This window comes from Myiozetetes cayanensis, unplaced genomic scaffold (genome assembly GCF_022539395.1).
Source record: "Myiozetetes cayanensis isolate MyiCay16 unplaced genomic scaffold, myiCay2020 scf7, whole genome shotgun sequence".
Classification (NCBI taxonomy): domain Eukaryota; kingdom Metazoa; phylum Chordata; class Aves; order Passeriformes; family Tyrannidae; genus Myiozetetes; species Myiozetetes cayanensis.
Genome location: NW_026087964.1, coordinates 20,033,963 through 20,092,028, shown reverse-complemented (window position 1 = coordinate 20,092,028; position 58,066 = coordinate 20,033,963). Strand labels below are relative to the sequence as shown.

At 41.8% G+C, this 58,066-nt stretch overlaps 5 protein-coding genes across 6 annotated transcripts; 2 read left to right on the top strand and 3 right to left on the bottom strand.

Moving 5' to 3' along the window:
- Nucleotides 1-3,045: 3,045 nt before the first annotated feature.
- Nucleotides 3,046-17,871, top strand: UGDH (UDP-glucose 6-dehydrogenase). The gene is made up of 12 exons (XM_050338389.1): nt 3,046-3,208; nt 3,862-4,030; nt 6,255-6,356; nt 7,724-7,924; nt 8,012-8,209; nt 8,703-8,850; nt 10,009-10,103; nt 12,109-12,239; nt 12,930-13,063; nt 14,160-14,251; nt 14,337-14,447; nt 16,616-17,871. Exons 2-12 carry the CDS (start codon nt 3,869-3,871, stop codon nt 16,724-16,726), a joined length of 1,485 nt encoding a protein of 494 aa, XP_050194346.1. The 5' UTR covers nt 3,046-3,208; nt 3,862-3,868; the 3' UTR covers nt 16,727-17,871.
- A 3,846-nt stretch (nt 17,872-21,717) lies between these two features.
- On the bottom strand, nt 21,718-32,686 carry LIAS (lipoic acid synthetase). The gene is made up of 11 exons (XM_050338501.1): nt 32,537-32,686; nt 31,259-31,431; nt 30,503-30,596; nt 29,688-29,768; nt 29,301-29,457; nt 28,203-28,260; nt 26,996-27,124; nt 25,796-25,941; nt 24,492-24,562; nt 23,655-23,766; nt 21,718-22,814 (listed from the first exon to the last, which is right to left on the bottom strand). The coding sequence occupies exons 1-11, from the start codon at nt 32,615-32,617 to the stop codon at nt 22,762-22,764; spliced, it is 1,155 nt and encodes a 384-aa protein (XP_050194458.1). The 5' UTR covers nt 32,618-32,686; the 3' UTR covers nt 21,718-22,761.
- Nucleotides 25,952-26,968, bottom strand: LOC126652002 (fibronectin-binding protein A-like). Its single transcript, XM_050338502.1, has 3 exons — nt 26,678-26,968; nt 26,329-26,459; nt 25,952-26,286 (listed from the first exon to the last, which is right to left on the bottom strand). Exons 1-3 carry the CDS (start codon nt 26,885-26,887, stop codon nt 26,112-26,114), a joined length of 516 nt encoding a protein of 171 aa, XP_050194459.1. The 5' UTR covers nt 26,888-26,968; the 3' UTR covers nt 25,952-26,111.
- A 58-nt stretch (nt 32,687-32,744) lies between the features above and the next one.
- On the top strand, nt 32,745-37,806 carry RPL9 (ribosomal protein L9). Of its 2 annotated transcripts, XM_050337831.1 has the most exons (8): nt 32,745-32,776; nt 33,041-33,087; nt 33,168-33,283; nt 34,100-34,195; nt 34,505-34,637; nt 36,014-36,094; nt 36,568-36,683; nt 37,677-37,806. In XM_050337831.1, exons 2-7 carry the CDS (start codon nt 33,042-33,044, stop codon nt 36,672-36,674), a joined length of 579 nt encoding a protein of 192 aa, XP_050193788.1. In that variant the 5' UTR covers nt 32,745-32,776; nt 33,041; the 3' UTR covers nt 36,675-36,683; nt 37,677-37,806. The 2 variants fall into 2 exon arrangements, with proteins under 2 accessions (XP_050193788.1, XP_050193789.1); XM_050337832.1 differs by lacking the exon at nt 32,745-32,776 and having other exon boundaries at nt 33,039-33,087.
- A 426-nt stretch (nt 37,807-38,232) lies between these two features.
- KLB (klotho beta) lies at nt 38,233-56,476 on the bottom strand. The gene is given in 6 exon segments (XM_050337830.1): nt 38,233-39,689; nt 41,371-42,514; nt 44,016-44,092; nt 44,095-44,283; nt 47,755-48,262; nt 55,575-56,476. Coding segments are annotated over 6 exon segments (3,018 nt in total). The 5' UTR covers nt 56,313-56,476; the 3' UTR covers nt 38,233-39,327.
- Nucleotides 56,477-58,066: the final 1,590 nt, after the last annotated feature.

Genomic DNA, 58,066 nt, shown 5'->3' with positions numbered 1-58,066 from the left:
AGCCTGGGACTGTTCCTGAGTACCTCAGATTTCCTGGTTACAGGTGGGGTGCCTCCCAGTTGTGCTGTATCAAATGTTAAAGAAACCCTTTAGAGACAATGGTGGTTGTTGAATCTGTGTCAGATGTCAGTGTCACGAACTGATTACACAAACACAACTGCCTTTAGTTAATGATCAGCTAAATGTGGTTGGCGATTAGTCTGACATTAAACACTCCCCAGATATGATACAAAACTTCGTTCATATCCAGGGTTCCTTGCTGGCTTTTCCTCTCACCTCCCACATCAGGGTGCCAACAGATTACACAATCATGCACTCACTTGCTCTTCATTGTCTTCCCTCCCCTTCCCCTCATCCTCCAAATCCTTCATAAATCATGACTTCTCCTTTGCATAATGGAATAGCTTGTACATGAGAGGTGAAAAGTGGAATCTCCACCCACCTCTGGCATTCAGATCACTCTTTGCTTGCTGGTTTCTGTAAAGGCAGAGATGCCTCAAGCCCACTCCTCAACATGCTGGAAGAGGGATTCATCTGATCTGGTCAACTGCCAATGCTGAGGGAAAACATACACTGAAATCCCATTCCTCATGTTATTTAAGTTACTGATCGTGCAATGCAAAAGTATTCACAGCCTACACTGAGCTTCAAAAAACAATTGAGCAGAAGTCTCATTTTAAAAAATGGTCAGCAGTGGACCAGCCTCATCTACTTTGCAGTGTCCCAGGGCTGTATCTCCAAAGCAGCAGGCTTCAGGAGGTTTAATGGTATGCCCTGAAGCCTTACATAAGCTTTATTGCATCTGCACAGTGTTGTAAAAAATTCTGCATACTGGTAAATGATGGGTCTGCCTGAATGGAAAAAAAGAGAAGACCTCATCCAGTAATTCAGAATTTCTGCTGTAAGAAGAGGGGAGACCCAAACTCACTGCCCTTTCCATTGCAGTGTCTTTGAGCCCTGCATTTTCCCCCTACCTTCATCTCAGGAGAGTAGGCTATAGGGAAACAAAAGCAGCCCTCATCATCCTTTCACAGAATCATAGAATCATTTTGGCTGGAAAACACTTCCAAGATCATCTAGTCCAACCTTTCAGGGTTAAGTTGTAGTGTTCTGCAGGAATCCAAGATCCATGTCCCAGGCAGGAGTGTGATAGCCTATCATGAAGGTCCTTTGCTATGAGGAAAGGGACTGGGGTCAGTTGCAGGCTCCAAGGTCTATTCAGACATTTGAAACAGCTCTCAAATCATAGACTATAACCCAGACCTTTCTCCTCCCAGGGAAGGGCCAGGATTACCAGACCTGAAAAATAATTCCCTTTGAAACTCTTTGGTAAGCTAGCATAGTTGCAAGTGCAGAGTTAGATCCCCATGTTTCTTTACAATCTCCATGACACAGCACTCTCCTGAGGTAAGTATGCCTGAACCTGCCTGCCAAGGAAATCTGGAGCTTTTACCCTTACTCTTAGCAAACACAGTAGCAAGGAAGTATTAGCTGACTCTAATGAACAAGTACCCACACATGCAGCAGCAGGCAAAGGGAAGTTCTCACACACGTGGCCTTGCACACCATCACTGTACCCTTGCTGTTTGCAGAAAATCCATTCTGTGTGTCAGGCGCACACGAAGCATGCTTACCATCACCCTCAGGGGACCACCTGAAGTGGGTTTGGCCCTGCCAAGATAGCAACAGGCATATACAGAGGGACCAGATAATGATCTTGCAGTACAAATGTATGCATTCATGGCTATTCTGAGACCTAAGGAGATAGACAGGGAGTTTGAAGAGGATGGTATAGGTGTGACTGACTTGGTAATGAGAGCTCACTGAGCTTCTGTTTGCTTAGGTTTCCTTGGAAAAAAAGCAGATGTGTTAAAAATTGAGACATCTGTGCCAATAAGCAATGAGGAAAGGCATGACTTGTTTTTACTTCAGAATAAACACGGTGAACCCTGCACCTTCGCCAGGCAGTTTTTGCCTAACCACGTCAACTCTGCCAGGATCACGCACTGAGACTGCAAACCTCAGTAGGCTCTTTCAGTAGAAACTCACATATTTTACAGGCATTTCTAAAGGACCTGTGATTACAGTTAGATGGACATAGATTCTCCTAGGGAAAGATCAGATTCTCCAAAGTAAAATAGTAACAGAGTAATATATAAACCAGAAAAAATTATTTCAATTTTTTTAATATGCTTTAACATCTATGGACAAAAATTCCATGTAAGAACCAGACAGTTCTTTAGTCCCTTTCATAAGAACATACATGTATTATCCACCTAATCTGGCAACATTCAACATAGAAATTGTAATCTGTTAAAAGCATAAATCACTACAATATTGCAGATGCAGCAAAAAACCACACCACCCAGCTTCTAGGAGATGCAGTGTAAGTGAACTTTAATGCACTGGAGAAGACTGCAGATTTCTCACAATCTTTCTGCTCCCAAAGTCAGATGCAGTATACTAATAACAAATCATGTTTACACAAAAGGCAAGAGTAGTATCTAAGAACTTTAGTACCTCTAGGCAAGAGGTCCCTGGGCAGTGCACAGATCACAAGGGCAAGAGAGTGCAAGCTCGTTTTATTTCCTTACTCTGGGCAATGTTTGCAGCCTGGACTTTATACACTGTACTTTACTGTTACCTATCCACATTTCCCTTCAGTTCTCTTTGTTGCGATGGCGCTGCACCGCAGGAGAGAGCTTGAACACCGAGTTAGTTCTTTGCTTCACAGTAAGCTTAGCTAAAGGACAGAAAAATTATTCACGCGCGTATTCAACCACCACAGTCAAGTTCTCATATAAAAACGCCCCGAGGCAGAGGAGAGGAGCAGCTGAGCTGCCCAGCCCCGCCGCAGGCCCGCACTCCCCATCCGTGCCCGGGGGCTCTCCCGCACCCTGCGGGGCCGGGCCCGCCCTGCCCTCACGGCCCGCGGCCATTCGCGGCCATTCGCGGCCCGCGGCAGGCGGGGAGCGCCGGGCGGGCAGGCGGGGCGGCGCCGCTCCCCGCCCCCGGGGGAGGGAGGAGGCGGGGCGGCTCCGCTCGGCGGCCCCGCCATGAAACAGCCGCCTGGGCCCCGCGGCGGCCCTTTAAATAGCGGCCGCCGCCGCCGCCACTCCCCTGGCACTGGAGCATCGAGCTGAGCCCGCCGAGCATCCTCCCCGGGCATCGCGCCTATTCCCGCCGCAGCGCTCCCGCTCGACCCGCGGTAAGTCTGCAGGCTGGGGCTGCGGTGCCGGCCGCGGGTCCCGCCGCTGCCGTCCCGGGGGGCGCGGGGCACGGGGCCGGGCGCGGCCGGGAAGCCGCTCCCTTCCCGCGGCGCTCCCGGCGATGGAGCCCGCGGGATCGGCCTGGCCCGGGAGAGCGCGGTCAGCTCGGCCCGCTCCCTTCGCCGGGGAGGAGGCGGGAGCTGAGGCCTCCCTTTCCCGGCCGAGGGGCTCCGGGGGGCGGGCGCGGCCCGGGGTGCCGGCCCGACCGGCTCTGCCCGCGGCCGTGGGGCCGCGCTGGGCCCGCCGCGCTCTGCCCGCGGCGGTGGGCGCTGCTCCTGCCCCGGACTGCCGTGGCATCAGCAGTTCCCCGGCCCCAGGGTGGTGCTGGCGGTGGCAGGATTCAAAGCGACCACAGAAACGCTTCCTCAGCCGTCTGTGTGTGCTGGCGCTCTGCTGGAGAGGGGCAGACTCCAGTGTCCTCCTGTGTGGGAGACGGGAGTACCAGTTCATTTTAAGAGATCAGCCGTAAGAAAATATTTCTGCGGCAGCATAGTAAAATCTGAAATCATTAATACTCTTTGAGTTCATTGAATTGTTGGCCACTGTTTTAATTTTCAGCTCCTGATTTTCCTTTCACCCCTTCTCTTACCAGAGCAATCATGTTTGAAATTAAGAAGATTTGCTGCATTGGTGCTGGTTATGTCGGTGGGCCAACCTGTAGTGTTATTGCCCAAATGTGTCCCAATATCAAAGTGACTGTTGTGGATGTCAATGAGGCCAGAATCAATGCCTGGAATTCAGACACACTCCCAATCTACGAGGTAAATGTCACTGTTGTCTCTTCTTCCAGCCAATGTTGCATTTGCTTGCCTCCTGCCACATGGCATTTCCCCATAGCCCATTTCTGAAGCTTGTCAAGTTAGCACAGTAATGCCCTTCAAAAAGAGTATTCTGGAACAGCTGCTTGTCACTACTGCTCATTAAGCCAGATTTTTGAAATAACTTAGTATGGCTGATGCAGACAGGTATTAATGATTATATGGAGGGCTTAGTAAGGAAAATGTAATTCTATATATAGTGAATTGTGCTAAATCATGCTGGGTTTCTTTCAGGACTCAATTTAATCATAACATAGTCCTCTCGTTCTGTTACAGATATTATCTGTGGTGTTGTAGCACAATATGAATGGGTAATATTGAGTTGTAGGCTTTATTCGCGTTCTGAATACTGATAAAGTCCAATCTGTGCTACTCAGCTTTAACTATGTTGAAAGACAGTTATGTTCCTGATTCACTCGTACCATAAACCTTCAATCTGGCCTGTGAAGACTAGGCCAAATGAATGTATCACACTGCCACTCCTTCATTACCAAGTGACTTGAATTTCAAAACATACAGAGCAATTTTCTATTTTGCTTCTCCTAGCACTTGCTATTTTCTACTCTTTTTCACCCTAAAAGAATAGCTCTCTTTTTCTTTCCTTTATTCTTTCATGAGATATAGTTTTGAGGTTGTATAGATTTGAGTTCTTTTCTTTAATAAGAGCGAAAACTTATCTTCACTCGTCTCCCAAAGGAGAGAGTACAAGGCATATGTCTGGTACTAACAGTTACTCTTTTGCTATAGGAAGTCTGTGCTGTAACACTAATGCACTTTTTTTCCTTCTTAAAACCAAAGCTATACTGTGACTAAGTGAAGATGAATAGACCTCCTTTGTCATACAAATTCAAAGGAAAATGTGTATAATGTTCAGATTAGCAGGTGAGACATGAATAAAGTTTATAAAAGCAAGTACTTTGTTTCTGGTAAACACTTAGACTGAACAAGCTAAAGTAGACCTAGTTTTGGCATGTTTTGGTGTTTTTTTGTTTTTTTGTGTTTTTTTTAAAAACCAAACTCGCAACATCTGTTTCCTGGAATGGTGTCATTTGCTCACAAAGAATGTACAAAAACTGCCAAGAGTTAGTTCAGACAGTTGTAAAATTGAGTCACTCTACAGTGAGTTTTTTGTATTTTTTGCTTTGGGTTTTTTCAGTCAGAAATTGTCTACTGAGCTGCCTTTCTATTTACGTCCTAGGAAGACTGTAGTTGGAACACTTGGTGTGTTGTGACATGCTAATTTACCTGTTCTGACCTTTGTTTTCCTTTTAAGTTGGTGGCATTTGATATAAAATGAGACAGTAAAAATGTCTTGCGTAAGAAAGCTTCTGCTTTTTCTTCTCTCCGTCCAGTGAACCTTTGCCTTTCTGGCATTTACTCAAATATCTAACGTCATGATGGGTGTCTCAAGTTGGAGATTTGATTGCCAGGAGAAAATGTATGACTGTTCAAACAAAAATTAAAGTCTTCTTTTATCCATGACAACTATATCTTAGTTAGATTCTTTTTCAGACCATTCTCATACAGAGGATTGCTCACACAAGCGTGACCTTCTGCTTCTCTTGTCTGAATGGAAGTGTTAAGGGAAGGGAAAACGTTATGTGTCTCTGGAAAGAATCTCATCGTATTATGGCTGTGATTCTTCCACGCTGTACATGTGGTGCCATGATAAGCTTAATCTGGCCCAAAGACAGGTGGTTTGTGAAAGGAGTGGTCTTGATCACCCGTGTGTCCCTGCTGCCTATCTTTCACTGGGTCAGGGCTTGCTGACTGAGTGGAAGATTTTTTAGTGGGGTGGTTTGATTTTTTTTTTTTTTTTGTGCTGATCAGTTTTTGAATCTACTTAAAATTAGTCTACAGTTATTTCTTTAATTGTTGCTCATGGTAATAGAATTGAGTGTGGGAATAACAGTAGGCTAAAATCTGGCTGTACAGGTAACAGGCTGGTGTGGTGAAAGCTTCAAGACAGCATTCTGAGCCTTTTAAATAAGAAAGGGCTTTACTTTTTTCACTGTGTAAATCTATAGAAACTTGACTCACAGCAGACTGAAAACATGATGCACTGAGGGGGGTAAAAATGCCTGTGTATCTGAAATGGTATGCAGTTTGATCATACAGTTTGTTGTTCTTCTAACTGCATTAACCTTAACTGCCTTTTTTTTCCCAGCCAGGGTTAAAAGAAGTAGTAGAATCGTGTCGAGGAAGAAACCTCTTCTTTTCCACCAATATCGATGATGCCATTAGAGAAGCTGATCTTGTATTTATATCTGTAAGTTTAGGGGGAGAAGGCAGTTGTGTTTCTCTTTTTTTTTTTTTTTTCTTGTCAAATCATTAAGTTGGTCTTCTTTCTGCCTTTGTTTTGTGATGTAGATTCAGTTAACAATGTCATGTCATGGTCGCAGACTTTTTGTCTTTCTGCGTACTGTAGGAAAAGCGTTAAGTAGGCTTTTTAGGTTTTTTTTTCTTATAGCCAGCAACACCCTTGACAAATGAACAGGTTCTGAGTCAAAATGATCATGATATTTGGTTTGGTTATGTGTGTGGAATCTTAGAGCAGAATGTAGTGCAACTCTGTCATGCAGTGTACTACTGAGATCTATGGGACCTTAATAATACTGATAAAGTTCCTAGAGAGGGATGCAAAATCATATACTGGTTCCTGGATTACAAAGATGACTTATTTCTAGAAGCTTTTTAAAAATAGTATATTAATGGAAGAGGGGATGGCTTTAATACACTAGCTTTAATATTTTGAAGATGTTGACACCACTGGAAAGAGGATCCAGTCAAATATGAACAGCATGACCTTGTGTAATTTAGAAGGTTGTTACTAATACAGAATCCAAAAGAATTGTTTGCTATTCGTCTTGATAGGCCACAGTTGAGGGCTTTTGTGTTACTAAAGTCCTTTTTTCTTGAGAGCTCCTCTTTGTTAGGGCACTGTAGTATGGAGCTCTCTTTCTGATAGTATTTTTCTCCATTCATTAGGTCTAAAATGAATGCTGTGTGGCTGGATGACTGCCACTATTACTGCCCATATAGTGCCACCTGTTCTTGGTTCAAAACATGCTGTTGTGTTATACATGTTGTTGCTATTTCTTATTTCAGTTCTTAATGAAAAGGACCCTCTGTCTTAATCTAAAGGATGTGTTTTCCCTCATGTTGCCTTTTCTTTATACTTTAGTGTAGTGATTTTTGTCAGCCCTACACTTAAATTTCACTGCAAAGTGAGTTTAAACTATAGTTTCCTCACTAGCTGCAAAGATTCTTATGTGAACCTTTGCACTCCTAGTGTGGGACAGGTAACAAAAGGTGGCTGGCCATAATCATGAAGAAATTACTGGTGTTTCCAGAATAAGGAGTATGTTTCACCAAAGCCTGTAGAGCTGCTATGAATTGCTTGTTTAAATCCTGTTTGAATAGAGGCCAGTGAGCTTTCTGTAGAAAACAAAATGGGTAATTGAGACAGCTAATAGCTGTTCATCTGATATGGTAACCAGAATAATTTTAGGGTAGAAGAATTTTCCTTCCTCTGGGAAGGAAAATGTCTGTCAGCCTTGGCAATTTCACCTTGCCCCTTAACACAAGAGGTACTGACCTGTAACATTTCTACCCCTTTCATGTATTTGTAATTAGGTTAATACTCCAACAAAGACCTATGGAATGGGAAAAGGGCGAGCAGCTGATCTGAAATACATTGAAGCTTGTGCTAGAAGAATTGCACAGAATTCGAATGGCTATAAAATTGTCACTGAGAAAAGCACAGTTCCTGTGCGTGCTGCAGAGAGCATTCGTCGAATATTTGATGCTAATACTAAGCCTAACTTGGATTTACAGGTAAACATAAACTTTGAGTTGTGTGTTTAAAGGCTAGTTGTTGCTTTTGGCTTTTATTTTGGTGTTTCTTTTTTTCTGTGCCTGTAGGTGCTGTCAAACCCAGAGTTCCTTGCAGAAGGAACGGCCATCAAGGACCTGAAGAACCCGGACAGAGTGCTTATTGGTGGAGATGACTCTCCAGAGGGACAGAAAGCTGTCCGTGCTCTTTGCGCTGTTTATGAGCACTGGGTGCCCAAAGAAAAAATCCTCACGACCAATACGTGGTCATCAGAACTTTCTAAACTGGTTGGTGTTACTCACTGCTGTTTTCTGCAACGAGCAAAGGGTAGAAGGGAGGCAAAACTCAGAAGCAGAATTTCAATGGCACTGAGTGCTGCAGCTAGGAAATATGGATGAGGCTGGGAGGACCCAATATGTAGGTCAAAGGATATTAATATCTTCCAGTTATCTCAGCTTAGCTAATAGATGATACCAACTTTCCATGGAGTCATTTTCTCACTTTTATTGCTGTGTTATTTATTACTGAGAGTAAACTTCCAGTGCTACAGGAAGTGGTTGCCCTCATGAAATGGTTCAAACCCTGCAAGTTAAGCATTACAATGTTTCACTTAGATCCCACTAGCTGGCACCTACGTATTAAACTAGTTATGTTACCATTTTGTATGTCAACAGAGTTACATAGATACTGAAGTAATCCTTTCAGTAGCAACTCACTTTGGTCTGTGGATATCTTCATTTCTGGAAAAATAAAGTTCTTTACTATGCTTTTTATTTACAGGCAGCTAACGCTTTCCTTGCCCAAAGAATCAGCAGCATTAACTCAATCAGTGCCCTGTGTGAAGCTACAGGAGCAGATGTTGAAGAAGTAGCAAGAGCTATTGGAACAGACCAAAGAATTGGAAATAAGTTTCTCAAAGCCAGTGTTGGTAAATGAAAAATTCCTACTTTTTTCTATTTTTTTTTCTTCCCTCTTGGGCTTCTGGTAAATAGTGCAATAGGCTTCCTAGTAGTGTCTTGAAGTAAGTCATCTAGAACTCTAAAATCTTCTACAGCATTAGAAGTGCTTAATGCATGAAAATATTGCTGCAGATTACTAGTATAAATCTCTTTTTCTGGTTAAATGTCTAGGACTGAGGTTGCTCTAGACCTTGGCAATCTGAAACTGGAGAGTGCATGGTTTATCCTGCCTGTGACACCAGAAAGAAAAGCTGCAACTTTATTTTTCTGAAGCATCACGGATGATAGTGCTCTCCAAGATGTCTTCCCAGTTGTAACTGCTGCAATTTTGTTTGGTAGTTGCTGCCAGTGGCCTGAGGGAGGGTGATGCCTCTAGGTTGGAATGTGTGATGGCATCTTCTGATTTGTAGGATGAATTCATAGAATCATTGAGGTTGGAAAAGACCTCCAAGATAGCCTTGTATGGCTTCAAGCTAGAAAGAGAAAGTGTGACTTTAAAATAACCTTATTAATTATAATCTATCCTAGAGTCTATGTAAGAGTGAAAAATAGAGAGCAAATCCATTACCAAAATTCCTCTTAGATCATTATAATTCCTCCCATAATCTGCTGTTTCTGGGATTTTGCTTGCTGAGCAAAGTTCTAAGTTCAAGGATCCCTCTAATTGTTCCTTGGTCAGCTGTGGTGATCTTTGGTTCTTGGCAATGATTAGATATCCGTTTGGGGATGTGGGAGGAAAGACCTGAATGTTAACACAGTTGTTCTGAGAAATGTTAATCTAAATCTTGAGGTGGGGGAAGAGCAAGCCCAGGAGCTTGTCCACCTGCTTATAATAATGTAAGATAGCCCATAGTTGCCTTTTTTCATACCAGTCCCCAAGTTTGAGTTAAAACTTTCATCAACTTCAGTGGGACCTGAAGCAGATTTTAAGGCTTCTGGAACTGAGAAAGTAAGTAGATCCAAGAGTTAGATTTTGAGTTAGTTAAGGTTTTTCATTTGCTAGCAGTGAAATACTGGGAAAAATTTTAATGCTAACTGTGTCAATGATTACCAAAAACTGCTTGATTTCAAAAATTGGCTTAGGTCAGTACAATAGTCACCTGTAAAATAACCATTTGCTCTTTCAGGGTTTGGAGGTAGCTGTTTTCAGAAGGATGTCTTGAATTTAGTGTACCTCTGTGAGGCACTGAACTTACCTGAGGTAGCTCGCTACTGGCAACAGGTACAAATTCTTCTCTTTCTTTTTTTTTTTTTTTTTTTTGAGGGTGGTGTTTCTTTAGCACTCAGCTTTTAAGCATTGTCCACATATAATCTGTGTTTCACCTGTAAAGAGCACATACCTTAATGCTGATCACCTTGATATTTTAGTGGCATTTGATACTTGTAGGTTCTTAGGCTTTTGGGGGTGAAGTAAGTTGTCTGGATCAAATGGATTGGGAAGTTGTCTAAAAGCAGCAATAGAAAATGTGAAGTAACAAGCATGTTTCCTGTCTTCCTCTTGCATCTGGGTATCTCTGTACACTTTGAATTCAGAACTTGTGATCTTTTCCTCAGGCTCTACTTTTACAGTTCTGAAAGACCTCAGCAGAACTCACTGATTTTTTTTAATAATTTTAGGAATTGTTGGGAAGATGCTAACATGTTACCTCACTGATAATCTGATGAATAGGGGAAAACTAATACTGTCTTGAAAGAAAAACAAAATTGGTTTGGCTTTGTCCTCTGAGGTCTCAAGGGTCCTTCTCAAGGTGCAGCCTACTTGATCTCTTGGCAACCCAAAGGCATAGAAACACTTAAAGTTTGCTCTGTCTGGAGGGCTTTTTTATTTAATAAAAGCCTAAAAGGTTGCAGTGTTACTGTAAGCAAACTAGTTAAAGTACTTTTCATGCTTTTATGCTCTCTTACTCTCTTTTAAGAGCAGTGTTTCTCTATGGCTTAATAAGCTGTGGATAAATCAGACAGTAAGAACAGGTGCTGCAGAGTTAGGGTGAGGTAAAATGCTATGCTCAGGTAGTACAACCCCCTACCTGCATCTTTTGCTTTCCTAGATGTCATCTAGGACTGTCATCTCACAGGGGTCTGTGTGCCCCAGCCCACACTGCTCGAGGCATGCAATGCACACGTGTGCACCCATATAAGCAACTGTGTGAACCCCTTCTCTGTGGCCTGAGTGCTTCACTCTCAGCCGCCCATGCACATGGAGAGCTCAGACCAGAAGCAAATTCTGCAGGATATGCTGATCAGAACAGTCCTAGAATCCTAAGTTTTATTCTCTCTTGACTTTAGACAGGGCAGAACTCTCTAATGCCAAAATCTTCATTCCTTGTGAACTTAAACTACAGAAAGAAATATATTCCTCTTGCCCTATCAACTGTACCTTCACTGCCTGACACTACCCTGTTGAATTGCAAAAATCTCACTGCTTTTATTTCTTTTCCTCAAATGAATCTAGTTCACCAATATCCTTCTACTGTATAGTTTGTTACATATTTGTTTAGTAGGCTGCTGCTGTTAATTTCTTGATTTGGATAAATTTCAAAACCCAGAGGGATGTGTGTAGGTCCTTGCAGTCCACTTTGAATACTGACTAGGTGTGGCAACCTACCTTTCCTATTTGAGCAATGATCCAGCGCTTTCTGTGTGTAAGGGCTGGAGATCAAAGTATTGAAGCAGGCTGGAGGAAAGCACAAGAACAACTGGTGATTGAACCCACTTTCATTTAATAACAAAATAACAGTGAGGCATTTAAAAATGTGGTTGAGTTACACTAGTTTTGTGTATTGGTATCTGTTAGTGTGCATGAAAAAGGCTAAAAATATTCTCACAGTTATTACACGTATCATGTAAAGAAGTGTAGGTCTGGCAGTGGGATGTCCATGTGACATCAAGTACTCTAACAATGAAATTGTATTCTAGGCAGAAACATGGAAAGCAGTAAGTTATACTTTCCTTAAAACCAATCTGAAAAAAACCTAGCCTTTAAACTAAATAATGAATGATAGGATGTGTGGATGTGTATCTGTAGTCACTGATTAAAATAGGATTTAGCTCACAATTTGATAATTAAATTTATCTTTGGATTACTTATGATACTGAGTAAAAATGCGTAACTTTCTCTTTTAAGCCTCTGTTAAACTTGTGTGGGTAGCTTGACTTGATTGTTAATAGAATCTGTTTATGGTTTAAAATGTCTCCCTTCTGTACCATCATGCCTTATATCATTGCAGGTAATAGACATGAATGATTACCAGAGGAGAAGATTTGCTTCCCGCATTATTGACAGCCTGTTCAATACTGTCACTGACAAGAAGATTGCTATTTTAGGGTTTGCATTCAAAAAGGATACTGGGGACACAAGGTAAGAAAGCAAGCACAGTTCACTAACGTGGATTCCCTAGAGTCGTCACCAGCCATGCAGCTAAACCCCCAGTCGAATTGCATTAATAAAAATAGCTCAGATATGGGACCCTTCATTTCTTGTGACTGAATTGGTTTGTAAAACGGGTTAGTCTTTCTTACATGGGTGAAACAATTGATTCTTGACCTCTACAACATAGTGACTCTTTCAGATCAGTTAACTCTAGTTCTCGCTAACTTGCATAAGCAAAGATAAATTTTGAGAGTCCTTCCATTCTCCACAGAAAAGAATGCAAATGTTTTTGCAGCTGGTTCTAAATTGCTATGTGAAGCCAAAGTTTTGGCTTTGTTTCCTGAGGGTGTTTATTTCTGTTTTCTTGTAAAGCTCAAACTTGATACAACTCTTCAGCTGCAGTTTGTGGGGAATGCTTATAAGCCCTATGCCTTCTTAATTATGGTCATTAGGAGTGCTGGGACTTACTATCTCTCTTGCATGACTCAGCAAGGCAGATAGAGACTTGGTTTTCGTATTATTCTCCTTGGTGTCCCTCAAGATTTCAGGTTTGTTGCTGGTGTGGTTGCCACTAAGATATTGAATGTAAAACTGGTATAAAAGCTTTGTCATTGCATATAATGATAGCTGAAGACTTTCATTATGCCACCTGGTTCATTAATTGATTCTCTTCCCTAGAGAGTCCTCCAGTATCTACATTAGTAAGTATTTAATGGATGAAGGAGCAAAGCTCCATATATATGACCCTAAAGTACCTAAGGAGCAAATCATCTTGGATCTCTCACATCCGGGTGTCTCAGAAGATAATCAAGGTAAAAATGCTCATGTAAAGCTTACTCCTCACTCCCCACCCTATTCTCAAAATACACATGACATTGTGCAGGTGGATACACTTATTAGAAGGTTGTCCTAACTCAGAGGATTACTCTTAACTCTTCTCCCTTTTCCTGTAGCTTTTATAGATAAATGCTAATTCTGGACTATTGTATGTTTTTCTTTGGATAATATTCATTTGAATAGATGCCTGAAGTTTTCTCTCTGCATAATTAAAAGGAAGAGAAAGAAGAATGTCCAGGAGAGACTAGTGTCATTCTGAAGGCTCATTTGTGTCTTGAGTTCTATCTTGCATTAGTTCTTTCTTGCGTATCTAAAATAGGAATAAAGAAATAGTTCTGGAATTCACGGTTGAGCATTCTCTCTGCCTTCATATCACTTCCAAATTCATTTGTTGCCTTAAATTCAAGAAGATTTTAAAGTAATCATCTGTGATTAAAAATTTCTTGGTGGGAAGCGAGGGGTACTTGGGACCTCTGTTTTCCTATTAGGGAGGGGAGGAAATGGAATTGATGGAGGGGGAGAATAGATCAGCCTTGTAGAGGTGAAGAGAGTGGAGGAAAATGAGCTGTGATGAAGAATAGGGGAAGGTGTACATTACTTGTAATGCCCTTGAATTTAGAGGGAAAGGGCAGGCTGGCCTCTAGGCATCTCCTCAGACAGTCAGAGAATGAAGGCAGCCCCTGGGGAGCCATGTGTATCTTCTCTGGTGTGAACTGAGTGTTAAATAGAAACTGTGATGTGCTGCTGTTGTACAGACAATGACCTTTGTGAGAGCCGGCATTTGAACATGCCATAGTACCTTCTAATTTTAGAGATGTGCTTGACTGTTTACATCGAATTTGAATGCTTGACTTGAAACATTTAAGTGCTCTGATGCTACTCTGATGCCAAACTGCTTTCTTTAAATAAGTAAAATCAAAATGACAAATGCATTGATAGAAAATATCTCTAGGTGAGTGACTTGAAACTGCTTGTTTATGTAGGGTAAGGAAGGAGACTCCTTTCCAGAAGTATGTTAGATTGATGTTTAAGATGTGGGCAGAATAAGACTTTATTTTCCTCCTGTTACAGTGTCTCGGTTGGTCACTATCAGTCAAGATCCCTATGAAGCCTGTGATGGAGCTCATGCCCTTGTAATTTGCACTGAATGGGACATGTTTAAGGTAAATATTATCTTTATCTTAAACTAAAGGAGAAGAGAGGAAGTGTACTGTTATTTATTTTATTTGCTTTAATTACCCTTTACAGGAGTTGGATTATGAACGCATTCATAAGAAAATGCTAAAGCCTGCATTTATCTTTGATGGTAGGAGAGTTCTAGATGATCTCCACAATGAGCTACAAGTCATTGGCTTCCAGGTAATCAGCTGAGTGCTGCTGCTTATGTTTCTTTCCTTCTGTTCTCTTCCTTCAATGACTGAGTAGCAAGGGGAAAAAAAAATCTCTTCAGGTATGGATTTAGATGTAAACCTGTCTATTCACTAGTGCTGTCTTCCTCCATTATCTTAATAGCGCATCAGTCAATGAAATTATTAAAATTCAAGCTACTTCAGAGTATGCCATCAACGTTTAGCAATATAAGCCTTAGAATCATAGAATCATTTTCCCCTGCCTGGAAATTTATTTTAATACCACCACTACCAAAAAAAAAAAAAAAAAAAAAGGCAGTGTATACAAAGACGTATCTGAAGATAAGTCAGTGAAATGCTCAAGTGTTACATGGGAGGTTGGATTAGTTCTTTGTGATCAATTAGGATCAACCAGAAGATCAAAACAATGGTGTTTGTTTACACAAAAGAGAAAACCCAAATTAAGCAAATGCTTAACTTTTTATCTGAGCATTTTACTAAGCTAATAGCAAATTCTACATCAAATTACAACCCATGTCATATTTCTCCTAGGAACTTCTCTTCTGAAGGTTTCCATGGCTTAAAGGCTTTCCACATCACAGACTGTACCTTTGCATTTCTTTTATGAAATTCTAGTTGAATTTTTAACCAATTAGTGAGTCTGCCATCCAGAATCCTGTTGGTCATCCAGGTTTATTATCCAGATTTTTCATCCAGAATATCATTACAAAGACATTTAATAATTGACCTACATTCTCTGCATAAAATAATAAAATGGATTTTGTCTATCATGGACAGTATTTAAGTTTTTAGGGCCCTAGTCTTTAACTTCCCTTGTTAAAAGCTATTGGATTAGACAGCCTGATGCTGATAGCTATTCCATTGTATACAATCCAAACTGATGAATTTGAGTTGCTTTAATTTTTTTTCCTTAACTGATATTTAAATAACTTTTAACACTTTTACCACTTCAATTATAACCCGTTTCCACAGTGGAAGTTTAATTCAGGCTATACGAATGTGAAGCTCTGATTCTAGGCAGAGTACTTTCTGCTCAGGTCTCAAGCAGGGAAAGCAGAGTAAGTCCTGACTGACAGGCTGGAAGCACTTTTGGCATAGACATAGACTTTTGGCATTCGAGCAATACTAAAATCACCAAATTCCTGAATAATCTGACAGAAGCATCTCAGCCAGACCCAATAAGAACAAAAATCTACAAGCCAGGTGCATGTTCCAGGTGTTTCATTCCGTGTGCTCCTGAATACTGTGATTATCTGTAAGTGGCTACAGGACTTCTCTCTGGTTTTTTTCCCTGTTTAAGCTACAGTTGTTTATGCTGTCTATGAACCAGATTGTATAAATTGATTTAACCAGGCAGTTGAAGCTGTTAATGGGCAGATATAGTACAAACAGCTCACTTGACTGTTGAAACAACTCTCTTCAGAGTTAACTCAAATGTCTGTCTAGAATATACTAATCAAAATTTTGTTAAAATAGTCTTTTGGTGCTTTACATCTGACCTGCACTGTTTAAGAGGAAAGCTACAGCTCTGCTTATTTACTGAGTGTCTGAACTATCTTACTAGTTGCTTTGTTTTCTACAAGCTCTGTCCTTAGTGATTTACATTAGTCTGAGCTAGAAATTAGAGGAACTTGCCTTGCTCTTTGAATTTTGCAGTACCTGGTTTGTGTGTGTATTGGCTTTGTTACATGCTTTCTCTTGGACAGTGTTGGCTGCCTGGTAGCCTTTCAGAGTTGGGTCGCTTCAGAAACAGCTCCCTGCAATAAGGAGCAAAAAGGATTTTTTTGATGCTAATTTAGTATAAATTTTTAGGAAAAGGAGTCTGAACCCACATTTTATGAATACCCAGAAATATTTTGTGGTATTTGGTAGTCCTATGGAAGCTGAGGCAGGTGAATATTCAAATTAGCAAGATTTGACTTTCAATAGGTAAAGCAGGCACCTGTGAAAGGCTGGTTGTTTGCTGGGTATTTTAAACAAACGCTTCACAGCTCCAGTGACAGAAACTGTCCCTGGGCACACTGTGCTTTGTGGCTTGTGTTATTCCAGTGTTCATGAAATGTGGTCATGGTCCTGGATTTAATTTGTAGGTTCCTCATTGGCTAGCATGATTATGTTAGCTTGCCACACTCACTTGTTATGTGTTTTCTGTTTCAGATTGAAACAATTGGAAAGAAGGTGTCAGCCAAAAGAATTCCTTTTGCTTCTTCATGTGAAATTCCTAAGTTCAGCCTGCAGGACCCACCTGTCAAAAAGCCTAGAGTATAATGTTTAATAGGTACTGAAGGAATTATGTGGATTTTCTTAGTGAAAATAACTGTAAGCCTATGCTTTTTTGTAAGGAATTATATTTTTCATAAACTAAACCAATTTTAGAAATCGTACCTGGTACATGTGAATTCAGTCTCTTTTCAAATCTCTATTTTTATAGCAATTTTTTTTTGGTTACTGAAGATGGTACAGACCTGTTTTTAATAATGAATCATCTTTTAAGTGGAAAAGTTACTTTCAAACTGCAGATTTCTGCTTCCAGAAATGTTCCTAAACAGCACTTTAAATGTTTCAAGTGATACAAAAGCAAAAGAAATAGAATATCTTTTTACCTTAGTCCAGTTATGGACCATGATCAGGAACTCTGGTCTTACTAATTTTTCATTTTCTCTTGGGGTGATTCTTTGGCCAGTTAAACACTTGCTCTAAGTGGCACTGAAGTCAAAAGATCAGTTCTTAGTAAACTGGCAGGCTTTAGGTCCAGCCCTAAAATAGAACTGACTGCAACAATAACGCCCCAATCCTGGCTGGGATCAGTTGGCACTGATGCAGTCTAAACTGCATCTGTTGGGAAGCTGGATACTTCTGCAGGCATCAGTCATGTCATTAATGCAGGTGTGGAGCAGCAGCTATGAACTGATCCACTGGCAGATCTTCAGTTTTGATTTTTTGGTTGTCTTGCCTACATTCCGTGTGCAGCCACACCAATTATTGATTTAATCAGATTCGTGGGGCAGATGTATCCGAAGTTACAGCAACACAACATGTCTTCAGCAGAGGAGCATTCTGCTTGTTTAAACATTGAACTTAAGCAGAATTACCTTAATTTGGTGTCAGCCCAAGTAGAAAGCGAATACTGGCTTTGATTGTTACCTGATGGTTATTTTTTTCCTTCGTTCTGCTTACATACTTCATCTGAAAGCAGCTTTTTTAATGAGTCTGCAAAAAATTAATCTCTGCTGTGAAGAAATTATTAAAAATAAATTCAGCCCCAAAAGTTAGTCAGCTTGCTACCTCATTTAATTAAGCAGGAATGAATAATTCCTATGTTATCTCGATATTTTTGCCTTTACTGTTACTTTAATTCCACCTGTTTTTATTATTCTCAGTTGGCCAGTGCTATTAAAATCCTTGAGATGACAGTGTTTGTGTTTTTGGCTTGTTGCATGGGGCTGTGAAATGGAGGGGAAGATAGAGAAGGATGACCATGAACAGCTTTCAGTCTAGAAGATGTCAACATCTTAGTTGAATAATATAATGTTTGGATACTAGAGAATTATCCTGCAACTAGTCACATAATACCTTCTGAATTTATGCAACTGGTGTGCCTTCAAGAATGCTGTGTTAATTAGTTAAATAGAGGGTAAGATCAGTGTCTTGGTAATGAGGGCTATCACCATAACTTTACCCACAGAAGTGTAGGTTCAGTCAAAGCTTTGGACAGATACTTGAAGATTTAAGGAACTTGTATAACGATACAAAACACAGTTACCTGACGGAAACAGCTGTATCCTTGAACCAAACGCTTTCAGATTCTGCACAAGTGGCTTCCGCACAGGGACTTGCTCTGCAGCAGTCACCTGGCACTTAGGACAAATATGCCTCAGGCTTTTTGTCCTGCTGTAAAATTCTTCTCAGAGGAGCACATCAGAAGCCACTCAATGGGAGTGGGATTTATGGGGGCTCAAAACCAAACTGTCATCTTACCTCATCCTATCTCCCTTCCTCATTGAGTAGTGCTGCTTTCGTGCCACACCTGCAGAACAGGGACAACCCTGGGATGATATAGCTCTGGTACTTCCAACTGGTAGATCCTCCAGGTGGGCATCTTCTTGGCTACCTCTGCCCCCACAGAACCTGAAGGGGCAGGCTGGTCACCTCCTCTTGGGCATTACGAAGAGGGTGCTGACAAGTTGTGCTCAAAGGATCTCTTGTCCTTCGCTATGTTCAGGTTAGTACAGCAGTCCTGCAGGGCTCATCTCAACCAGGAGGGTGAATAGAGGCATCAGAAAATCAGGATGTTTTTGAGAAATTCGCACACAGCTGTGGTAGTAGTGCATCTGCATGTCCTCATCAGTTTGTTAGTCTTGTGTCAAGTGTTGCTCATGTTGGGAATGTGCAAGTATTCCTGAGCTTCCAGTGGTTTTTCACATGCCCTCCCAAGGAGGCAGAGGAAGTAGGTGCTATACCCCTATTCCTGCCCTGTTTCTCCTGCAGACTTAGTCAAAGCCTGAATAGTGACTTTTGGCTTTAGTCATAAAGATATTAGAAAATGGTCAAGTTCATGACAGTGGGATCACTCTAACTCCCCTCTTGGGAAAGGGGGGAGCAGCACATCCTTTCTGAAGAGCAACAAGGGATAAAACTGGTACTGGCATTTCCCTTGCTTTCTTAGAGTCAATTTAGTTTCTTGGTGGCTGCATGCTTTCAGTAGGACACTGGGATTGTGGGAACATTCCTTCAGGATACAGCAAACTTACTTTGCATATATGCAAATGAACCTTACCACAGGCCAAAAGGGAGAGCTCCAGAAGCTTGTGCAAGCACTGTGAATCATACGCCATTGTCTGAAGAGTACAGTTGCCAGGGAAATAAGAACTGTATTCCTACTTTGAAGGCTTGAGTACTGCATGTAAGAGATGGGGTTTACTGCTATTGAGTCTTTGTGTATGGGATTTCACAGCATGTAATTCTGGATGAGACTTGTGTAATGTGAGCCATGGACTCCTGTGCTCTGAGTTCTTTTTATGCGTTTCTTAATAAAGTGCAATCCTACAGTAACACTGTTTTTCACTGCAAAAATGTGAATACAACAGCTCAAGCAAATCCAGATTTAATACTAGTCTAGAAATAGCATGATACAGACTTCATAAATTAGATCTTACCCAAGATACACAAACTGTAAATGACAGTCAAGATGTACCACTTTCTTCCATGTATGTGTGTTCAAGTCTTTGTGCAGGCAAAATTAGTCTGGTTCCAGCAATACAAGAGCCAAGAATATTGCGAGTGAATTAGAACACACACTTTTAACCAAGACTAGTTACTATAGAAGCAGTTAGGGTGAGATTTTGTACTGGCCAACAAGTTTATACTTCTCTTACTTGAGGTGCTTGCAGTGCTCTAATCTTGCTCAACAGCTTAAGTTGGAATTTAGTTGTAAAACAATACAGGAAAGAATAATAGTTATCTGATTTAGGAATGCTGGAGTCAGTTTCCATGACTTGCTTTTGCTGTATGGAGCTTAACATTTCTACTGTAAGTTGAACATCTGCAGTAGGTTGCCTCATTGTCATAGTACAGAAGCATAAATACGTGACACCTTCTTTTTAAATGAAGGGAACACAATATTAATTATTCATCAAGTAGAAATGCAAAATTGCTCTTAAATCAACAAAGCCAGAGTGTTCAGTTCACCTGAAAACTTGAAGTCATTGGAAGATGCAACAATTCTCTACATGTAACAGTTATGCTTCACACAGTGTAGTAGAATGGATGTAATGATACTAAAAAAGACTATCCTTTCTTTTAAAGTGTCTGTGTCAACTTGACATATTATCAACTTAGTTTGATGTTTTCCTGATTGCAAGGATGAATAATGTTTCTTAAAATATTTTTTGGCTGCTTTGTGAAACAAACTGACAGAATGATGGCATTGACATACAAAAAGGAAATGTCACTAAACATGAAACTTCATCGGAAACAAAACTGAGACTCATGAAACCTGTGCTGAATTACAACAAGGAGATTTGTGACAGTTTGGTGCTTTAACATATAGTTATGGAAAAAATGAATAGGCAATAGGGAAGTAAATGGCTGTGAAAGCAGGAATTTGTAACTAGGAAAAGAACTTTAGGACTTGTCTTCAAACGCTGTGAAAAAAAACCACAAAGACCTCCTCCAATCTATGAAGTCAAAGTGTGCTTGCTTTCCTTAGAAGCTACTGCAAAACATGCAGTTAGAAAATTGTGTAGCTTCTGAAACTTAGTGGTAGACAGTTGTAGGTAGACAGAAGAGCATGAGATCATTTTCTGAACCACCCAGCAGCAAATCATAAGATAATTCTAACATGAAGTAGTATTGGACTGTGTTTCAAGAAGCACTATTTTTCTCACTGTAAAGAAGTCACAGGTAAGTACTGTGCAATGTTCTTTTGTTCCAGTTTGGTAATAGTTGTATGGCTCAGAATTCCTTTTTCTCTATTTCTGGTGTTGATATGCTGAAAGACCAGTAACTTGGCAGAAGCTCTGTTAATTCTGCTCTGTAGGCAGGTCAAAAACAATATTTACAGCAGGACCTCTAATAAAGGCAGGCAGCTGTTAAACATGTGGGTATGATGTTGTACTACTCGCTGTTGGAGGGAGTATTGTATTTCCTTGCCATAGCTGATGACCTTCCCTTGCTCTGGTACTCAGCTGTACTTCAGCTGAAGCAAGGCATTTTTGGCTCAAAGGATACCTGGTCTTTCTATGATTACCAGACTTTATTTTAAATTTTAAAATTTATTATAAAAAAAAAAGGCATTCTTGCCTTTCCCTCTGCCTACAAAGCATACCTGTTAAGACTTTTGTTTCTCTGTTGTTCCCCTCTGTTCCTCATGGTTCAGGTTTCTCTTCCCATTACACTGTTGAATTAGTACATTCCTTCTTGGTTGGCTCAAGTTATTTGTCTTCATAATACTTTAATAACCCTTCTACTTCATTTTGCGAAGTGTCATTTGTGCATCACTGGCTGCAGTGATATGATAGTGTTGTTGTTCATAACAAGTTTCTCCTATATATTACCTTGCTAGTTAGCTGTCTTCCTTCTACCATCTGGCTGAGTTGGTGGGGGATGGAGGGTCCACTCTCCTTCACACAGACTACAGTATTTGACAAAAGTACTAGAGCCAGCCATAGAATTAGCTGCATGATGAGGGTTTGGGACCAGATAGAAAATTCCTGGAATGTTTCCCAGATAACTTCATGAAGACACAGGTGAACCATGCACACTATAAGCCATGTTTTTATTTCTGCTTGAGGTTAGCGCGATACATGATGGATTCCACAATTCACCCGTGATGTGGTTCACTTCTCTGCATTCAGATTTACCAGCCAGACCAAGCCTCAATGGGCAGGTAACCAGACCCACCGAACACAAACACCAGGTTTTCAACTTTCCTTTAATGCCAAGACAATAGCCATAGAATAGGAGCACAGTACAGAACAGCAGCAGTTCTGCATACCCAGTACTGTACAAGCATCTGTGCAACTCACTGAAGTTTGTTACAGTCATGTAATCAAAACAGGGGTGGCACTATTTATGCTCTTATGCCAACTCTGATTTTCCAGATGGTTTAAATTATATGGCATCCACAATTGTCTTTCCACAAAGGATTTGTTTTCTTCAGCTTGGTATCTTGTATTTACCACAGCTCTCACACTTCAAGACATGCAAGCATCAGAAAAGCTTCAGCTATCAGAATGGTACAGCTCATTTTCTCGAGGTACAGGTAAGAAATACCATAGTATTACCATAAGTAGTATTACCATACCTTCTCTGGTGTAGTTCAAGATAGCCCTATTCTGGTCCATTGTCATGTACAAAATCTTTCTTTAGGACTCCTATAGTTCCCAGAGCCCCTGCAAGCTTGTGTTACGTAATGGTAAGATACACTGAAGTATCAATACCTTTCAAGTTTCTATCAGCATCCTCACAGGTATTAACTGCAGCAATGCTGACGGCAGTATCAGATCTATAAATCTGCCCAATCTTTTTTTCCACCTTACATTTATTTCTTCCACCTCAGTTCCATCACTCTTTTAAAATCGTTTTTATCATCTTCTGTCTTTTTGCTGAACATTAGAAGTACTCAGTAGTTGTAGCCTTGCCAGGAGAAATAATGTTTTGTTGACAGAAAAGTGTTCTGGAAAGATAGTGAGTTTGTTCATATATTCACCATCTGGTCTTCTGCATTTCTGGAACTGAGTGTAATTATATGCTGAAAAAAGGATCCTTCAAACTGGCTGCTTTAAATAGGTTCACTCTCATTTTCAGATAGCTTTTGTCTTCCTTTTTTCTACTAAGTTCTTCAAAAAGAATTCACCTAATTAAAAGGAAAAAAAGCATCAGAATTATTTGTTGGTATTTCGGTAAAATAAGGCAAAACAAGACACATTCTTATTTAACATGAGTGTTTTGTTCTACAGTAGGAAATACTTTATAGTAATTCCATTCTATGCAACAGCACTTTCAATACATATAGCAGGAATCTAAAAAAAAAACCCCAAACCATAACCCATAACTCTTCCACTCCTGAAATCCTGATTTTCCTCATGTCCAATTTTATGAAATAGCTCTGTTGCTTTGTGCTTTCCAACAGGCATTGAATTGGTTTAATTAAAAATTAACTCTTATTTAATAAAGTATCAGCAAGTTATAGGGAAATCTGCTATAATCTCATTTGAGCTGGCATTAAAACAGACTGAGAAGCACAGTGCCCCAGATAAGTCTTCTCTGCTTTCTCCTTCAGAAAAATCAGGATGCTGTACCTACACAACAGTTCCATTAATATCAGCAGCTACTTAATACCCAGTGCTGTGTCAGAAAAAGCACTACCAAAAGAGTGTCCAGTTATTTCTAAGGCACTGTAGATAAATTCTGCCTAAAGCAACCAAACTGCATCACAAATTACAAAGAGTCCCATTAAACCTGGAAGCATCCAAAAGGCAGAATGTAAAGGAAAACTTGCAAATTGGGTACCCTTTATCCTGCCTCACACATTAAGTATTGTACAAAATATGTTTGGCAAAACATCAGCTTCAGTGGCACAGCAACTGTACAAATATAGAGTGTCCTTGAGCTAAGGTGAGGTTTGTTGCACCCTTCTAATTTTATATAATAAAATGTTATATGCTGAAGAATCTAATGCCTTTCAGTAATTTACCTGCTTTATAGGAGGAACGCACTAAAGGCCCACTAGCAGTGTAATGGAATCCAAGATCATTTCCTACTTTTTCCCAGTACTTAAACTTTTCAGGAGTTATGTATTCTTCAACCTGAGTGAAAAGAATTAATTTTGATCAGGTGTTAATGCAAAGAAAATGGGTATAGCTGGCATGGTGAAATGAGACACAGTTATATCACAAGTTCAACATTTTTGACTCCAAAACTTTTGAGCAGTCAAGTCACCAACTGTATTTTCTCTCTGCTTTCTACCAAAATAAGGCATTTTGTTTGCTTTTCAGATTTAGCTGAAAGTTTAGAACTTTCTTCACTCTGTTTTTGAACGGTACTTTGGAGCAAGCCTTTTCTTTTGTCCAAGTTAGTAAAAAACCACGGTAGTCCTACAGATCTCTTCACTAACACTTATTTTAGTGAAATACAGGAACAGAACAGAGAGAGATGCTCTGGACAGATCACAGAAGCAGAAAATGCTAATTTCCCCAGCTGAAGTGGCACCATTAAGGGAGAGCCTATGAGGCAGTGAAGGGGCACTGGCTTGAGCCATTATGCTTGAGACATACACTGAAGCCCTTGTTCTCCAGAATCATGCCTCAGCTCCAGCTGTCTCCCTGGCTAACAGCAGAAACTAGCACTGAGAAGTCTGCAGAATATAGAAGGAGTTAGATGCCTGAGATAATTTTTAGTGAAGAGTCTGTAAGAGATGAACACTATCAGGCTGAACAAGGAAGGAAATTTTTCCTGACATCTGCAGTTAGGGTAAGGATGACTGTGCAAAGTACAAACTATAATTCTGCCTGTAAATTAAAGGCACTTTTACCTTCAGGTGACGTTTCGTTGGTTGCATGTACTGTCCTAGGGTCAAGCAATCTACATCTGCTTCCCGCAATACTGCAAAAACAACATTGTTAGTGGCAGAAGGATCACAAGGCATTGTCAGCCATTAAAAACACCCTCTTTCCAAGTCTGAACAAGGCTCACCCCCAGCACCCTGTGGGGGCCACATTCTGCTCAGAGCAAAGGGAACTTGCAGCCTCCATGCGCAGTAGCCACACAGCTCCCTGAGTTCTCTCTGCTGCAGGCCCTGACCTAGAGAGAAGACCCTGGTGCTGCACTCGCTGCAGTCGGGTCTCACTGCAGAGGTGACATGCTCGTCTTTATCTCGCTGCTTTTCACTGTGTCTTTATGTTAGAGCCTTCATTTGACAAAAGACGGATGGGTGCACATGCACTTGGCACTTCACTGTTTCAAGAGACTAGATGCTGAAAAGATGTGGAGAGTTCTGAAGTGCCATAAATCAGGGGAAATGGCCAGTTTTACACACTTAGGGTGTATTTTTTGATGCCTGCAGAATCTCATAAACTTTGTCTTTACAATTGTAGGATATACCAGAATCAATAAACAGTCTATTTACAGGGGGAAAACCTGGACACTTGATAGTCAGCTGGCCTGAAGAACTGTTTACTGCAGCTAGAGGGGTGTTCTGAACAAAGGGACGGACGGCTGAGGAATCAGAGTTTGCATGAACATCCCCATATATTTTTTGGCTATGTGGGCTGGTTGCCCCACGTTGAATAGGAAGACTTTTGACTACAGCACTGTACTCACTGTTAACCTGGAATCTGTTTAGTGCATTGCTTTCACTTACCACCATGAACGGTTTTTTGTCCTCTTAGAAATACATTTACATGAAACATAAGAACATGCTACAGCTCCAAGGATAGTAACATTTTTGCATCTAAGTAAACTGAAATAATTTAAACAATCAGGTCTGCTGCTTCTAAAAAGCAAAGCACAATAAGGCAACCATGTTGCAAGCTCATTATTTAAGTATTGCAAGATAAGAATGTTAATACAATTACACAAAAATAGCTCTAATTTCCACTGAAATCAACATGAGTTGGATTTACCTGTCCAATTGACTCTGGAAGCCAATATGAAAGAAAAATATTTCAGAAATTCAGTCTTTTTTAACCAAACTTTTCTTTTTCAATGGAACTTAGAAAACATTTCCTGCACCAGGCAAACTGATTTGCATGTAGAGGCAAACACACGTACAACTGTCTTCCAACACAATAAAATTCATACCTGTGAATTCTGGCATCTATTTCAACACCAACTTACATTTCATTGTGGAATACACTTGTTCATCTGTCTCGCCCAGCCCCAGCATAATGGAGGTTTTAGAAATGATGCCGGGCTGGACCTCCTTGGCATGCTTCAGCACACGCACAGACTGCTCAAAGTTGGCTCGGGGGTCACGGACCTTCCTTTGCACATTTCCAGCACAAGGGGGAAAAAAACATGAAAGGGTGCACAGAAGTTACAGATGCCAGGAAAGGCTCATTCTGCTCATTTCCATAAAGTGGCAGTGCAGAGGTTTTAGCTGAGCAGTTCCACAGAGGCTGAAAGCCCCTGAAGCATCACAACTGTGCCCAGTTCAGGTTCCACACCCGTGATGGGGTGATGGGATGTGCCCAGGTCGGGTCCCACACCTGCGATGGGATGCTGGGATGTGCCCAGGTCGGGTCCCACACCCGCGATGGGATGCTGGGATGCTGGGATGTGCCCAGGTCGGGTCCCACACCCGCGATGGGATGCTGGGATGTGCCCAGGTTGGGTCCCACACCCATGATGGGATGCTGGGATGTGCCCAGGTCGGGTCCCACACCCGCGATGGGATGCTGGGATGTGCCCAGGTCGGGTCCCACACCCGCGATGGGATGCTGGGATGTTCCCAGGTCGGGTCCCACACCCGCGATGGGATGCTGGGATGTGCCCAGGTCGGGTCCCACACCCATGATGGGATGCTGGGATGTGCCCAGGTCGGGTCCCACACCCGCGATGGGATGCTGGGATGTGCCCAGGTCGGGTCCCACACCCGCGATGGGATGCTGGGATGCTGGGATGTGCCCAGGTCGGGTCCCACACCCACGATGGGATGCTGGGATGTGCCCAGGTCGGGTCCCACACCCGCGATGGGATGCTGGGATGTGCCCAGTTCAGGTCCCACACCCGCGATGGGATGCTGGGATGTGCCCAGGTCGGGTCCCACACCCGCGATGGGATGCTGGGATGTTCCCAGGGAGGTGACACCGCGGTGGTGGCGCGGCGCGGGCGCCCCCTGGTGGCGGGCGGCGGGCAGGGCGGGCCCCGCGCGGGGCAGGATGGGAGGGAGCGGGACCGCTCCGCATCCCGGCCCCGCCCGCTCCGCATCCCGGCCCCGCCCGCTCCCGCCGCCTCCCGCAGGCACGGGGGGCTTCAGGGCAGCTCAGAAGAGTGTCCTTTCACAACCCCCTTGCCGCACACAGTGCTGGTGCCTACCTCTGCAGTTCTGGGACTGTCTCCACGTTGTGTGCATACACATCCAGCCCCGACAACGCTACTTTCTCCACAGCTTTAAGGTCCCCTCGGAAATCGGGAGTTAGGCATTCCACTAGGATTTTGGAATTCCTGAAAAGGAGGGACAAAAGGAACACATCGGTGGGATTTTGTGCTGTCGAGAAACTCAAGAGAGCAAAAAACCACACATAAATAATTAATAAATGATGCTCTGATAGCAAAGCAAAGTTAATTCAGGATATAATTCTAAAAGAACAGATTTCTGCAAATACTTATATAACAAATCAAACAGGAATTGAGTTCAATTCCTGATTTTACCGACGTGAGCTGGAATACAACAAAAGCCAAATAATAACTGTAAGAGCATTTCCAACAGCCTCTAAAACAGTTTTAATCACATGTACTGCTTATAGAAGATTTTTCATGTGTCTTTGTTGCAGTCAGGTAACTTAACAAGAGTTTGAAATCATAAACTCTAAAATACAGAGGAGCCATGACCCTGCCTACTAGTATATGAGGACTCTGAGTTATTGCCCTGGAATCTCATCTTGGTGTCCAAGAACCTGATTTCAGCTCAGAAAGACTGGTGGGAAAAACTGAAGGAACCTTTGCAGTCCCAAGGTACACTGAATAAACACTTAAGTGAGGTTATACAAATGAATTCTGCAGGTAGACAAGTATGCTGTCAAATGGTGTACAGGGCACCGATGCAGGGTGAAAGTGACACAGCCAGGCAAAGCAGGAAGGTACATTCACAGGCTTGGAAATGGCCATTGGGGGGAAATGACAAGCAATCCGATCACTGCTGAATGAGAAACCAGACTCCTTCTGTCATGTGGTGACAGTGGTACCCAAATCCACTGTGTTTGAGCCCCAAGCTGCAGCAGTGACTGTACCTCAAAAGAATGTACTCATTTCCTGGTAAACCAGGTGCCCGTTCAAAGAAGGAATCCAGTGCTTAGCTTTACATAAGCCTGGGATGAATTGGAAATGCATCCAAATTCAAAACAGTTTGGGGCCATTCTATGAGACAGATGAAGAACAAGGAAAAGAAAGCAGCACAGATAGGCTAAAGGCAGACTTTTATATCTGCACAGCCCCTGGAATACTCAGCTAAAGGCAGCTCTGACCTACATGCAGTACCATTTTCTGAGGTTATAACAGTAACAGCAATACATTAATGACACACCTTTCCTTCAGATGCGAGACTGTCTTTGCAAAGTGTTCCGCTCCACCGTCAGGCATATCTAGAAGCATTTCAATTAGTCAGTTAACCTTTCAGTTCAAGAAATGTATTCACTTATTAGCAAAGACACAAAACCCATAACAGACTCAAGTTTAAATGAGAAATAATGAACCAGTCAAACCCCAGTCTTATCTTACTGCTTACGCCAAGAGTTTACAAAAGGTATCTGACCAAGCCTTGCTCTGCACAAAGTCTGTGACTGTGATTCAGTTTTACCTGTCTCTAGGTCCACTGTCAGCCTGAGCACAGAATGGCTTTACCTATACACAGTTTTGGTCTGAGAAACAGCTGTACAAATATTGAGATATATATATTACTGCTCTGTAGGCCCCTTTGAAGCTGCTGGACTTCCCACCATACTGAACAGTTTTTACAGTGGTTTTCCCCTCCTATATGGTGTCACCTCAAAGGAGCTACAACCTCTAAAAAGGGCAACTTCCACTTTTCACAGAATCACAGAATCAATTGGGTTGGAAAAAACCTCTGAGATCATTAAGTCCAACCTATGACCAATCACCACATCAACCAGACCATGGCACTAAGTGCCACATCCACTCCTTCCTTAAACATCTCCAGGGACAGTCATTCCACCACCTCCCTGGTAAGTCCATTCCAATGTTTAATCATCCTTTCTGTGAAAAAATTCCTCCTAATGTCCAACCTAAACCCCACCCCCTTTTATTACATATATTATATTCCGGATTTAGTGTTTGAAAGAAGTTCTGTAATGGCATTGTATAAGAATATTTGTGGTTGGGGTATTTTTTGCTAATGGAGTAACAGAACATGGTGTTTATGTACGCATTTCACAAAAAAATACAAATGTTTAGTATTCTAATAACAGCGTAACTTCTATTGCATTTTACCAGATATGGAGAAATACCAAGAATATGTAGGAACTTGCCAAAGTTTCAGCACTGTGGACTCCTTTAGAACAGAGCTCCTCGACAGCTGTGTTGATAAGTGCATACGAGGCCTGTGCTTACCCCACATAACACACCTGAGGGCTCAGACTGAAAGCGAGGAGAGCGACGTACGCACCGTCTCTGTCCACAGACGTCAGCACAACGTAATCCAAGCCCCACTCAGCGATAGCCTTGGCTGTGTTGTAAGGCTCCTGGGGATCCAGAGGAGGTGGATTTTTTGCTGTCTTTACTGAACAGAATCTGCAGCCTCTAGTGCACGTGTCACCCATCAGCTGGAACAACACACACATTCATTTTCATGGTGCATGTCACTATTGCTCAGCTGGGAAACAGCTGCATAAAGCTAAATCAGATAAATCCCAACGCTAAGCAAATAAAACTGGGACAGCGCTTTACTCTAAATTTATTGTAATAAAACCACTCCACTACAGTAGAGATCCAACAATGCACTGCAAACAGCTCAGACATTAACAGAGCACTTAAGAAATAGTTAATGACTTACCATAATAGTAGCCGTGGCTGTGGCGTATTCACCACCTCCCCAGCATTCTCCAATGTTGGGACAACGTGCTTCTTCACATACCTGAGGGTGAAAGGCTGTACTGAACCTGCCTTCTTCATATTATTATTGAAAATAATTATTTTATTACTGACCAATTTCAATAATAGCCTACAAACAAAACATAATTCCTTCTGTGATAAATAAGGTTAACAGTTCCACGCTCTGGAACTTCTGGAGTTGCTTCTTCACAACTGCAACTCCACTACCAAAAAAAAACCTCCTCAGCCATGTAACTGCCTTATTAATTAGCACAGACTGTCATTAACACTTTAAATTTCAAAGTTGTTAATATGTTCACAAAGTCTATGATTCATCAAAGCATGATCTTAGTTTGAAAAAAAAAAAAAAAGGAGAAAAAAGCTCTCCTTGCATTCCCACCACTTTTTACCATCTGGAAGGTACAATTAACAAAATACACACATTTGTACAGTTACTTTTCATGGAAAATATGTATGTAACTCTGAAATTGTGTGTGTTCTCATTAAAAACAGCTGCACATAGCATCTTCTGATCTCTGCTGATGCAAATAGTAAACCCTAGTACTTAAAAACACAGCAGGAAGAACATTAAATACTCTGCTGGATTTGTCTTCATTCTTTAGGAGTAAAATTCACTTCTGGCAAAAAGGATCAGCACTGGGCTTGGTTTCAGCAGTGAAGATCATGCAAGACATGATTTCTACCTGTTCTCCACAGGAAAAAAAATGTAAAAAATGCCTCATTTCTACAGGAAAACTTGGTTGGTGCCAGATTTACCGTATGAAGATTTAAGCTTCTCAAGGTATTCTTCAGTTTATTGTAGTTTTTTCCCATGGGAATCTTTGTTTTCAGCCATGGAGGAAGCCGCAGCCTGAGCAACACCAAGAAAACATAAAGATTAATAAACTACTTATGTAGTAAACGTCACTAATTTCATAGATTCGTTTAAATCCCAACAAGGAAAGGTTCCTTGAAAGCTGATGCAACTCAGCAACTAATGTTAACATCATTCATGGTCAGACCAGACTTCTCTCCTCCCTGTTTATCAACATGCCAACACTGAAGTGTAGGAGTTTGCTGTCACCGAAAGGTTTAAAACCATTCACTGTTCCAGTGGGGTTTAACAGTGCCACACTGGAGAGTGCAATAACGAATGGCAGCGGATGTGATACAGCTATTGCTTCTGACCAAATTTATAACTGGAAATATGGGGGCTTAAGCATTTCTTAATTTAGTCTTCATTTTTTGTTTTACTCTATCACTAATATTTTTTCAACAGCAAAGTTGGGTATATTCACCTACTGATGTATATTTGTAATTCAATACAGGCCATGGCACAGGCACTCAAGTGAGAAAATACCACTATGTCTCCATGTTTTGTTATGTGTGGGGTTTTTTCTTATTGAAAAAACATTAAATTTGCAAGCCAGCAGGGAAGAATCTAATAAAACCACAGAGTAGTATTTTGTAGTTATTACTAAACATGCAAGATAGTGCCCAGAAGCAACTACAGTTGTTCAAAATCACAATTACCTTTCTCCTTTCTCACGCTTCAAATTGCCTTTATACTCAGCCCACGTGCTCTTGTCTGACAGATCTCCAGAGACAAAGTCCTGCAAGTCTGGTCCATTTTGTAGAAATTCTTTTTTGTCCCCTGGCAAAGAACCCGATGTTCCATACTGGTTACACACATGGCTCCCAGACACCTAAAAAGCAGCAAAACTGTAATGTATTTAATATCAAATGCACTAGTATCATATACTGAACAACAGCTTGCCCTTTTGCTGGTTAATGTACACTTCGCACAGGCATTTTTCCAATGGCCTTTAAATTAACTTTTTATCTTAAGCCGCACGAAACAGACTTATCCACCATAACACCCTGCTGAGTTACACAGTGCAACATAAATTCCCCCTGTACTCAGCGCTGCTGAGGCCGCCACTCAAACCCTGTGCCAAGCTCTGGGCCCCTCACTGCAAGAAAGGCATTGAGGTGCTGGAGCGTGTCCCGAGAAGGGCAGCAGAGCTGGGGAAGGGTCTGGAGCTCAAGTCCTGCGAGGAGAGGCTGAGGGAGCTGGGGTTGTTTAGCCTGGAGAAGAGGAGGCTCAGGGGAGACCGGATCGTTCTGTACAATTGCCTGGAAGAAGGCTGTAGCCAGGCGGGGGTCGGTGTCTTCTGCCAGGTGACAAGTGACAGGACAAGAGAAATGCCCTCAAGCTGCACCAGGGGAGCTTTAGGTTGGACATGAGGAGGAATTTCTTCTCAGGAAGGCACTGGAAGACATTTCTTCTCCGATTAGACATTGGAATGGGCTGCCCAGAGAGCTGTGGGTTCAACCGTCCCTCGGGATGTTCAAGGAAGGAATGGACAAGGCACTCAGTGCCGTGCTCTAATTGACGCGATGGTGTTCGGCCACAGGTTGGACTCGCCGATCTCAGAGATCTTTCCCAACCCCACCGATCCCGTGATCCCATGGAACACCGCCGTGCGGGTTCCTCCGACGCTCCGGGGCCGCAGGACGCGGCGGTGGCTCCGGTGCTGCCGGGGCTGTCCGGCGGGAGCGGGGCCGGGCTCGGTGTCCCGGAGGTGCGTGTGTCCGTGCGGGGCTGGGACGGCCCTTCCCGAGCCCTGCCCGCGGCCGCCCCTCGACACCCCCGCCAGGGACCCGCTCGGCACCGGCACCGGCACCGACATCGGCATCGGCACCGGGGCGCGCCGCGCCCCCGCCCCGCGCGGTCTCCTCCCGCCGTGCCATCCCACGCCACGCCGCCCCCCCCCGCCCCCGGCCCCGGCAGGCAGCAGCAGAACTCACGGGTGCGCGGCCCCGCGGCGGCAGCAGCAGCAGCAGCCCCCGGGCGGCCCCGCCGCGGCCCCGCGGCAGCAGCAGCGACATGGCGGCCCCGGCGGAGCGATGCGCTCGGCGCTCGGCCGCCTCGCCTGCTCCTGCCTCTCGCACGGCGCGGCCTCGGCGCGATGACGTCACGGGCGCGGGAGCGGCTACAAGAGCGCGATGACGTCGCGCGTACTCTCTTTCCGCGCCGCGCGCTGCCAGGTGAGGCCGCCCGGGATAATCCGGGACCATGCGGGATAATCCGGGACCATCCGCGCACCATCCGGCCCCGCGCCGCCCCGCCCGTGCGCCGGCAGCCCCCCACGGCCCCGCCGGGCCCCGCCAGCGCGGCCTGTCCCGTCCCGCACCCCGCGGGAGGAGTTCCGGGCGGCGCCGGCCCCGCTGAGGGCGCCGCGTCCGTCCGGGCGGGGCCCCCGCCGGGAAAGGGCCGCGGGAGCCTCCAGCCCGTGTCGTTCTCTCCCGCAGGATGAAGACCATCCTGAGCAACCAGACCGTGGACATCCCCGAGCAAGGTGAGTGCCCGCCGCGGCCGGAGCGCGCCCGGCGCTGCCGGCCCCGCGGCCCGTAACGCGTGTCCGCCTTCGGTCCGCAGTGGGAGTGTCACTGAAGGGCCGGACGGTGATTGTGAAGGGCCCCCGAGGAACCCTGCGGAGGGATTTCAACCACATCAACGTGGAGCTGTCCCTCCTGGGGAAGAAGCACAAGAAGGTGAGTTCCGCGCGGCCCGGAGGCGGAGGGGAGCTTTACAGCTGGCTTAAAAACCTAATGGTGGTGCGGGAGAGTGACGGAAAATATTCAGCTGCAGGCATGCTGCTTGCTTGGTGTTGCTCATTTCTGTGTTTTCTGAAAGAGGTTGGTCTGATGGAGCCACGGGACCTACTCGGGCACTGTGGGAGTGTTGACGTTCCCTCATATTGGCCTGAATGTGTTGATGGCCTTTCATTGTATTTACAGTCAAGTGCAGCGAAAGGGATTGAGGGATACATGCTGTGTTACAGACTGGCTCGTTCTAGCTGGGTAAAACTAAATTAGTTCGTTTCATTTCCAGAAACCACAAGAACATCAGAAGAGCAGGTGTTCTCTAAATACATGCAGGATATTTTTATATGGTCTTAAGAAGTGTAAAAAAGGCCAAGAGTGGCTGATTGCAGATACTTGTTCTTAAAACGCTGAACCCACACACAGTGTTTCATTTAAGTTGATGCTGCGGAGGAGACTGACTTTGTAACAGCGTGTTTAGCATTTGATAATACACTCTTCAGCTTAAGATTTCAGATTTGTCTACCCCAGCTCTTTTGAGGATTTGTTAGTAGCAAGACATGAACAAAATAAAGGTTTCTCACGTATCTGGGGGTTGGGACTTTAAAGGCCCACCTGGCCTTTAATCGTCTGTCAGAGAAACAGAGTAGTTCTGTGCTTTTAAGTAGTTTATCTGAATGTTTTGCTCCTCGTTTGTCACAGAAATACTTCGTTGTTAGTTTTGAAGTGTAGCTGAAAGCTTTGTTGATGTGTTTTTTAACCCAGCTGCGAGTTGACAAGTGGTGGGGTAACAGAAAGGAGCTGGCAACAGTCCGCACCATCTGCAGCCATGTACAGAACATGATCAAGGGGGTCACTCTGGTGAGTTTTACTTGGAAGCAGGATAACTGCTGCCATTTTTGTTACCTGCAGCGATAGCCTTTTACTTTTGGGGGAGTGTATCTAAGTATCCAAGATGTAGCTTCTCTTCCTTTTACTGTTTTCTTGTACTTGCTGTCAGGTTTTGCAGGTGGAAGAAAGCACAGATGTCTCTTGGGCTCAGTGTCCTGCCCTTTTAAGAAACTATTTTTGATACATCTTGGGTTTAGATTTCTCCAGTAAACTAAATGCACGCGTTCTGCCTTTTGGACGTGTTCTGCTCTCAGTATCTGATTGTGTCCTCTTTCACAGGGCTTTCGTTACAAGATGAGGTCGGTGTATGCTCACTTCCCAATCAACGTGGTCATACAGGATAACGGCTCACTTGTGGAGATCCGAAACTTCCTGGGAGAGAAGTACATCCGCAGAGTGCGGATGAGGCCAGGTGAGCAGGTCTGGATGTGTCCTGTGCCAGTCTAACTGGGCTTTTCAAGCTGTTTTCTTTGGGCACTGCCACAGAGAACAGGAGATGCTGAATAATTGTTGGAGCAGCATTTGCTTGCCTGAATTTATGTAATTTTCTTATGATTCCTTTGCCGCTCTTCAGCTTTATTATTAATAAGAGTTTTGTTGCTTATTTTTAGTATTGAGAGCTAGCTAGTAACTAGTTTAGAGTTAGTTACTGCAATATGAGGAGTCCAGGATGGACTTTTGTCATTGTGAGATCTTGGCAGTGCTTACAGTTGGTAAACTATAAGTGCTTGATTTTAGACTTGTTTCTGTTTTAAACATTGTACATAAACTAATTCCATATCATAGTTTTGGTCTTTGAGGTGGTGTATTTCAAATTTCCTGATTATGCAGGAGCAGGCATGATACATTTAGAAATGCCCATCTTTCCTGCTGGTTTTACATCTTGTAAACATGCAGTTTCAGCAAAATGTCTAACAGAAGAGTAGGCACTTGATGGAGCTTGTTAAACTTCTGAAGGGAGGAGACAAAACATTTCATAAACAGAGGTACCTTAAGACTGTTGGAAAGACTTTCCATATCCTTTTTATTTTCTAATTGCACTTCTGGTGAAGGCATGGGTAAGAACATTTAATGTGTCTGATGATGTTTTGGGATGGTTTAGAGGAATGCATCAGATTTGTCCCAAAACCCTGTTAGATACAGTGCAGAGTTACAGGAGGTTTGATTTTGATTTACAGTGGGATATTAAGGTAGGGTTTAATTACTGCATTTGATTTTTTTAAGTCAGCATTTAATGTAAAGATAGTAAAGGGCTGTCTTTAAGTAGATCAAATTATAAAAACTTTTGTTATCTCGGCACAAATGCAAGTTTCTTGTTAGACTCTCAGATGCCATAATGTTTACTCCTTGTGAGTATTCACAGCACTGCTAATAAATAAGCGCAGTGCTTGACACGAAGGGGCAGGTGATTTTCAGAGACTTTTGATTATGGTGACTCCAGTTTTGTCTTACTGAACACAAGCCTGTGGGAAATGGCACCACCTGGCTGACAGAGCTGTGCTGGCAAAATCTCTGGCTTGTACACAGCGTTGTTGTGTAGAATGGGTAAGCAGGAATATCACTTGGTTACTTTCAATCCAGAGCATGACCTGCACTAATCTTTAAATTTTGAAAGTATGTGAGGGAGGACAACCCTGGAATGGATTTCAGGCATTCTCTTAAAAGTCATAGCAGCTGATTATTGTCTTGAATGCTGCTTGCTAGATCTGTAAACTGGGACGTTAATACTGTTTCTTTAGCACACTTAACATGTTCAGCAGTGTGGATGATGTGTTTTCCTTCCCACAGGTGTTACCTGTGCAGTGTCTCAAGCCCAGAAAGATGAGCTGATCCTTGAAGGCAATGACATTGAGTTGGTCTCCAATTCAGGTTTGTGAAAGTAGATGTGTAAGAAGGTTATATGGACACTTCTGTCTGAAGATGTCAGCTTAGCAAACTCTTTCTCCTCAAACCCTGAGGTAAAAAACAGCACAGCGTTTTATTTTTTTGCCTTAGTCAGCATAACTGCTTTTCATAATTCCTTACGCTGCTTCTAAACTTAAAGATGTTACAGGTCTAAGGAACCTTTCTCTCCAAGTCAGTATTTATGTCCTTGTTGGTACCAAAGTTCTGAGCTTTTCTGTTGTCCAGGAGTGCAGTAATGAACTGTCACAGCCCCAAGTTGCCAAGACCAGCTCAGTGAAATGCATTCTGTTTTCATTAGACCTGACAGGATTTCAAGTTGGTAATTCCTCTCTCTAGATGACAGTTCCGTTTGTCGGTTGAAATACTGGAGTGTAAACAAAGGCTACGAGTTGGCTTGGACCTCTTGCTTTGTGCTAAAGGTCTTGCTTTGTCTGCAGCTGCCTTGATCCAGCAAGCCACCACAGTCAAGAACAAGGATATCAGGAAATTCTTGGATGGTATCTACGTCTCCGAAAAAGGAACAGTACAGCAGGCAGATGAGTAAAACTCATAGGTTGGTATCTTTTTGATGCATGTTGTACATCTTCTGTTTAGAGATGGGGACTTCACAACGTTTATCTGCTTCAACACGGCCATGCTTAAGCAGATTCCCAACAGGGATGAGGTTATATTTGTGTAAGGCAGTATAAGGCGTGTCATAAAACTTTAATTTTACTAGGTCTTTTGACAGCCGTTTTTTGTCTCTCCTCAACTTGGCATTATGCTTCTGTGTGGAGGAACACCTAACTCTGCAGTGCTGTACTCTGCACTGTGAGCCCTGGCTGCAGTGGGGGCTGAGAATTTAAAACCAGCTGACCTAGCCTGACAGACCAGCTTACAGCCCTCACTAGAGCAGTGGTCAGCACACAGTTTGTATATAAAGGCTCTTCTGTGCTGTTTGTGTGTAAATGCTGGTAAACAGGTCCCTTTAACAAGTTCAGCTGTTTACATTGTATGTGGGCATGTTACTGAAGTTGAGTACGAGGATTTTGGGATAATTTAGGAATTTTAAGTGTTGAAGGAATTCAAGTGTTAAAGGAATTTAGGAATTTTAAGTTTCTGCTACATATGGTTCCATCCATAGTGTAAAACACTTGTGCAGGATGGGACAGGCTGACTTGCAGATAAGTTCCATGTTGTGTATCTTCTGTAAGCTAAGCTTGAGGCAGGATGCCGGTGAACTGAGGTTCAGAAACAAATTAGTTTTTTATCACCAGCCACGTACCAGACACTTGGAAGCCACTGAAAAAAATAATTTTTAGTGCTGTTCCAAGTTACTTGAGAGATTGAACAACTTATTACCTGCTTGTTAAACAGTCATGAGCTGTTGTGTTTGAAGGCATCTTTAAGTAATCTCACCTAAACAAAATAAAGCAAATTCTTTGAGCTATTAATGTCTGGTTTGCATTAAAACTATCAGATAAATTAGCAGCAAATGGCTATAAACTTTTAGTTTCACATTTGCTCTGCTAAATATTTCTAATAACTCTTAATGTTTTATTTACAGTTGTCTGGGTCCTGATACAAACCAGCATGAAACATTAGATCAACCATCTCCGCTAAAAGTATCTCCGCTAAAAGTATCTGGTACAAAACCAGAACACCATGAGAAGTTTAATAAAATAAAACATATTTAATATTTTGGTCTTTTTTTTTTCTTTTTTTTTAAGAACTAACTGGTGATTGCATGAACTTGTTCAAGGTCTTTTGGAGAAGCAGATTGTCACAGAAGTGACACACAGTGTGTATACCATGTTATCATGGTACGCACTGCCCTGCCAGCCTCTGAGAACATTCAGTCTGAATGAAGTCTGGGGGTTTAAAAACACAGTGGTGGTAATGTGGAGCCAGTGTGCAAAGTCATGAAGTGGTATTTTTGAATCATAGCATTAAGAAATATCAAAAGCACTTTTCTCACAGAGAGACCGGTGTTCTTTCACATTATTTCAAAGCCTCTTAATTCAGACTTGTGGTGACAGAATCTGAAGTAGATTAAAAACAAAACTGAAATCAGTAGAACTAGATTTTTAAGACCATTTAAACTAAATACATAGAAGAAGCAGTAGCCTGAAAATACAATGCTTTATTTGTATTGCTCAGTTAAGAAAACAAAGGACTTGACCTCAAAGTTCCATCAGAGCATTTTGATGTGTTTCACCACCAGTAATTTGTGTCATCTGGGTATACAGCTTTTTTTCTTGGTTGCTAATCTTGCCACGTAGCAACATCTAATTGAGAGGTTGTACTGTACTATGGTAAAATCTACATTGTGGATTCAAACTGTGCTATGGTAAAATCCACATTGTCACTTGTTCTTTTTTTTTTAAATATTCACAAACCCTCCTGGAATAGTGCAGAAACATACTTTGCAACAAGTTGCTAAAGGTTAATAGTCAGGAAAGCATCCATGCGTGTTAAGAAATTCCAAAAATTGCCCAAGGATCCACTTGAATGATGACAAGTGCAATTTACAATTATATTTGTCAAGTCTCTTGAGTGGATTAATAGTTATTTGCATGTTCTCTCCTAAAAACTTATGGCTGGCCAGTTCTGGAGACGAAAAATAGTGATTTTATATGATTTTGGCTTGTCTCCAGTTACATTTGCTTAAAACTACGTCACCCATTTTGTCAGGGGATCTATACCGGTCAATATTGGAGTTGAATTTGTTGTTTTAGGAGCCGGCCCAGGACTTTTCATTCTTGGTGGTGTACTTAGCTGAAGGTTTGTGGGTCTTAATAACACTTTTATTTGTAAACTCTAAACAGCTGCAGTTTCATGCTCAACAACGCTCATGAACATGCATCACAAGACACCTTGGTTCATAGAAAAGTGCGCATCAGTTTGCAAAGCTTAAGTTGCTCTTTACAAGTCAAGATGTTTGAAAGGTTATTTCAAGGCACAGTACAATTTTTCTTTTTTTTTTTTTTAAATAGATGAACTTATCCTCCATGTACAGTAGGTGGATAAAAGTAATTTCACCAGAAACAAATGTCATAGCTCTTCGTCCCGTGCATGTGATTCCTTCCTGGTGCTGAACAGAACGCTTGGTGTGTGTGACTGGAGTGACTCAGTGTTTTTCCACAGTTGTCTGAGCTGCATTGTCCACTGTAGAACGTGAGTGATGGATCTCACTGGAAGTGAGCTCGTGCCCCCTTTTAAAATGAAACGCAGAGGCACTGGATGCTTTTTGCCTTGTAACGTTTTCTTCTTTTTCTCTTGTGAAAAAAAATAATGGTTAAAAGCAAGATAAGGGTAGAGAAAAGGCAGCAGGCGAAGAATATTAACGGCTTCTTCTGAGAAATAAACGAGCAGAAGCTGCACTGCTTTTCTTGGTTTGAGGGGCCGCAGGCTGAGGAGTCGGCAGGGAAGCCGTTGTTGCTTATCAGAGTATTGTAAAACTTTACTGAAGGCTTTCCTTTTGAATCTGAAGTGAAGAATCCAAATCTGGGCTTAGATTTTTCTTCAGTCAGCTTAAATGCGTAGTAGCCTTTAATCTTGACTTTGTCAATGTAGTATGCTGAGAAGGAGGAGAAACGAAAACCAGACGTTAATAAAACCTTATAGGTTAAGTAAAATCTGCAAACTTTATGGTAATGAGTTCAGATTTGAAATTGTTACAAATTCAAAAAATGCAATTGCATCATATAATATTTACTTACTGCTTTAATTGTCTGTCTCAATTGTACATCGTTTTAAAAAATGCTTAAAATCTGGCAATTTTCTGGACCTACCTTGTGAAAACTGGATGTGGACAGGGTTGGAGCTGGGAGTTTTATTTCCTGGGAAAAGCCAGATGCTGCTCTTTACTAAACCCAGCTGCAGTGACTTCCCTGCTCCAAACTCAAAATTCCTTCCCTGCTCCAAACTCAGCTGCTCAGCCCCACAGCATGCATGGCTGTATATTATACTGCTGCACCCAAGTGCTGGGTGAAAATACTTAAATCATGAATAGCAGGCCTTGGTGGATAAAAGATCCCTTCAATTCATGTGCAAGCAGTGAGCATAGTTGGGGATGTGACCCTGATTAAGCAAGAACATTCAAACTGGGGGGATCTTTTTGTGAGTACTGCAAAGTGTCATGCTGTCTGAAAAGTAAAATGGGAATACTATGAAGAAGTGCCCTTTAAACAATGCTTTAATAACTTACTTCTTTTAATAATGTATTGTTCTTTTGTTTGCAGTATGAAATTAGCATGGAAAATAAACCAGCAAATGCTCATTAGTCCTTTAGAAACTGAGAAAGAGCTAAGCACTGGGGAGAGAGTGCTTTGTTTCTTGGTGTCTAGAAGTAATCTGAAGCCATGTTTGGCCATGAGTAAGATTTGTCTCATTTTTTTATGTAGCTAACTCTTACAGAGGAGAAACCAGGATACCTAGGCTGTGTTTGCTGACAGGTGCCTCAGAAAAGCTTTTAAACACCCCACATCCTGATCAGGGTTCTCACTAATGTTTGCCAGTAGGGAATATAAGGGCAGGGATGTATTGTCCATCTTATTTTGACTGTATGGTTCAGGTACTGAGGCCTTTCTGAGTGAGCCTGTGGCTCACTCCTTTTCTTTAACAATTGGTTGGAGGAAGAGGGATGTGAAGAGCTGAGGTCCCTGCAGGATTTCTCATACAATAAGCTGTTGCTGAAGATCGTTGTCTTAAATGTTTTTGTCCTCTACTTCCATAAGTGTTACTAGCTTTTCTCTAAAGTGAAGAACTGTATTTCTGTAGGTGCTCAGGAGAAAGCAAGTAGTGGAACAGGAACTAGAGTTGGACTCTGTATGTCCTTCCAGGTCTCTGTGGACTTGCTTGCAATTTCCTGTTCAGTGACTCTAGTTCAGCGTGCAAGTAAGGAGGCTCCTGCCTTTCTTTGGAGAGTAGAAATTTGTCCCTTGGAAGTTGTTGGTCCGAAGTGCCATCTCCTAATACCTTCTGAATAACTACTCTGCTGTATGTGCATGCCCAGATGGCTTCTCACATGCTTTAAACTGGAAGGAGCTGTAGCTGTGTTTCATGTGAGGGGCTTGATGGCGTTGCTTTGGGTTGTGTCTGCCCTGAGCATGACTGCAGAATCGGGTCCCTCAGGGAGCTCATTGCTGATGGCCAGTTCCTGTGTGTGAACCAGAACTGCTTGCTCCGTCTAGGGCAAGTCTGAACAGCTTGCCTGGGTCTGAGCCACAGAAATGGCTCCGGGGAACTTGAATACTCACCTTTTAAAACCTCTTGTATGTATTTTCCCAAGTAATAATTCCGAAGTTCATCGTTGTCTAAGGACTGGTCATCTATTCCATTTGCTGTGATGTAAATATCGATGTCGCCGTAGGTTTTTTTAATCCACCTGAGAACTCTGCGCATTCCCCAAGGCACCACTGCCAGGCGAGAAGGGGAGCTCAGGCAGGTGATATCCTGCAGAAATTGAAGGTCACGATCAAATTCATACTGGCTCCCATTCTGAGGCTCGTGAATCACAAATCTCGTGGTGAAATGATTCAGGGCATAAAAGTCAGCTGCACCTTTGACGAGCTGCTTTTCCTCACTTGTGAAAGATGGCAACAAAGTGTAGGAGAGGCCTTTTCTGTTTTTGAAGCCAATGTATTCCCTCATAGTTGCTGGATAGTCCCCAGTCTTAAATATGGGATTGGCAAACCAGCCTATTTCAAACTGAAGAAACCTGTTGGCAGCTTTTGAATGAGATTCAAAGTAGGGGTTGGCAGGCTCAGCCCAGTCCGAATGCAGGGACAGGGACACTTTGCCATCCTGGAAGGACCGGTACTGCTCATCATACACTCTCCAGGCCATGGCGTGTGCTATTAATAAATTGTGTGCTGCCCTGTAGGTATCATTGCTGCTCCTGTTGTACACATTGCTTAGCTGGTTAGGCTCGTTTATTGTAATCCACAGTTTAACCAAATCACCAAGTTCCCTAAAACATAAAGCTGCGTAGTCTTGAAAAGCATAGGCAGTAGATTGGTTCAACCATCCTCCTGCCTGCAGCAAAGGGCCCGGCAGGCCCAGGTAGGCGTGAGTGGGATAATACAAGGTGACCATGGATTGAACATTGAGTTTCAGTGCTTCACTAACCACACACCTGTAATATCTAAGAACTTGCCTGTTGACCACTGACAAATCGCCATTGGGTAAAATTAGTGACCAGTCAAGTGCAAATCTGTAATGAGTGACTTTCATTTTTTCTAGGAGGTCAAGTTGCTTTTTAATACTGACAAAATCTGTGCACTGTGCTGGTCGGGTTTTTAGCTTTATCCCTTCAACTTTGTGCAGAAGCCCGTCTCCTGTGACATTCCAGAGGTACAGGCTGGAATCGCAGAACTGTGGTGAGGAAGCCACCAATTCTGCCTGTGAAAATAAAAACAATATGTTACAGTGGGTTTTAATTAAATGAATGCCACCTTGTAGTCTGCACCTCTGCCTATGTTCAGCTGTAGGATTAATGCTGGGTGTCAGAAAGCTTAGATACTCCAGGGGGAGAGGATAACCAACTCACCTATATGGGCTTTGTGCTAGTGGTCATCTTACTTGTTCTGTTCCTTTATCTACAGAAAACATTAAAGTTGCACTCTCCTTTCTGTTTGGTTACACACTGGCGTTTGCCCTGGCACCAGCCTACATGACGTACGTTTCACACAGACACATCTCCCTGACTGAGTTCACTCTGTGGTCATGCAAACAGCAGTTCTCAGGCAGCTGCCAGGAGAGCAAGTGGTAAGAACAAGCACCAGGGGCTATACGAGGCAGGCACAGAATGTTTTGGCCCTGCTGCTGAGATCAACCCTGTCAAACTGAGGCATAGTAATCTGACACAAACAGCTTTAGCATTTAGCTATATCTTTTCTATCTCCTACTAGTTAACAAGGTTCTGAGTAGCACATGGAGATTTTTTGCATATTCCAATTTTTTATATGCTTTTTGTAGGTTTCAAAATACAATATTGTGGAGTTTAAAATATTTAGTGGGGTTTTTTTTTAAGAAAATGGACTTTTCCATGCTATATATTAACAAAATACATAGCGGCTTTACTTTTTTTTTCCTATGGTTGTCGGTGAATAGGTTAAATTATGGAGGTTTGTTATTTTTTGAGGCTGATATTGTTCCTGGGACTCTCTGTCTATCTCCAATTACAAAAAACTGGCCATCCATACAGTTAGCTTATTTACCAAGTTTAAAGCAGAAATAGAAGAAAAATAAAGTATATAAAAAACACGCAGTTTGGATAAAAGGTGGTACGATCTGTTTTCAAACGTGAGCTCTAGGTTGGTTATCTTCACCTGTGTTCTATGTCTTTTTAAAGGGCTTCTTACCCACTTGTCTAAGTGGCACTTAGAGCCAGGGTCAGCCCAGGAATCTGTTTACCTGAAGCGTAGGGGTAGCTCAGCTGCCACCAGTGTAACCACCCTGTCCCTGCCCCGTGCAGCCCTTTCTGTCACGCTGTCATAGGCATCTCCATGGCCATACTACAGACTGGGTTTGGAAACCCCTGGTTGAAAAATAACCCAGGAACAATTGGTTGAAATCAACTTGGTCTGAAATTCTCTGATCTCATCTGCCTCACAGAGACACAAGCAGAGGGAAAGCAAGGGTGAGCCAGGCCTGGAAGGGCTCCACGTTTTCACGTGAGATGCTCACTGTGCTGGTACTGCTGCCACAGCAGCACCACCACTGTGAGCATCTCACGTGAAAACTTGCACACAAAATTGAAGCTGTGCAGTTATGCCTTAACTTGTGTTGGCAGTGTGCACTGAGATTCCTGAGCGCAAGGTGCCATACAGAGTCATGTGCTCACCAAGTACAGTTGCTGATCACTCTGCTTCCAGCAGTCTTCTCAATATTTTATGCTTACCTTGAGAACAGACTCGGTGATACCCCAGGAGAAGTCACAGGAGAATTGAGCTTGCAAGCTTGGGGTAGACTCCTTGGGAAGAAGCCATTTTCTTGTATGATTTGTTTATAATAAAGTGCAGATGACTTGGGAATCCTTTCCTTTTTTTCACTTTTGAAGTCTACATAAAATAATCCACGCCTGATGTTGTAAGCATGTTGCCATTCAAAGCCGTCAAGGAGGGACCAGGCTGTGTAACCAAACACATCTACGTCGTCATATTTAATAGCTACATAAAAGAAAGTAACATACATGAGTCTTATATTTAGTACTCTAACATATATAAGGGATATTTATGAGAAAGGGCTATTTACTTTGAAAATCTTGAGTGTCTTTTCAACACTCATGGGGCTGTTGGCCCATTTTAATTAATTGCAAAACTGTTACATTATAGTCTTATTCATTACAGAAAATGTGTCACTAGCTCCTTAAGAAATTAAATTACTGCAGGATGCTTTATTTCTGCTCAGAGCAAACACAAAATTCTACATCACTGCCAGCCAGGCTTTAAGTTGCATTTGACAATTTGTCAGTAAGAGATACCAATAAAATTAGAGAATCACGAGTAAAAATTAAGGATGCAACAGTTGATTAAGATTGTGCATTTGTCATGAAGCTGAAACTCTCTACCTTTATTTGAAAGATCTCTGTAAGCTCTAACATTCAGGAATGCCTATTCAGCTTGTAAACTGAAAAATTTAACGTGTTGGTATGGGACAGTTAATGACTTAAGAAGTTGGGTTAATCAGCTTTCTCTCAGAGACTGATTTAATCACAGAATGGGTGCAGTGCATGCATGTTTCTTCAGGCAATCTTAATGTCCCTCTACCTTGCAAAGGGGTCAACATATGATCTCTTACATATAATATATGAGAAAGGTGACTACTGATTTCTCAGATATGGAACCCCATTCTTCAGGAAGGGCAGGAGAACCTGCAAAGCAGCTTCTTGCCGGACCCCAACTAACCACAGTGGTTTTTACCCTCTTACAGCACGTGTCAGCAGGCAGCCTGGAAGAAAAAGTCCAAACTCCATGGTCAGTCATGTTAGCTGCCTGTCACCAGCTTTAAGCTAGGAAATACCACAGGATAACTCCTCACATTAACCTTATAAGGGCTGGAATATCAAGGGCAAAGCAGTGACCAAGTGGGGTTACTGAGGATTTTGACAGTCAGATGGACGAGCTGTATTGTGGTGGACAAACTTGTAGTCCACCACACCAGCAGAGAAACAAGGTACCCAGCAGCACAGGTGCAGTCCAGAAGGATATTTTCCTACTTGCCAGATGAAGAAATCAGAAAGCCCAAGAGCCTGCAATGTGAGTATCTGGGAAGCTGATAGGTAAGGCCAGAATACTGGAAAGGAGATGAGGGAATGCAATGAAGCAATACAGTGGCATGTATTTTCAAGAAAAGCGATTTCTAAATATTAGGGAAACCATGTGAGAAAGCATGAAAGTGTCTGAAAATATCCATTGCAAAATGCAGAGGTGGAGAATGCATGTAGAGGATAGAGGTGGGTCAGAAGGACCTGGCCAGTAAAGATGAGTATTTCATGTCTGCAGTGAGGAAGGTTGAACAAATGGGAGCAGACATCCTGGGACAGCATAACTGACAACTGAGAATATTTTTGTTTCTAGAAGAATACTGAATGGATGGCAGGTAAGTTTAATTGTCAGAGCGAAAGATGCTGTAGTACTTGAGATGATGCGTGCCTAGATGAGAATTTGTAGTTGTTAAAATGGGTAGGGAAAAAAAGCACTATTCTATGTATATTTTGTGGTGAGGAGAATTAAAAGTTAGGCAGGTGATAGGTAGAGATCCTGTGAATCAGTGTGAGAGTGTGTTTGTAGCATTGTCTGCAGCAACAGTGAAATTGGATGGCAGAAACAGGAGGCAGGATCCTCCCTGAATGTTAATTCAGAGTGGGGATGAGAAAATCTTGAAAAACAAGGGGTGACTGAGGGCAGGAATAAGGAGCTGCAGGTAGAAAAGGTCAGGAGTTAACTAAGCTTCCTGTGTCACCAGAGATTACTTTCACAGAAGGAGATCTCAGGGCATTTCTGTGTCCACTGTAGGTGGAGTCTTGGAATCCTTCTGCAGGAGTAATAGTTTCAGTATGGACAGGCATACACGTGCCTGTGGTTTCAGTTGCATCCTTATATCATAACTGAGGTCAGGTCACTGTAGAGGTGATGTTATACATCACCTATTTTCATGACTCATGGTGCCATGAGTTACAAACAGTGCAAAGTTTACAGTACTCTCCCCAAACAAACACACACATGTGAGTCCAGCTCCTTGTAGCCTGTTACATGCTGTCTTAAAGGCCACCATCCCATTACAGTTTGGCCTGTATAAATCACATTTTGGGGTTAACATGAACTAATTGGTTTTGCTGCAAACTACAAATTTTTACCCGACTACTCTGTAAAAATATGAAAATATGTTCCAAACATTATTCCTGATTGGACAAATTACTTTTCTTCCCCAAAAATGCATTAATTAAGAGATAACCCTGCATTTTGAGGCAGAAGTTGAAGTATCTGCGAACATCAAAATGTTGATGACAATTCTTGACAAGTAGTTATTGGTTGAACATTGACCAAGTATTTCAGAAGTGTGAATCCATGGATAGTAATCACAGCCAGGCCTGCTGTAGAATCCAGGCCTGCATCTAGACTTTCCTACTGTGTCACTGCATTATTTAAAATACCATAAATCAAATACTGAAATGCAACTTCCTCCAAAAAAAAAAGGCAGGATATGTCGCACTGTGGCACTATGTAAAGTTTACAGTTTGAACCAACTTTAAATATATATGGATTATCTTCTTCTGGAGCTTAATTACAGTTGTTGGCGAAGCAGTACTTTCTGGCTTGGTCTCTGAGTAAATGGTAACTCATGTTTTCCCTCTTCTGAGGATAAAGAAGGTTTTTGTAAAGGGATCTGAGCCGTCCCAGCACTGCAGTGTGACGTAGCAGTGAGGCAGCCTGCTGAGCCGACGGCTCTCAGAACCAGCAGCTGCCCCACTCCCAGCACCACTCCTACAAACTGGCTGAGCAAAAAAATACTGGTTTTGCAGAGGCTTAAGGTACTAATAGTGTTTATATTTCATGCAAAATTACATCTTTTACCTTCAGAGAGCACCCTATACACTGGCTTTATGAAGGGCAAATTCAAGATTAAATCTGTGTTTTTAAGACATATCATCTTTGACTGGTGTGCAATATTCCTCAAGAATGATTGTCCTTCTCCTGCTTATTTCCTTCATGCATTTGGCATTGGAGTAGGACCCCAGCATGTCAATGGCAGCCTTTAGTCAGTCTTATTTTCTTGCTGTCAAGGTATGTACCTGCACAAAGGTGTTACAGTTGAGCTACCAGCAGTGAAAAGTGATATCCAACAGATTTGTTTTCATTAATTTCTCACTCAGCTTTTTACTTACTTAGTTTTAAAATCCAGTGCAAATGTTGGACTTTAACTTTCTGGGACAGGGGCTATGGGTTTTTTTCTGTGTTTGTACTACACCTACCACCAGTAGATCCTGTTCCATGACTCATACTCATGCAGTATAAATAATTAATGATTAACTTTGTTGCCATTGCTACTTTTAAAAACAGATTAAATCACTACAGGTCTAAATATCAAATCATCTTAAAGTGCTCACTGAAAAGCCAACAACTAACTTGTGTACAAACCTTGTAAAACCTTATTTATGAAGTTTTTCATCATGTAGATGGCTGTGGTGTCGTCTGTTTTCACGTGGCTGTCAGTGAACCAGCCATTCTCTGCAATCAAGATTCGAGGACTGTTGTATTCCAGTTTAATCCAGTTCAGTACTTCCCTCAAATTGAGTGACAAATTTTGGCCCATTTTTTGTAGAGTGTTTGGAGGTTTAAAGTTATTAGGACCAAAGGAAAATGCAAAGAAGTCAGCTGTTCCCTTTATGTAGTTTTTTTCATCCTCCGTAAAGCGTGGCAAAAACGAGAATTCATTTTTCAGTTCTTCTGGATAATCCCCATCTCCATGGATGGGTTTGGCAAACCATCCGAGCACTCTCTCCATAGACTTCTGACACTTAGAAATGTCCAGCTCGTCTTCCGATTTGTTAGGTTCGATCCAGTGGGATCCCAACACTATGGACATCATCCCCCTCTGATAGGGTTGGAAGTGTTCTTTGTAGTTATGCCAAACTTTTGCATGAGCCTGATGAGAGAAAAATAGCTTTAAATTGTAACCCTAGCAAGTCTCTGTATGCACTGGCAGCTAGAGAGGCAAGGAGCTCCATCTGACTCACTGCAGGCTTACACAGAAATATCAACCAACAGTTAAGGCCCACAGGTTCCCCTGCACACTTGTAATGGGCAGTCACTGTTACCCTGAAAGGTGCCTTGGGCTGAGGGCAATGCTCAGTAACTCGTGTGCTGTCCCTGTGACAGATCAGGGCTGTGGCTTTTTGCCTTTTAACAGAGGTCTGAATTTCGGGAGAGGTCCCAGCAGGGATGTGAATAGCTGTTACATGGACACTTTGAGACTAAACAGCTGTAATGGTGGGATTTGAACTCTGTGATTTAGACAGTCCCATTAGGTCTTTCTTTGTCAAGCAGTGATTGCTGATACGGTTAAAATTTTAAACCATCTTTACAATTGTTCCATAAATTATGCATCTCATGATACTTCATTTGTCAGTGCTGACTGTGCTATTAATGCTCTGTGCTCTGGGGGTTACCTGGACTTACTCTAATTAAATCACATCCATTTTATCCTTCTTCTCGGGATTTAGTTATTTTAGTTTGGTCTAATCATATGAGTAAGTGTTCAAGTTTTGATATTTGCACAATCCCTAAATGTAAAAACTTGGACAAAGGACCCAGATGTGAAGTTTGAACCCAAATGTCAACTTTCACAGTTCTGAGTGAGAATTTTGTTCAGGAATTTAGTTGATTTCTTCTTTGAAATGGTTATTATTTTTCTGACAGTACATGCAGCAGCATAGAATGAAGCTTATTCACACCAAGTAGGGAGCAATAACACTTGAGTTTTAAAGGGAAATTTGGCAGCATATAATCTGGTGGGTATGGCATGTTTTAGTACTCATAATTGGCCGAATATTGACTGCCCTAGGACAGACTGGAGTTTTGTTATTCATGTGAGTGACAATGAAAACATATCTTGTATCACATCTGAATACCATTTTTTCCTGATTATCAGCATGTTTTAGAAAGCTTAACATCATTACACATCAGAATTAGCTTCAAATGTCATGTTATTATTAAATTAAATAAGGGAATACAACAGACAAAATTTACACAAACACAGAAATACATGGGAGACTGAGGAACCACTAGCATTGTCAAAGTCCTGTAGGAAAATGAGACAGCTCAGGAGTCAGAGAAGGGTGACTCTGGATTGCAGTGTGAATCACATCAGAGGATTTGACAGGGGAGGGGAACTAACCTCTCCCATCTGAGGAGTTGTCAAGTAACTCAGGGTTTACCTTATGCCTGAAGTGTGGCTTTATGCTCTTAAGCTGGAAAGAAAATAACTGCACCCAGGAAAAACATTGAGAAGCATTGTGAAACACTGAGAGCATTGAGTTAGACCACCATCATCACCAAGCCAAACAGCACTGCTTACCTTCGACAATAACTGCAGTTAATTTATCTAGAAACACACAGCCTTGACAGTTAAAAAAACTCAAAAGGCCTGATGCCAGGTAGATATTTGTTTAAGCTAGGGAGTACCAAACCATTACAGTTTGTGAAATTTTGTGTATCAGTTGTTTATGGTTTCTAAGGTCATGCTTGTAACATTTGTTTAAGGTCTGTCCTTGAAAATACTGATAAAGTAACACTAACCTTTGAAATGCAGGTTCTGTAGCTGAAAAGGGAAGCCAACAAAAATGGACTCATGAGGCCCATTGCAAGATACAGTTAAAGTGTTATAAAATGGTTTTCTTACCAGTCTCATCAGAAAATTTAAGTGGCCAGTGTCATCTCAGTTACCTCCACTGTGCTCTCCTGAAAGTCCCTCCAACCTGGGGTGGCTGCTAGGGCCAAGCTTGCTTTGTTCTCTGCCCCTTGTGATTTCTCACCTGGTTAGTACATTTTTTTTTCCAGACACAGGCCACTAACACCACTGTATAAAGAGTGGAGTTACCACATCATGCAACCAACGTATATGGTTGCATTGGCCTAACAAGGAAAGCCCCGCTGAAGTGAGCTGTATTATGCACAGTGCCAAGCACCATGACAATAGCACCAGGTAAACCATAGCAATCACACTTTTCTAGGTGAACTGGTGGAGATCACTTTGCCAAAACCCAACTAATTAGAATGGAATATCGACATGTAAAAGGCAATCAGAGACAACTCATTGTATTTGTACACATCTTCAGGAGTTGATTAGAAGAAAGTAAAGTTACTATTACAAATGTTGTCTACAGTCAAGAATACAGCCACAGGTATAATTCTAGAGGAGTAGAACTCAAGTACAAATAAGTACATTTAGTATGAGTCAAGACAGGATCCTCATACGCAAAGTCATACGTATCACTGTCGACTCAGTTCTGAGGATTAACTCTTGCTGAAAGAAACTTGTCAGTGTCTCTAGTAAGGGTTTTTACAGACATAGTAGAGACAATAGCATTTGCTTGCCTGTAATTCTCTTTTGAGTTGTTAATTATCTGTAAAGCAGATTAACATTTTCAGATAGAAAATCTTCACTAAGTGCAAACTCTTGTTGATGGAACCAGCTGATTGATATAATTTGTTTTGTGAGACCAGATAAGAAACAAACATTAATTTAAAAGTTGTATCATACATCAAATTGTGTATTTTGAGTAAATCTTGACTAATTTTTTTTCAGTTAGAGTTTAATCCCTAATCTTTCACTTTCCTTGGTAGATCAAGGACAAATGTCAAGGCTAAGTACACAGTTAAAGCAGGATCAATATTGTGTAAATAATCTAGATACATATGACTCATTAATTTCAGCATATTTTCCTGGTATTAATATAGAAATTATTCAATAGACTTGAAAGTCACAGAGAGTACTAAGTCAGTTAGTATTAACCCTGTAAAAAGGCTGGAAAAGTCAACCTAATAAAATGAAGACAACAGTATTGTTCTTCTCTCTTCTCAAAATATTCTCATGCTCTTTCAACCCCTGATCCTCTAATTTATCACGTGCATATGCAAAGAGCTTTCAAAAGAAAGACCAATACTTTCTAATTCTTAAGGTATTTTAGCCAAGGAATTTTCCTTTGAAAGCAATGAGCACACAAAACAATGTCAGGTATATGAAATTATTTTAGTGTGCCGGAGAGCGAGAACATTTAGGAAAACTAGAATTTAAAAATGCTAATAAAATCATTTGGGGGTTTTGTTTAGTTGTTTGGTTTTTAAACCATGAAGAGCTGGAATATAGAGTCTGATGATGATGATGTTCACCATCCCTTCAGAAGAAGGGCAGGTGTGAGTGGCTTATCTGAAGACTGTTTCAGTTTCAGGCCCTTTTGGTCTATGGTAAGGATGTACTCAGTAGAGTTAAAGCCCTTATTTTGCAAATTGACAGAATCTCAATCTTTGTGAAGAACAAAAGGGCTCTTGAGATGTAGGCAACTACATTTCTAGGAGGGTGGTTTGAAGGACTGAGTCTTTACTCTTAAATTTGTTGTATGCTGTCTTGCGTTTGGATTGTGTTTTTCCTAATGATTGCCAAGAAGTGTAAGAAAGCTAACCTGAAAATAACAAATCATAACAAAAAAAGTGTGCATCAGTGCTGAATTTTATATCATAACTGATGGCTACTACTGTTTGGAAAATCTTCCAGCAAAGACATTTACAAGCATAGATGGTTCTGGTGTCCATCCTAGAGCCATACTTGGTAGAGACAGGTTTCCCTTCTCCTGTAAGAAATTAGGTCCTGGTGTATCTTCATCTTTCTATATCCTGAGGAAAGCACTCAGTTTTGGAGGAAGGGAAGAAAGTGTCTGGTTGGACATAGAAGTAATAGTTATTCCCCATTCATTCAGTAGAAATTTGTTTTTAGGGAGAATAAATTATGGGACTTTTCTGGGACACACTCATCCACAGATCCCAGAGGCAGCAGTGTCCGTGAAGAGATCCTGGCATAGTGAGAGCCACTGCAGAGCTGGGAGTAATGCAGCTGGGCACAGAGAAGAATGTGATATGCAATAGATCTACATGGAGACACAATGCTTGAAAGGGAATTTATTGCCTTTTCCCAGTATGTGATGTCCTTGAAGAAAATTTTTAGGGAGACTTCATCCTGACATTTCTCTCCTGGGCTTTTCTGACAGATGGAGAACAGTGTGAATAACCTCTAACAGGAAGAAAAAAAAAATAAAGCCCCTTTCTTCTTATTATTTAGCAAAGGCAGAACTACCTGGAGGGCACTGATACAGAGAAGGGAAAGAAGACAGTTTAATCTGCAGCTTGTGATTTTTACAATCCTCAGTCTAAATATAAAAGAACATAACTAGATACCAAGAAAATGGTAATAATATATCAGGTATATATTTCACGTAGCTCCAGCCACAATGATTAATCTACTTTGTATTTTCTTGCTTATCAGATTTTTTTACTATTAAAGAAATCCAGCTAATTTTTCTGTGTGCCATTTTTTTCTCTGCCTCAGTATGACAGCTGCCTCAGGAGCAAGCTTATAATTTTGTATTTTCTTTGATGTGTCTTTCAAATGTCTCATAGCAAGTTACATGTTATCATTAATTGTTTTCTGGTGTTGCCTTTGTACAGTCTCCTTTAATGAAGAAAGGAGATACACTTTTGATGGCCACTCTCCATCTAGTATAAGATTCCACATGCCCCTTGTATTAGTTGTAATGATCGTGCACTTGAAGAGATTTATCTAAGTGAACTCCTTAGCAATTTATAATTAATAAACATCAAATTTCAAATACCCCATTCATTTCCACGGAGATAGTATCAGGTCCTTTAAAAATGATCAGTAGCAATTATTACCATCTGTGCATAGCACACATGGTAACATGAAATTTTGAGTTCTTTTGTGGATTATTTTCCCCACAATGGATCTCCTAAGCACCCTGCTTAGCAGCCTTTGCTTCTCTGCTCACTACCTGTCTTTATGGACCTTGAATAGCCAGACCCATGCAGAAGGCAGGACTGTTTCTTAAGCAGATGTATCTGGGGCATTTCCTTCAAAGCATGCAAGGTGCAGAGGAAAGCACAGGTAGTAGGCAATGCTGCACCAGCAATGCCTTGTGCTAGCCAACACCACGGGACTCTGGGGCTGGACGGAGACAGATCAATCCTGCTTTTGTTGAAAAGCCTTCATAAGGTCATTATCTACCTAATTACCTACCTCAAGTAATTCACTGAAGCAGATAATTTTTTAATCAGTTCTAAAATGCATGGAGATGATCCTTGAGGTCCCCTTCCAACTTGGTATTCTATGACCTTTTCCTTATGCCAGCCAACTGTTCAAGTTTCAAGACATTGTATTTCTTCAGCCTACTAAAATTTATAGTTTAAGAGAAATATCTTCAGCTCTTTTCTGAAGATGTGAAGATCTCCAGCAACTTTCAAACTGTTCTTACAATAAAATAAAGTCCTAAAAAGCTGAGGTTTTATGGTTTGTTATATTGTTTTTGTGATTCTATGAAACTTAGCTTCAGTTATGACTGATATATCACATAAAGGCATTTCTTTGTATAAATGGTGATTAGTTCTCACAACACTTCAACTGCAACAGTGATAAGGAAATGAAAGTAAAAGTAGGATTCATGCAAGAGCCTCATTTAGTTTATCCAAAGGAAGTACAAAAAGGCTTGAGAATGATTTTCAACAATTTACTATGTAAGAGAGGGGTGGCCAGATTAGCTTCTTTTCAGCATTACAGACCTGATTTTCCTGCTCAGCACAGTTAACGGGTGGACCTGGTAATGTGCACAGGGTGCCACTGAGAACACTGTCTGTGAACAGCCTGTCCCAAACTGAAGCCTTGACACGGACAAGAACGTGGCTCTTCCTAAAGCTGCTGACATCAATGGGAATCTTTTGCAACAGCTTTACCAGGACTTGCCTCACACTGCCAAAACCCGACATTTCAGTTGGTCTTTTATTTTTGGAATGATGCTTTTGGTTTTCAGTGGTAAATTAGAAGGTAGCCAGAATACAGTGTTTGAGAAGCAGACCAGTAGATACCAATCCTGGAATAAAATGCCGTGTGAAATCTCTTTAAAGAGAGAATCTTATAACCTTCCCTGCCTCTCAAAGGAGAGATACTTCACAATGCATGAATCCTGATTGTGCATCAATACATTATATTAATATGGTATTGTCAACAATATGAAATGAACTGAACATTTCAACATGCACAAAACTCCTTGAGAAAGATTCTGGCTAATTGCTTTGAAGCATATGATACTAGCTGTGACTCCTGTGGAGTGGTTGGCTTTAATTACAGTTTAGTAAGAGAAAAAAAAATATAGATATGAAGAATTGACTTGGTACCTCAAGAGTTTCCATTCGCTTTCCAACCCCAATCATAAAACTCCAGTTCCTCAAATACATTACTACAAATTTGAGATTCTTAGTGAATCTTAAATCTAAAATCTTCAGAAATTTTACAGTGCTATGGGAGAGAACTGCTAACACATTAGGTAATGTTCATGGGGCTGTAATAAGGACACCATGGGAAAATAATTTCTGGACAATAATAATAAAATACTAGTTAGTGGATTGAGTATTGCTGAAAGTCTTATTAGCTCTTCCATTGAAATGATTTATTTTATGCTCAGGTTCACAGACTTTAGAACTAGAAGCAACTATCAAATCAAGTCTGAGTCAAATAATATTGACCAAGGGACTGAGGTCAGTAGTTTGTATATCAGACCCAGCTGTGCTTGGCTTCCTGGAAAACCCAATTGATTCTTCAGCAGAGGTATTGCTCCCTACATGCCGTGTGCTGCTTATATGGATTTTAAAGGAAGTGCAGAGACTGCATATTTGGTACTCCAGATTTGATTGTGACACTTGGAAATGAGGGCAAGAAATGTTAGAAACTTACATGGTATCTTTTACATGTATTATATGAAATACATTTTATATAACATCTGAAAATAAAAAAAGAATTATTCAGCATCAGTCCTCTTTGAGATGCTTCACAAATCTTTATAGTTAAATCATTCTTGTACAAAGTCTGAAATCAGTTAGTGGCTCAAGATGCTCGATGACTTTTCTCTGTGTAAAACTTCTATTGACTACAGTGTTGTGTGGTCAAACTTCTATTGACCAAGCACTTTAAAATGAATAATTACTAAGCCAGCTTTTTTGAAAAGAACAGTAAGATCAAAATGAGGATTAACAGAGAGACTACCTTAGGTAAAGGCTATTTCTTGGTGCTTTCACAGTCCCTGATCTTTTTTTTTTCAAACACTGATCACAGGACTGATTCCTCCCATCATTTCCCACGGCAGTGCAAGATCAATTTGTAAAATCTTATTATACTGTACCTTGATCAAATTGTGTCCTACAGAGTAGACAGTTGATATTTTTCCTCTCTCTCCCGGGGCATGAATACCTGTGCCATACCCATGCCAAGCAATTAAATATGGATTGTGAATTGTAATCCAATACTTAACACGATCCCCAAAGGTCTGGAAGCAAAAGGTGGCATAGTCATTGAAGATATCAATTATCGATTCATTTTTCCATCCCCCATATTTTTCTTGCAGCATCAAGGGCAGGTCCCAGTGGTACAGGGTAACCACAGGATCAATATTTCTGTAGAGCAGAGAGTCAATAAGGGTGTTATAATACTGGAGTCCTTTTTCATTGGGAGCTGCTACCAATCCAGTGGGAAAAAGCCTTGACCATGAAATTGAAAACTGGTAAAAAGTAACTCCCAAAAAATCCAGAGCAGACAAATCTTTGTCCAACAAAATGTAACTGTCACTGGAGGTGCCTGTGCTGTCAGCATCCCTGAACTCTGAGTGGGTGAAGCGGTCCCAGATGGAGGAGCCTTTCCCGTCCTTCCTCCAGCTGCCTTCCACCTGGAAAGCCGCTGTCCCTACACCCCAGAGAAACTCTTTGGGGAAAGTGTCATACAAAAACATCTGTGTTTCACTCACGGGGCTGAAGTGGGGGTCCTTTTTCCACACAGATCTTCCCTCTTCAGCAAGCCCAGTAACTGTCCTTATGAAAACTAGTGTCCAAAAAGCAACAATTCTCTCCAGTCGCTGGCCACACATTATGCCGGTTTATAGTGCCAATGTTAAAAGTCAGATTTCTTGTACCGACACTGAAAAAAATCCATTCTTTTGCTGGAGTCCACACCACGCAGACCGTCTTCATTTGCCACAAACTGCTGGAGTGTCTTATCAAAGCTTCACTAAAAGCTTGTGATTGTAAAAGCCCTGTCAATGATTAGCCTGAACTGTGAGACGTAGAACGGGTCAGAGAACGGTGTAATTTATAGGGAGGTGGCCTGTGTATGACCACTGAGACACCTAGCTGGCTTCTTACTGCTGGAAAATAGGTTGCCTGAAAATGAGAAATGCTAGTAACTAATTTATCATTGTTTAAAGCTTAGTCATCCAGATTGGGAGAATATGGGTGACAGAGGGTGCTAAGAAGATATCACACCCTTTATTCCTTATGCAGCTGTATTTTGAGGAAAGATTAATATAATTCAGACTACAGAGTCTCCAATTAAAAAATTATTTTTCCCATCTGTGTAATTGGATGGCTGGGAGGGGACTGCATCATTCCTCAGTCCTGCCCTGCTCAAACTTCTGCTGAAAAACTCTCCCTGGACTTGTGGGAAATTTTGCTGTGGACAAGAAATGTATGCATGTTCCATTAACTATATAAAAACTGAAAGCAAGTCAATATTTCTTTCAAACACATGCAACTGTTTTTCTATCCTATATATAGGTTTGCTTTGTATAGCTGTACATACAGTGGCAGAACAAAATTGACAGGGGTCTGCTCCAGTTCTTACACAATTTCCCTGGATTTCTTTAAATAAACACAATTAGGAAAGACAATTAGCCAAGAAATATGCTATTTTAGGATTGACTTATTTAACAATCTTTGTATACACAGGTGGGGCATCAGTACAGTGAATATTTTACGGAACAGTTATGCAATACAATTTAACCTTTTAACATTTTAAATTGCAGCCACTCTATATATGTTGAGATATAGTCAATTTACTTAATATAGTAAGGCCGAGTCCCACCATTTTTGATTTTCTTGAGGCACAGTTTTATAAAGTGTATCCACACACAGACCACAGTTGCTGAAGAGCATTGCAGAACAACATAGCAGTGTGAAGTAACTCTGCATGCAAGAAATACTAAAATGTGAACATGGGCACAATTTATCACCTGAGTACAGCACTCTGCTTGGACGAATTAGCCCTACTGGCGTGTAGGACGTGAAAGTCCAGATGCACTCCTGGGCTGCTGCCACTTTACTGCTCCTGCTACCTATGAGCGAATGCTTGCAGCACTGCACAGTGCCACTGAGACTTACCTTTAGTTTATCCATAAAGCTGATTAATCAATAAAAATGAAAGACTATTTATGTTTTAAGATAAACAACAAAACCTCCATGTGTCTAAGCACTTCTCTGCAGTGCCTTTACAAGGAATATTTTCACTACAGATGAAGAAGAAAGCTCCCACCGACATCTTCTGCACTTCAGGTCCCTGCTGGTGGGGTAGCCATGCATCTAACATGAGTCTCTGCCACATAACAAACCCAGCACTCCCTCAGCTACCTGAAGTAGCTCATCCACACTTCTCAGCCAAGATCCTACCACACGCAGGCAGCTTGGAAATGAAAGAAGTGAAAGAAAACCCAAACACAAGTTGTTATGGATGCCTATACACTTCTAAAGCAGCTAGTTACTATGATTACCAGATGTTCGAGTTCCAAACAACCACGACAGTTTTGTAACACCTTGGCAATCTATTGACAAGGTAAAGACAACGGGCTTT

Bases quoted from the DNA above. Each gene is read 5' to 3' on its own strand.
- UGDH (XM_050338389.1), top strand. From the start codon at position 3,869: ATGTTTGAAATTAAGAAGATTTGCTGCATTGGTGCTGGTTATGTCGGT. The intron at 4,031-6,254 runs GTAAATGTCACT...TTTTTTTCCCAG, and splicing joins ACACACTCCCAATCTACGAG to CCAGGGTTAAAAGAAGTAGT. The intron at 14,252-14,336 runs GTAAATATTATC...TACCCTTTACAG, and splicing joins CTGAATGGGACATGTTTAAG to GAGTTGGATTATGAACGCAT.
- RPL9 (XM_050337831.1), top strand. From the start codon at position 33,042: ATGAAGACCATCCTGAGCAACCAGACCGTGGACATCCCCGAGCAAG. The intron at 33,088-33,167 runs GTGAGTGCCCGC...TTCGGTCCGCAG, and splicing joins CGTGGACATCCCCGAGCAAG to TGGGAGTGTCACTGAAGGGC. The intron at 33,284-34,099 runs GTGAGTTCCGCG...TTTTTAACCCAG, and splicing joins TGGGGAAGAAGCACAAGAAG to CTGCGAGTTGACAAGTGGTG.
- LOC126652002 (XM_050338502.1), bottom strand. From the start codon at position 26,887: ATGCGGAGCGGGCGGGGCCGGGATGCGGAGCGGTCCCGCTCCCTCCCA. The intron at 26,460-26,677 runs CTGAACTGGGCA...TGGGTGTGGGAC, and splicing joins TCCCATCGCGGGTGTGGGAC to CCGACCTGGGCACATCCCAG. The intron at 26,287-26,328 runs CTGGGCACATCC...GTGGGACCCAAC, and splicing joins TCGCGGGTGTGGGACCCGAC to CTGGGCACATCCCAGCATCC.
- LIAS (XM_050338501.1), bottom strand. From the start codon at position 32,617: ATGTCGCTGCTGCTGCCGCGGGGCCGCGGCGGGGCCGCCCGGGGGCTG. The intron at 29,769-30,502 runs GTAAATCTGGCA...TTTCACCCTCAG, and splicing joins GAAGCTTAAATCTTCATACG to GTATGTGAAGAAGCACGTTG. The intron at 28,261-29,300 runs GTGCGTACGTCG...AAATGCTTCTAG, and splicing joins GACGTCTGTGGACAGAGACG to ATATGCCTGACGGTGGAGCG.